Genomic DNA, 69,931 nt, shown 5'->3' on the forward strand with positions numbered 1-69,931 from the left:
TTCTCCTGGCTCAGAAATTCATTTTCCTACCTAGAAAATGGAAAAAGAAAAGAAAGAAAAAAAATCCTGACATTAGCAGACACAATTGATACTATGGAATTCTGGAAGGCAAGGGATTTGCCCTCTATGATGAGAAGTTGAGTGCAAAGAACTAAGAAGAGCCATGAGCAGGTTGTGAACTTGTGGGTAAAATTAGGAAGTGCAGCAGTGCAGGGCTTCTGGAGGTGAGGGTCTGCTACAGCCGCCTGGAAAGAGAGCCTGTTGGTGGGAGCTGCTTACTGCAGCCAGCAGAAGCATCGCACTCACTGACTCTCATCCTGATGGGGGATTCCAGTCAGTCTGGGAAATCAGCATGGCTGGCTGCAAGCAATCTGACAGACTCCTGGAGTGCAGTGAGAATCACTCTGTGGTGCAGGCATTGGGCACAGCAAGCAGAAGGGAAGCATTGCTGGACATGGTGCACACCAGGGGTTACGACAGGAGGCGGTCAGGGCTGCAGTGACCATGCCCTCCTTGAGTTGGTGATCTCAAGGAATGCGGGCCTGGCAGGAAGCAAAGGCAGGAGCCTGAACTTCAGGAGAGCCAGCTGCAGGCTGTTCCAGGAATTCTTGGACGAGATCCTCTGGACAACTGTTTGTAGGGGCAAAGGGATGGAAAAGAGCTGGTCACTTTCTCAGAAAAAAACTTGCTCAGGTTGCACGCTGAGCTGCAGGAGAGGAAGGGGAGGAGGTGCCAGCACGGCTCTGCACGATGCTCTGCCACACTGGGCAGCTTGATCATGGCTCAGCAGTGGGATTCGACGTGGAGAAGGGGAGAAGGAAATCAAGGATGGGAGGGAACCATCAGACACAGCCGGTGAGTGTCTGTGAAGTCTTGCAGACCCAGAGATTCCCATGTTGTTTCTGCTTTTGTAGCATTTGTGTGCTGCAGGGTGAGCAAAAGGTTCTGCTGCTTGATTCTTCTGCAGGAGCCGCCTAAAAGGGAAATGGCCACTGAGCTGCAGACCAAGCAGTACTGCCTGACGTTGGCCAGGGGGAGCTTCTCCTGCCGCAGTGTGCTGATGACAGGTCTGGAGATGATCTGCAGGGCCAGTTCGTAGATGGGAGCCAGGAAAGGACATGATGGGAGGAGGGAGGTGTTAAGCAACATCCAAGGCATCAAAATGCATCAGAAGGCCCTGAAAAGCATCACAAAGCCACAGCCAGGAAGCTTGGGAGTATCATGAGCAGCATCCAGGATGCGAGAGATTATTTGCTACCATGCCAAATGGTAGCAGAGCTCCCCCTGCAGACATCCCAAAGCCAGACAAAACAGGAACAAACCCGGAGCTGAGCTGCATGCACCCCACAGCCACAGCATTGCAAGCTGGGGTGCCTTGCTGTGTGCTGCATTCATCCCAGTCCGTGTGAATGAAGACTCTGGAGGCAGTCAAGGCGTTGGTTGAGCACAAGATTCCTTTTATTATTATATAAAGGACAGGAGGGTGTGAGAGGTCCACGGTGAAGATGGGACTCATCCTGTCTTGTCATGGAGAGAGTGGCTCAGAGCTCTCAGTGCTGCTGTCCGGTGCCTGGGACTGGAGGCCTGATTGAAAGTCCCCCTGCAAGAGGCTCTGCTCCTCTTCACTGATGCTGACCTGCTCCTGCATGGAGGTGCTGCTGTCGGGGCACTCACACTGTGCTTCAGATGGGCTGCACTGCAGAGACTCTGGGTTAAAATCCACACTTGTGACTGTGGTGTCTGGGAGGCTCAGGTCAGCAACTTCAGCAGAGCCAGGTGTAATGAGAGCATGGACTTCGATGAGCTCCTTCTCTCCATTAATGTTGTTAGATGGAAGGCTGCTATTAGAACTGCAGCAACTTGTGCTTCCTATGAGCTCTCCACTGATGGAAGCACACAGAGCATCCTCGCTACTTGCCCTGGATCTTATGGCTTGGCAAGGGCTCGATTCACCTAGAAAGGATACACAGGGGTTAGTGTCAAACTTTCACAAGCTGAATTACGACAGTGGTACTTGATCAGGGGTGAAGATTTAGGCACGGGATTGAACGCTAGAAAGAGATACATGTGCAGAGCAAGCTTGAATTCTATGCTCCTGAAAAGCAGGGATTTGGAAGCTGCATTTGCACCCTTACCTGCCAGGACTACCACTGCTGTTTCTGAGGGCTGCCTGGCATTGCGCTGCAGTTGGCGTTTGCTGCCAGAGGATGGCTTCCTGAGGCTGAAGCAGCAACACCAACTGCTAGCTGGTGATTCCTCAGTCTTGCTGGGTGGATTTTGTCTGGAGAGAGAGAACAGCCAATGCTGTGAGTCGTGCGTGGTGCAGGGTGAGGGAAGAGCAGCACTGAGCTCTTGGCAGCAGTTGCTTGTTCCTAGCACTGCCTGGTTTCTGCAGGAAAACACAAAAACCCACCCAAACAATGATGCTAGGTGGTGGAAAAGAAAGTCCTCTTTACCTGTCAGATGGAAAGTCGATGACTGTGTGGAATTTGCCCTGCCCAGCTGCAGGGCTTTCTTCCACTTCAATGTCCCTGCTGCTCTCTGTTACCACAGAAGAGGTGCTGTGGCCTCGCCTCTGTGCCTGTGCCTCCTCCAGGCTGAGCAGCTTTGTGGCAGCAGAAGAGACCCCCACAGACTTGGGCCCTGGGAGAGAATTGTGCCCTGTCAGGGAAAACCACAGGTAAGAGCGAGGATCAGAAAGCAGCAGCACAGCCACCAGAGTTCTGGGGGAGGTGCTGTATTTTTCTCAGGCTTGCTTATCCGAGCCACTGGAAGAAGAGGAGCTCAAAATAACCATGTGGGAAGAGGTGTGTTTATGGCAAAGGACACGGTCATCATTAAGAGCAGCTTACTGTATCAAAATAGGCAAGGAAAAACCCAAGGAAATGGGGGCAGGGAACTGAGAAAGCTTCGCTGCCACACTTGCATCAAGCTTTTCCTGCGTGCAAACCATAATAATGACGGTTTCCTCCTTGTGAAGTTTGGGCTTGGACATTCTCAGCATCCAGCAACAGGATGCCATACCCTAATGGAAGTCCAGAAGTCTGCTGTCCCCTTGATGGTAAAAGAGTATCTCAAACATCCTGGAGAAGGCCTGCATTTGGTCAAGGTGTCAGGTCAAGATCAAGCTAATGGAGGAAGACACTCACCTGCTGCATCTGCAATGTCTGCTCCGGATTTGGAGCCGAAGAGGACGTCGGTGTGGTTGATGATGAATTCCACCACATCCGACTGCGTCTGCAGCTCCATGCAGGCAGCTCTTCCGCTGGCGCAGGCAGACTCGTTCTGCTGTGATCTGTAGAAAAGGCAGATTTTAGAAGTCATTTCTCCAAGACCGTTTCCCTGAGTCTGAATTGTTGCAGCCAAAAGCTGTCAGCTGAGGCTCTGGAGACTTCCGCAGTGGGCAATCAGTGATGCCACTGCAGAAATTCCCCTGGATGATCAAGGACACGTCAGTCCCATCTCAACAAGACTGCAGAAATTGTCACCTAGACATTGTGCCCGTGGGGATGGAGAACAGCTCAGGCTCCTGCTCTTCTGTCAGCCAAAGATTTTACAGGAGAAGAGCACATTTGATGGAGAAAAAGGGAGCACTGTTTTTTTTTTTTAATGGAGAACAGATGTAAGCGTTGTGTTGAAACAGAACCAGCAGTTTACCTTAAGAGGTTTGGAGCCCACACAATGGCTAGGTTCTTGGCATGCATGTTTGTGATGGTGGAGCTCCCAGCCAGACACGCCAAGTGTCTCATCAGGAACTCCAGTGTCCTGGAAAACAAGAGAGGCAAACGTTCAGCACCAACGAGCATGCCGTGCTGCAATTCAGAAAGCAAACCTCCATTCATGCTACTTCTTGTGATTGCTACTGTCACCGAAGATGAAGTAGATCCAACTTGACTGAGTGCCACGCTGCAGCACCAAGCCCCAGCACAGCACAGCCGCAGCCATCAGCTGCACCAAGCGTGCCCCCGTGCCCAGGAACTGACCCCATAAAGTAAGCCCATGGAGCCTTCAACCCTTCAGCATACACAGGCATCGTGTTGCCGGCGTGAGACAGAGCCTGGAACCGCATCGTTGCCCTCTGCAATGCAGCAGGGCTGAGCTCAGCAGGCTGAGGGCAGCACTGACCTGTAGTGAGGAGCGGGCAGCTGCTGGATGACGTCCTGCATTCTGAGCAGCCGCTCCTCCTCTGTAGCGGCACCAACAGCATCCTGGAGTAGTGCAGAAAGGGAGCGAGACACCAATCAGGCTAGTACACCACTGCGAGTAAACCTCGTGGGGCTGACAGCAAAAGGGCCTCCGAGCTGGGGCACTGCTGCAGCCATCTGCCAAGAGGCCCAGGAAGAGGGAAATGAAAGACGTGGCCTTGTGCTTACCGAGAACTTGCCGTACAGCTGGTGGGTGAGCAGAGGGTTCGGGAGCTCCCTGAAGTACATCTTGCAGAGGGAGCTCACGCTGTGAATGTCACGGACGGTGAGCTCAGGAATCTGCTCCGACTCAAATTCCTGCCTGGAGAGAGGGACGCAAACCCGGTTGAGCGAGAGGAAGGCAAGCCCAAAGCCACACCAGATGCACTCAGGCTGTGTCAGTCGCAGCACTCTTACCGCAGTCTCTGGATGTTGGACGCGACGCCGGACAGGCGGTATATCCCCTGCACCACGCCGTGCTGCTCAATGAACTCAGCGCAGCTCTGGAGGACCTGGGGGACTGAAGAACACGTGCCAGCCGTCAGTGGAGCTCCTGATTCAATCGTGCTGCAGGCTGTGCTTCACATCCCATCCACTAAGCCCAGCCAGGCTTGGCTGAAGCAAATACAGATGTGCTTGTCTCTTAGGAGCATCCGCCTCACTTTATCCTTCAGCCATCAACTCCCATTACACGTGTCTCCACGGCTATCAGCCTGCCCCCTGCTAGATATGAGCTCCCTTTCATCTTCTTTAGATGCCCAGCAGAGGAAGATCTCAGGAATGGGCAGCTCCTTACCATCACGACCGGAGTGGAGAAGATGCTCTCCCAGGTCACCGCCAAACACCCTTTCCTTCTCCACCTCCCGCTCGGTTGGTTTCTTTGGGCGGGCCTTCACCAAGGAACGAAGGAAGGTGAGGATCTTGCTGCGTTTCTTGGGCACTGCACAACAAAAGGAAGAAACCAGGTCATTTCAGGTCTGGCTCCGTTGGACGAGGCCGAGCACAGCACATTCTACAGAGCACGTCAGAACGGGAAGAACATTACCAACCAGTACATACAAAAAGGGATTTTCCCCATCTCTGGAGGAGCCCAAGGCCAGGTTGGATGGGGTCCTGGGCAGCCTGATCTAGTCTCACATAAACTGTGGGGGCTGGGAGACCATCCTGAGGCGGGAGGGTTGGAGCATGATGATCCATGAGGTTCCTTCCATCCCAAGCCATTCCATGAGAGTTCTATAGTTTCCCCAAGTCCAGTCATAAACACAGGAGGATTGGGCCAAATCCCTGCCCCATGGTGTGCATAAAGAATCATCAACCCAGAGGACAATGTGGCATGGATAAAGGAGGTACTAAACATGGAACACACCCCAAAAAAGACTTCATTTTGCTTCCCCACACCATCAAATGTAACATCCCTACCTGGCTTTGGCACAGAGTTGATGAGTGCCTCAGGAATGTTCTTATTAATGAGTTCTACACACTCCCCTGGGAAAAATCCCACCTGTAACAAGAAGAAAAGAGAAACCAACTATTGCATGCAGCACTTCTCAGATCTGAACTGTTAAACCAAAAGCCACGTAACATTTCCCTCGGAACGTGCTTGCCTGACGTTCCATAAGACTATCCAGCAGAAAATGGCCATAGTTCACAGCATAAAGGTAATAATTTTTCAACATTTGCAGCCAAAGGCAAGGTCCTCTGACACCGACACAGGGAAACTGTTTACGTCCATTAGGCATGCTGTGCAGGCAGAGCAGCTCTAAGCTGAGATTCCTGCCTCTACTGAAGTTGCACTCTCCAGTCTGAAGCTTGTGCCTACCTGGAAGCCGAGCTTGCCTCTCCACCAGGGGGTCAGCTCCTTTGGTGGCATGTCGATGACACACACGATGTCTCCCACCTGCAAGAGATTGCAACGTCAATCCCAGCTTCAGCACAGCTGGGAGGAAAGCACAGCTCAAATGACTGCATTCTTCTGCACTGCCAAACATCGCCGAGCCTGAGAGCACTTGCACCAGTGCAGCTCTGAAGGCATTTGCCATTGTAAAATTGAGCAACAAGGAACGCCTTGAACTGCTTACCTCAAAGGAGAGTTCATCCGCTGCCTGGGCAACGTATCTCTTAATAGCATGGGCAGCAGCAATAGCTGGAACATTCACAGGTACCACCTCATGGTCTAGCAGGGGCTTCCCCTTGTTCTCAGCCTGAAACAGAGAGCACAGGCCACGGTGAGGAGCTGGGAACCAACAAGGAGGACTTCAAGGTGAGGAGCACATCTGCAGAGAAAGCTGCAGGAAATGCACTCGGTCCTTATCATGGGCACTTCAGAAGGAACTGCAAGTCTAATAACGGCTGTTTCTCTCCCTGGTGTGCAGCAGGCACACGCCAGGCAATGCAAAGATGCATCTCTCCCCACCCAGACTAATCAGCAATGGCACTGACGCAGACAGGTGGCCTTGTCCATTTTGCCCCCTCCTTTCCTGCGCTCTTTGTGCAGGAAGGCTGGCTGTTTCAGATGCTAGGAGACCGTGAAGAGGGAAACCAAAGCTACGGCTGCAGTTACAAGGTGCAAACAGTGCCACTGCAAGCACCAAGCAGCTCTCTTGAGCAGTCCAACCAACAGCGAGGCCAAACAGAGCAGAGAATGATTGTTGTTTCTGCAGCCATTTCAAGGGAAAAGTCAGTAGAGGACAAACACAACACCCGAGATGGCTCTGGTACTTTTATAAACTTGCCACTCTTGCACTACTGTCTTGCCACAGAGGAGCTCTCTTGGAAAGCAGGAGAGCACATCTGCGGCTCACTCTGCTGGCTGCAGTCAGGGAACAAAGACCAATCAGAGCTTCATACTCTACCTCTGTCCATGCCAGGTCAGGCCCACAGCTGATCTCGCTGCACGCCACAGCCATCAGCGTAGGTGTGACAAGCTGGAACTGAAAAGAAACACACTTTTATGTTCTCTGTTCACATCTCTGCTGTGCTCCCTACAGCTGTCGGGCACACTCACACAGCCCAAGCACGCCTGCTGGTGTCCCTGGTGATGCTGTGCAGCTCTGCACAAGCTGGGGCTGGGACTCTTTGCCTAAGGGATTGCTTTCCATAAAACCAGCTGGTCACAGCACCACAGACAGCATCCTTCTGAGGGCTGAGCTGCAGAGCACGTGGAGAAAACCCACACGTGACCAGCGTCCCATCAAAGCTGGATGAGGCTGTGTTACTAAACACGGGGCGTCACGGGCTGCTAAAGCATGTGGGGGGACAAAGCATGGCAGGTACCTGGCAAGAGATCAGAACGAGGGAGAGAAATCTCACGAATCCGCAGCCGTTCCTTGTCACTTTGCTCTGATCTTCCACGAGCAAAAGCTGCAGCAGGGAAGCAGGCAGAGGGTGGAGAGAGGAGAGAGAAAGAGCAGGTCAGTTTGCTTCCACGGTTTAGCAAAGACTACGAGGGAAAAACCAAAATCTGCCCTCCCTCAACTTAAAAACTTAAGTTTTCAACTTAAAACCATTTCCCCTTGTCCTGCTGATATCTACCCTTTCAAAGAGTTGATTCCCCTCCTCTTTTTAGGCTCCCTTTAGGTACTGAAGGCTGCCATGAGGTCACCCCACTGCCTTCTTTTCTCCAGGCTGAACAAGCCCAGCTCCCTCAGCCTGTCTTTGCAGGGGAGGTGCTCCAGTCCCCTGATCATCTCTGTGGCTCGCCTCTGGACCCTCTCCAACAGCTCCCTGTCTTTCTGGACACTGTACTGCAGATGGGGCCTCACAAGAGCAGAGCAGGGGGGGACGATCACCTCCCTGTCCCTCATGGCCACCCCTCTGCTGATGGAGATAATGTGATCCTATGAGCTCCGCCAGCCAGCAGTTCTCAGCACTCACTGTCCCCCCGTCTCTCCCACACTGTCTCAGCTTACCTACAAGGTGCTGCACAGGACGGTGTGAAGACAAAGGGACGCAGTCGGTGCACAAGTGCAACAAGCGAGCTGCTCAGTCAGAGCTCCAGCGCTCCAATGAAGGGACGCAGCACGCACTGCTCCTCCCCTCATTCTAGCCCTTATGACATCACTGAGGGCCACCAGGCTGCTCCACCACGACGGACAGGGTGGGGAGGCAAGACCAGTCACAAGGGCAGAAGATTCCAACAGCCCAGCCCAACGTTCTGGAATCAGGGGCTGCTTGGAATTCTACCCCAGCCAAATCCTGGAGAAGCTGGCACGGGGTCGTCATGACCAAAGCGCAGGACCTGGCGCTTGCTCTTGTTGAGCCTCGCACAACTGGCCTCAGTGCATCCCTCTGGAGGGCCTTCCTGCCCTCAGCCAGATGGACGCTTCCTCCCAGCAGCGTACCTTGCAGTGCTGGGCCCATGTCAAATCCACACTAGAGTGGGTTTTGTTACATTCAAGGGCATGTTGCAGCACCCATCTATTTCACCTGGAAGGAAATAAAGCAGGAGATGGGAGAAACACAGAACTACTGCCAGACTGCTTTATCCCTTTCTTAGCCCAACTTCCCTTGCCTCATCCCCTACCCCAACTCCTGGATGATGCCCACGGGCTGATAGTTGGATCTCAAGTCCATAGGACTCCTTTCACAGGGCTCCATCAAAAAGGCTGTCACACTTGTTCCGTACACTCACACTGACCCAGCAGTGGTATCACAGTCACTTAACACACACACAACAACCAAACCCCGAGCATGCACATCCCTTCCTGCGTGACTGCAGCCCACAGCTCCCCTTCACACCTCCGTGGATCTCTGGTGTTTTACACGGATGCAGCCTCGCTGCAGCTCCGTGGCTGTCACACAAGGCCTGCAGGACCTCTTTCTCTGCAAACCCCGTCTGCAGGCATTGGTTCACGAGGTTCACCTCCTGCCCTCCTGAGCAAAAACAAGCACTAAGAACAAGAGCAAAGCACGCTGGACTCGACCTGGCTGGATCCCCAACCCTCAGTCCTGTCAGACGGACCCTGGTGTGGAGACTCATCCCCAAAGCCTGGCTGGACATCAGCACAGGCATCCTTCTTCAAACGCCCCATCCAAGCAGCAAGGGATCAAAGCGTTGGCACAGCTGAAACAGAAATGCTGTGTGAGTTTCCTGTTAGCACTGAGCAGGAACAAATCTACCGCTGAGCAGCAGGATGTGAGACAAGCAGCAGCAGACACCCAACCTGCAGAACCAGCTCGTTTGGGGTCGGTCCAGATGTTTGTCTGCTCCCTTCCCTGGCCCAGGCCAAGCTTGTGAGCTGCTCCTCCTTGGTGCAGGGGGAAATGGTGCAGATGTCATGTGGTGGCTATGCACAGCATGCCTTTTACTTGCTTTTCCTATCTCCATCTTCCATTAGCAAACAGCATCTCCAGCCTCCAGAGATCACTGAGTCCAACCCCTGCACAACAGTGAAAAAAAAGATATGATAAGGGGTACTTAAAGCACAGCATCTGTAATCAGATCAGACTCCTGCACTGTGAAGACTTCCATGAGTATTCCTGCAGAGTGCATCACTTAGTCTCTCTTTAGCCTTGTGTTCATGGTTTTCCTGTAAGAGCTTGTCTAAACACTGCCTATAATCGTGGTTATGCTAGAAGCATTTGGATTTATTGATCCTCAGTGTGATTTCAGTAACAAATCCAGATGCTTTTTTGTTAAGGGCAGCTTTCAATTTCTCAACTGAAATTTCAATATTGCATTAGGTGTTGACAACCACGGGGCTGCAGTACAGAGAATTACAGGGAGATTAATTTCTCCATCTCCATTCTCCTAGACATTTATGATTACAGTGATGTAGTTATATACAAAGTTGCAAGATACCAAAGCTAGAATAACCTCTTGGTGCAGCAGGATGTCTGGAGCCCAAGTGCAGAGTCTCAGTGTTGCAAAGCCTTGAAGAGGTGCACGGTATGTGCTGGGGCTGATGACACAGACCCTGGAGCAAGGCCAGTGTGATGTTAGAAACTTGACCAGCAGCTGATCTGTTGTCAGCCATTTCTGGACACAAACGGGATCTGGTCGACTTAGGACATGACCTTTGGGCTGGAGAGCAACTCCCCGAGGAATCACACAGCCACTGCAGACCGTTGGCAAGAACCCCATACCAAAACAGCTCATCTGCAATCAGTTTTTAATCTGTGCAGCAGTGATTGGAACAGGCGCACGCTCTCTGCAATTGCAGGAATGTTCACAAGTGGAATGGACATCACCTGTGTGCTCCAGCTCTTCTGTGTGCATGCTAGGAGCAGTGATCCCCCTGCACCCAGGGCTGCAATAAAGTCCTGTGGGCTTTCTAACCTGCCAACCAGCAGCCCAGGCTGCCCAGAGCCACATCCAGCCTGGCCTTGGATGCCTGCAGGGATGGGGCATCCACAGCCTCCCTGGGCAACCTGTTCCAGTGCCTCACCACCCTCTGGCTGAAAAACTTCCTCCTCACATCCAACTCTCCTCTTTTTCTGGCACACAAAGAGAAAATGAAAACCAGGTGTGTTTCCCTGCCCATGGCAAACACCAGCCTTTCCATCCTTACAGTCATCCTGTCATCACCACTAATTGAAACAACATCCCACTCACCTTTGCCATGTCTGGCAGAGGTTGCAGCTCTTCCTATTGCATCCCTCTCACTTTCAAGTCAAGAGCTCCTGTGTCACACAAGGAAAAGCAATCTTTTACCTGCTGTGCCATGCTCATGCCAGCAGCAATGCAGATGCCAGCAGCTGATGCCCACAAGGACAGCCAGCCTGGACTTATTTTCATTACATATTTTGTCCTGATGTCCTTCTAGAAGCTTGGAAATTTCTCCCTCTGAGCAGAAGAGGGCAGGAGAGTACCAAGGTGAGGGCACGCTCTCCCCTGTTTATCTGGCACTCAAAGAGAAAGAGAAGATGAAAACCAGATGTGTTTCCCTGCCCATGCCAAACACCAGCCTTTCCATCCTTACAGTCCATCCTGACATCAGCACGAATTGAAACAACATCCCACTCACCTTTGCCATGTCTGCCAGAGGTTGCAGCTCTTTCTATTGCATCCCTCCAGCTGTCAAGTGAAGAGCTCCTGTGTCACTCATGGAAAAGCAATCTTTTACCTGCTGTGCCATGCTCATGGCAGCAGCAATGCAGATGCCAGCAGCTGATGCCCACAAGGACAGCCAGCCTGGACTTATTTTCATTACATATCTTTGTCCTGATGTCCTTCTAGAAGCTTGGAAATTTCTCCCTCTGAGCAGAAGAGGGCAGGAGAGTACCAAGGTGAGGGCACACTCTCCCCTGTTTATCTGGCACTCAAAGAGAAAGAGAAAATGAAAACCAGATGTGTTTCCCTGCCCATGCCAAACACCAGCCTTTCCATCCTTACAGTCCTTCCCGACATCAGCACGAATTGAAACAACATCCCACTCACCTTTGCCATGTCTGCCAGAAGTTGCAGATCTTTCTATTGCATCCCTCTTGCTTTCAAGTCAAGAGCTCCTGTGTCACACAAGGAAAAGCAATCTTTTACCTGATGTGCCATGCTCATGGCAGCAGCAATGCAGATGCCAGCAGCTGATGCCCACAAGGACAGCCAGCCTGGACTTATTTTCATTACATATCTTTGTCCTGATGTCCTTCTAGAAGCTGGAACATTTCACCATCTCAGCCGAGGAGGGCAGGAGGGGTCCAAGTTGCAGGCACACTCTCCTCTTTTTCTGGCACCCAAAGAGAAGATGAAAACCAGCTGTGTTTCCCTGCCCATGGCAAACACCAGCCTTTCCATCCTTACAGTCCTTCCTGACATCAGCACTAATTGAAACAACATCCCACTCACCTTTGCCATGTCTGGCAGAGGTTGCAGCTCTTTCTATTGCATCCCTCTAGCTGTCAAGTCAAGAGCTCCTGTGTCACACAAGGAAAAGCAATCTTTTACCTGCTGTGCCATGCTCATGGCAGCAGCAATGCAGATGCCAGCAGGTGATGCCCACAAGGACAGCCAGCCTGGACTTATTTTCATTACATATCTTTGTCCTGATGTCCTTCTAGAAGCTGGAACATTTCACCATCTCAGCCGAGGAGGGCAGGAGGGGTCCAAGTTGCAGGCACACTCTCCTCTTTTTCTGGAACACAAAGAGAAGATTAAAACCAGATGTGTTTCCCTGCCCATGCCAAACACCAGCCTTTCCATCCTTACAGTCCATCCTGACATCAGCAGCAATGGAAACAACATCCCACTCACCTTTGCCATGTCTGGCAGAGGTTGCAGCTCTTTCTATTGCATCCCTCCAGCTGTCAAGTGAAGAGCTCCTGTGTCACTCATGGAAAAGCAATCTTTTACCTGCTGTGCCATGCTCATGCCAGCAGCAATGCAGATGCCAGCAGCTGATGCCCACAAGGACAGCCAGCCTGGACTTATTTTCATTACATATCTTTGTCCTGATGTCCTTCTAGAAGCTTGGAAATTTCTCCCTCTGAGCAGAAGAGGGCAGGAGAGTACCAAGGTGAGGGCACACTCTCCCCTGTTTATCTGGCACTCAAAGAGAAAGAGAAGATGAAAACCAGATGTGTTTCCCTGACCATGGCAAACACCAGCCTTTCCATCCTTACAGTCCTTCCTGACATCAGCACTAATTGAAACAACATCCCACTCACCTTTGCCATGTCTGGCAGAGGTTGCAGCTCTTTCTTTTGCATCCCTCTAGCTTTCAACTACAGAGCTCCTGTGTGACACAAGGAAAAGCAATCTTTTACCTGCTGTGCCATGCTCATGCCAGCAGCAATGCAGATGCCAGCAGCTGATGCCCACAAGGACAGCCAGCCTGGACTTATTTTCATTACATATCTTTGTCCTGATGTCCTTCTAGAAGCTGGAACATTTCACCATCTCAGCCGAGGAGGGCAGGAGGGGTCCAAGTAGCAGGCACACTCTCCTCTTTTTCTGGAACACAAAGAGAAGATGAAAAGCAGATGTGTTTCCCTGCCCATGGCAAACAACAGACTTTCCATCCTTACAGTCCATCCTGACATCAGCAGCAATGGAAACAACATCCCACTCACCTTTGCCATGTCTGGCAGAGGTTGCAGCTCTTTCTATTGCATCCCTCCAGCTCTCAAGTGAAGAGCTCCTGTGTCACTCATGGAAAAGCAATCTTTTACCTGCTGTGCCATGCTCATGGCAGCAGCAATGCAGATGCCAGCAGCTGATGCCCACAAGGACAGCCAGCCTGGACTTATTTTCATTACATATCTTTGTCCTGATGTCCTTCTAGAATCTGGAACATTTCTCCATCTCAGCAGAAGAGGGCAGGAGGGGTCCAAGGTGAGGGCACACACTCCTCCATTTATCTAGCACTGAAAAATTAAGACAAAATGAAAACAGATGTGTTTCCCTGCCCATGCCAAACACCAGCCTTTCCATCCTTACAGTCCTTCCCGACATCAGCAGCAATGGAAACAACATCCCACTCATCTTTGCCATGTCTGGCCGAGGTTGCAGCTCTTTCTATAGCATCCCTCTAGCTTTCAAGTCAAGAGCTCCTGTGTCACACAAGGAAAAGCAATCTTTTACCTGCTGTGCCATGCTCATGCCAGCAGCAATGCAGATGCCAGCAGCTGATGCCCACAAGGACAGCCAGCCTGGACCTATTTTCATTACATATCTTTGTCCTGATGTCCTTCTGTATGCTGGAACATTTCTCCATCTCAGCAGAAGAGGGCAGGAGGTTTCCAAGGTGAGGGCACACTCTCCCCTGTTTATCTGGCACTCAAAGAGAAAGGGAAAATGAAAACCAGATGTGTTTCCCTGCCCATGGCAAACACCAGCATTTCCATCCTTACAGTCCTTCCTGACATCAGCAGCAACTGAAACAACATCCCACTCCCCTTTGCCATGTTTGGCAGAGGTTGCAGCTCTTTCGATTGCATCCCTCCTGCTTTCAAGTCAAGAGCTCCTGTGTCACACAAGGAAAAGCAATCTTTTACCTGCTGTGCCATGCTCATGCCAGCAGCAATGCAGTTGCCAGCAGCTGATGCCCACAAGGACAGCCAGCCTGGACTTATTTTCCTTACATATCTTAATCCTGATGTCCCTCTTGAAGCTCGAACATTTCTCCATCTCAGCAGAAGAGGGCAGGAGGGGTGCAAGGTGAGGTCACACTCTGCTCTTTATCTGGCACTCAAAGAGAAAGAGAAAATGAAAACCAGATGTGTTTCCCTGCCCATAGCAAACACCAGCCTTTCCATCCTTAAAGTCTTCCTGACATCAGCACTAATTGAAACAACATCCCACTCACCTTTGCCATGTCTGGCCGAGGTTGCAGCTCTTTCTATAGCATCCCTCTAGCTTTCAAGTCAAGAGCTCCTGTGTCACACAAGGAAACGCAATTTTTTCCTGCTTTGCCATGCTCATTGCACAGAAGTCCAGATGCCAGCAGCTGATGCCCACAAGGACAGCCAGCCTGGACTTATTTTCATTAGATATCTTTGTCCTGATGTCCTTCTAGAAGCTGGAACATTTCTCCCTCTGAGCAGCAGAGGGCAGGAGGGTTCCATGGTGAGGGAACACACTCCCCTGTTTATCTGGCACTCAAAGAGAAAGACAAAATGAAAACCAGATGTGTTTCCCAGCCCATGGCAAACACCAGCCTTTCCATCCTTAAAGTACTTCCTGACATCAGCACTAATTGAAACAACATCCCACTCACCTTTGCCATGTCTGGGAGAGGTTTCAGCTCTTTCTATTGCATCCCTCTAGCTTTCAAGTCAAGAGCTCCTCTGTCACACAAGGAAAAGCAACCTTTTACCTGCTTTGCCATGCTCATGGCAGCAGCAATGCAGATGCCAGCAGCTGATGCCCACAAGGGCAGCCAGCCTGGACTTATTTTCATTACATATCTTTGTCCTGATGTGCTTCTAGAAGCTGGAACATTTCTCCATCTCAGCAGAATAGGGCAGGAGAGTTCCAAGGTGAGGGCACACTCTCCCCTGTTTATCTGGCACTCAACGTGAAAGAGAAAATGAAAACCAGATGTGTTTCCCTGCCCATGGCAAACACCAGCCTTTCCATCCTTACAGTCCTCCTGCCATCAGCACTAATTGAAACAAAATCCCACTCACCCTTGCCATGTTTGGCAGAGGTTGCAGCTCTTTCTATTGCATCCCTCTAGCTTTCAATCAAGAGCTCCTGTGTCACACAAGGAAAAGCAATCTTTTACCTGCTGTGCCATGCTCATGGCAACACCTATGCAGATGCCAGCAGCTGATGCTTACAAGGACAACCAGCCTGGACTTATTTTCATTACATATCTTTGTCCTGATGTTCTTCTAGAAGCTGGAACATTTCTCCATCTCAGCAGAAGAGGGCAGGAGAGTTCCAAGGTGAGGCCACACTCTCCCCTGTTTATCTGGAACTCAAAGAGAAAGAGAAAATGAAAACCAGATGTGTTTCCCTGCCCATGGCAAACACCAGCATTTCCATCCTTACAGTCCTTCCTGACATCAGCACTAATTGAAACAACATCCCACTCACCTTTGCCATGTCTGACAGAGGTTGCAGCTCTGTCTATTGCATCCCTCTAGCTTTCAAGTCAAGAGCTCCTGTGTCACACAAGTAAAAGCAATCTTTTACCTGCTTTGCCATGCTCATGGCAGCAGCAATGCAGATGCCAGCAGCTGATGCCCACAAGGGCAGCCAGCCTGGACTTAATTTCATTACATATCTTTGTCCTGATGTCCTTCTAGAAGCTGGAACATTTCTCCATGTCATCAGAAGAGGGCAGGAGGGGTCCAAGGTGAGGGCACACTCTGCTCTTTTTCTGGCAGTTAAGGAGAAAGGGAAGATGAAAACCAGATGTCTTTCCCAGCCCATGGCAAACACCAGCCTTTCCATCCTTACAGTCCTTCCCGACATCAGCAGCAATGGAAACAACATCCCACTCACCCTTGCCATGTCTGGCAGAGGTTGCAGCTCTTTCTATTGCATTCCTCTAGCTTTCAAGTCAAGAGCTCCTGTGTCACACAAGGAAAAGCAATCTTTTACCTGCTATGCCATGCTCATTGCAGCAGCACCAATGCAGATGCCAGCAGCTGATGCCCACAAGGACAGCCAGCCTGGACTTATTTTCATTACATACCTTTGTCCTGATGTCCTTCTAGAAGCTGGAACATTTCACCATTTCAGCAGAAGAGGGCAGGAGGCGTCCAAGGTTAGGGCACACTCTCCACTTATTCTGGCACACAAAGAGAAAGAGAAGATGAAATCCAGATGTGTTTCCCTGCCCATGGCAAACACCAGCCTTTCCATCCTTACAGTCCTTCCTCACATCAGCACTAATTGAAACAACATCCCACTCACCTTTGCCTAATCTGGCAGGGAGGTGATGCTGTTTCTATTATACCCCTCTGGCTTTGAATTCTCCAGTGCTTGTGTCACCCAAGGATATGCAAGATTCCACCTGTTCTGCCATTCCCATAGCAACAACTATGCAGATGTCAGTAGCTGATGCCCACAAGGACAGCCAGCCTGGACTTATTTTCATTACATATCTTTGTCCTGAAGTCCTTCTAGAAGGTTGAACACTTCTCCATCTCAGCTGCAATGTTCAAAAAAGGTCCAAGTTTAGGGCACACTCTCCTCATGGCCTCTTGCACTCAAAGACAAAGGGAAAATGAAAACCAGAAGTGTTCCTTTGCCCATTGCAGACACTAGCCTTTCCATCCTGACAGTCCTTCCTACAATCACCTGGAATTGAAACAACATCCCCCACATCTCTTTTTTGAACTTATTCATGCATGAATAATAATAATGAGAATTTTTCTGTAAATCTTATTTCTGCATGGAAACGATCAGATAACCGGAGCTTTTTTCTCTTAAACAATCCAGGAAATTTGCATTGCTTATCTATGTACGCAAAATGTTTTGTCCTTTCATCTCAAATATCAATTCATCTAGCAAAATAATATAGAAAAATATTTACACTCATTTTTGGACATAGATTACTTCTGGTCAAGTGGGAAAGAATCCCTAAGCTGCAATCATGAAATTCTTTTATCAGCTTTTTTGATTTAGCCAGTGTTACTAAAAGGGAAATAAGACACAGGCTTTTTATAGCAGCTGCCAATTTAAGAGTGATAATAAGTTTTATTATTCTTGGCTAAGATCAAACTCCTGCATTCCAGGTTTATCTCCAGGTCCTAAAGTATAATTAACAGTTTTGGATAGCCACATTATTATATAGCAATATTGTCTTCCTGCAAGGAATTTCATTGTTTTGACACGTGCCACAGGTTGTTAATAGATTGCCTGATTACCATTTATTTTTTTTATTGGCTTATGATGACTACAGAAAATTATACAGCAGCACCATAAAAACTTTAAATCCTATCCCATGTATCTGCACTCATACGAAAATAATATTGGAAAGCATTGGTGAAACTAAGATTACAAATTAAAGCAGAGGACAATTTCAGTGAAAGCCTGCAGGTTTTACAGCTCTGCCCATTTCAAACCCCTGAAGACATCCACGGGTTTCCTGCTGTGGGACACAGGCACTCACCTGCAGCTCAGCACTGCCTGCTCATGCCTGCGCACACCTTCAGGCTGGAACCAAGGAAATCCTCAGCAAAGACATCAGTACACTTTTGTTATGATGACTTTCCTCAAGAAGCATCAAATATTTCTTCACGAGAAATACTGCAAGTCCCTTTGACACTAGCCCTTATTTTAAATGTTTAGATTTGTGCTTCATTCAGGCGTGCTGTCATTCCCAAAAAGATTTTTATTATTTTGTTTTTCAATCTGAGGAACACAGTGATTTCTGCCTTGTTTACTGACTGTAGGCACAGGAATACTCCTGCACCTTCAGGGAAACAGCAAATCCATCTCTTTCACACCCTGATTCTATCAAGCTCATTCACCTTACAAGGTATTTATTGCAAGCAGCTCTTCCAAAAATGGAGATTAACAGAGCCTGCAACCCAGGACACCTCAGTAAGCCAGTACTTTTCCTCTCCCGAAGGTGTAGGTAGACACAGAGCTGGAACATCTTTTCCAGAGCTGTGTGATGCTATCTCATCTATGTTCCTTTACTGTTGACTCAGTGTCACTTCTTATCTAACCTGGTTGCATCCCAGGATTTCTGGTGCCAAAAATAAACTGTCAGCTTTCATCACTAGTTAAAAGGAAACTGCAATAGGAAAAGCAATTTTTCTGATTTCTCTGTTGATCAGAGATGCTTCATGCAAGCCTGATGCGGTAGAAACAATATCAGCTTTAGAATGACAGTCATTAGAGCAGAATCCTTTCACTGATGAAATCCCACAGTCCTGATTCATACAACACTGACACTGGAGGACACAGTAGTTTAGATGAGAGCGCATTAAAAATGACTAAGTTAAGGTCTCAGAAATAGCAAAGAGTGACAAGTATGAAAAAAAGAGGTTGCAGAAACTGCTTCAGTTTGGCACTCTGGCATAAAGTATGACAACACACAACCTGCCTGTGCAGTTCCAGAAGCAGAAGAAAGCCGTCAACCAAGACTTGTTCTCATCTGCTCTGAAAGTCCACTGGGACAAGGCCACTTTTCTCTGACGTGCTTCCAGAAGTATCACTTCTGAGCACTGTGCCAGGGAGTTACAAGATACTGTTTGTGTGTACAGAGGAGAAAAAGACGTCTGTCTGGAAACAGACTTGGTGAAGGAGAAGCAGCATTTTCCAGAGTACTTCAGAAAGAACTGAGCACTGCCCCAAGAGCTTCAGAGCGGCAGGCTGTCACAGTGTGCCAACCAGCTCAGCTGTGAGTTGGCACTGAAGCTGCACCACAGGGAGAACAAAGCCCCCTGTGCACCCTTGGAGAGCCAAGGGTTGGAGATTCATGAACCTTGAGCTCCTTTCCAACCCGGGCCATGCTGTGATTCTGGGATTCTCACCTTTGCCTCATCTGGCAGAGGGAGGCAGCTCTTTCTCTTGTCTCCCTATGGCTGTCAGGTCACCAGGGCCAGTGTCACACAGGGAACTGCAAACACTGTGTGTGCTGTGCCCTGCCCATGGCAGCACAGAGGCAGCTGCCAGCAGCTGATGCCCACAAGGACAGCCAGCCTGGACTTCCTTTGATTCCTTCCCTTTGGATCAGCGTCCTTCAGGAAGGCGGAACATCTCTCCAGCTGAGCAGCAGAGGACAGCAGGGCTTCGTTGTCTGGGCATGTTCTCTTCTGGCCCTCTGGCCCTCACAGACACAGGAGGAGGACACAGAGGCTGCTGTCACACAGCCAGCCCTGCCTCTCAGGTCAGCTCTCAGGCCATCCTCTCTCCCCTCAGCAGCAGCTCACTGTTCTGCACTCCTCTGGCCTGGGCTGGCAGAGGTGTGCAGCAGTTCTGCTGATCTCCCAGTGCTGGCCATGTCTGCAGTGCCTGTGTGAAAGACACAGGAAGCTGCCAGCATTGCACTGCTCTGCTGTGCCCCTGCCATCACCGAGTTTGCTGTCAGCAGCTGCTGCTACACGTCCATTCAGGCACAGGCCTTTCCTTCCTGGCCCTCTTTCCCCCCCTCTCTCCTCTGCTCTCTCTCGTGCTCCCCTTTGGCCTGGGCTGGCTGAGCAGTGCAGGCCTTGTTGTTGCTCCCTGGGCCAACTACGTCACGGTTCCCCGTGACTCTGCCAGCTGCTCTGACACAGCGACTGCGTCCTCAGTGTGGATTCCAGAATGCGACAGACGTCCAGAGAAGACTTCCAGGGCTGATTGGAACATGCTGCCATCAAGAACTGCCATGGCTCAGGCCCCCTGGGAATCTGCTCACAGCGAAAGCTGCTGTCACTCTGTGTGGGCACAGCCTTGTCTGTGTAGGCCTGCTCACACTGCAGCCCCTGTCTGCACCAGAACCGTGCCGATCCACCTTCTCTTGGCCTCCTTGCCTGCATGGAAAAGGGCAGCTTGGGCTGAAGTCCCTCAACTTGCAGATGGCCGAGTGAAGTCTCTGAGCCCTGGTGACCCACTCAGCTCTTCAGCCTGCTGACTTGCTCTGCTGGGGCTGTCTTAACAGGCAGAGGGCACGTTATCCTAATGTCCCCACATCCATCCCTCTTAGCATACTGTAGGCCAGTTCCTAAAAGGACACCTGCACAATCTCTCTGAATGTTAATCAACACGTAGTTGGTCTGTGCACTGCAGAAATTGCACCTTGGTTTTCAGTGGTGATTAGCTATGTGTTTAGTCAGAGGTGCAATGGTTCTAATGGTGAGAGAAAGACATTCCCAGTTGTCATCAGGTGGAACACACTTCAGACTGGAATCCTCAAGCAGACTGCAGTCAAGCTTTCTTAATTACTCGTTGTTGTTATCAATTCAGACGCATCTCTGAATTCCTGCCTGAATGAACATTTTGTAATAATCTGCTGAGACAGTGCAAGGCTTGACAATGAGACTATAGTTTATTAAAGTAGCACTTTTTACTTAGGTGCACTTTTCATCTGTTGAACTTCCTGTCGTCTATTGGAAATCTCTTGCACCAGTGCATAAGATTCACCTATTCTATAGAAGTCTGACTGAACCCCATACTGGGATTATTTTTGTTCAATCCAAGCACCTTGGACGTTACTATACATTTATTCAATCATGAGGTAAGTCTGCTTCAGAAGCAATATAGAAAGCATAAAGGGGGAAGAAGATAATGTATTAGTGAAGAGTTAACTAGTATTCATAAACTGAAAACTGTGAAACACTATGATGATTACAGAATTTCCCGGAGAAATGTCAAGTTCTTATCTGAATGCTAAATGCAACATCAGTTCACTTCTCACTGGGTTGAATGTTTTAAATATTTGGTAATAATAATGGTTCCTTAATTCTGACATTTAATATAAAAACATTAAAAATGCTTGTAAGTACTTTTTCGTTAGAATGACAGCAGCTAAACAGATGAAGTGGTAAAAGACAGCCAAATATCACTATTGAAGGCAGTAAGGACTGTAAGGATGGAAAGGCTGGTGTTTGCCATGGGCAGGGAAACACATCTGGTTTTCATGTTCTCTGTCTTTGAGTGCCAGAAAAATAGAGGAGAGTGTGCCCTCACCTTGGACCCCTCCTGCCCTCTGCTCCTGAGATGGAGAAATATCCAATCTTCTAGAAGGACATCAGGACAAAGATATGTAATGAAAATAAGTCCAGGCTGCCTGTACTTGAGGGCATCAGCTGTTGGCGTCTGTGGGCATCAGGAAGGATGGAAAGGCTGGTGTTTGCCATGGGCAGGGAAACACATCTGGTTTTCCTGTTCTCTTTGTCTTTGAGTGCCAGATGCCAGGAGGATTCCTGTTTCCATGGACTATCAGCAAATTGTCTTTCACTTTGGCAATCACACATTCTTCTGGACCCTGAGGATCCACCTGACAATTTGCCCATAGTTCAGACTAGACAAACACAGACTGAAGAATCTCTCAGTTTTCAGCAGGTCCTCATCAGGTGGAACTTTGGTCCTCTCCTCCAGGCTGCATGACGTCTCTGGAATACTACCAGAGAGGCAAAACCCAAGGAAGTTGTGGATGCCCCACTCCTGTATGCATTCAAGGCCAGGCTGGATTTGGCTCTGGGCAGCCTGGTCTAGTGGTTGGCTGCCCTGCACAGAGCAGGGGGTTGAAACTAGATGATCATTGTGGTCCTTTTCAACCCAGGCCATTCTGTGATTCTATGATTTAATCAGAATGTAAATGCTGTAGTATCTCCTCATAGGATGCCAAAAATTAGTCAAGTCCTGCAGTACTCCAGAATAAACACTGCAAATACACTGCAGTTCATTTAATCCAGCCAATTATTCAGTGCACTCTTTTTCTAGCCAGGCTACTTGGTCCTCTACAGCTTCTGGTCTTCTGAAAAACATCAGTGTTTTGTTATTCATTTGGAAGCTCAGTGTTACGTCCTGTGATCTCTCTAGATTTCTCCATGAGAATATGTAGAAATCTGTAAAGCTCTGATGTCCCTCAGTTCACTACACAAAATTTAAGGGCAGTGCCAAATTCCGTATATCTAGTTCATCCTGCAGAATGATGCCATTTTTTTATCTCAGTGAAAAGTATAGCAGTCAAAACAGGACTGGATTTTTGTTCCAGGGCAGACCAAATTTCCTGCCTACCTTCAAGAAAAGCTCATCGTGTGTAGCTACAGTTACGTACAGATGCAGCTCCTCTGTTAAAATGTACAGAGAGAATGTTCTCTAACCTTGATATGAGATATTTACTGATCTTGTATCATGAGTGACCTCCTGATTCTTCACGCCTGACAATTTTTAAATAATGAGAAATAAAAACACATATTTTTCAAAACAGGTATAGAGATTGACTTACAAAAAAATGTTTATCTTGAATCAATCATACACTCACCATTGCAATAAGAAAAAAAAAAAAAAAAAAAAAAAAAAAAAGAAAGAAGAAAAGCCACATTCTTACAGTGGCATTTTACAGTATTGTAATTCTGTTGTGTGAAATCAAGGTTCTCTCATCGTGAAATAATGACCAAGTTCTCTTTTCATATCTAAACATACAAATGCTAAAGGCAGCAGTGCTGTTCAAGAATACATTACCAGCTCAAACACTGCTTTGGCTATACAACTGAAGGTAGTAAGGAATTTTATCAAGGAATCACAGAATCACAGAACTGCCAGGGTTGGAAGGGACCTCAAGGATCATGAATCTCCAACCCCCCTGCCACACGCAGGGCCACCAACCATCCCACCTAATGCTAGACCAGACTGCCCAGGGCCCCATCCAATCTGGCCTTGAACACCTCCAGGGATGGGGCATCCACAACCTCCCTGGGCAGCTGTTCCAGTACCTCACCACTCTCTTTGTAAAGAATTTCCCCCTGACGTCCAACCTAAATCTCCCTTCCCTCAGCTTAAAACCATTTCCCCTTGTCCTGCTGTCACTCACCCTTTCAAAGAGTTGATTCCCCTCCTGTTTGTAGGCTCCCTTTAGGTACTGAAAGGCTGCAATGAGGTCACCCCACAGCCTTCTTTTCTCCAGGCTGAACAAGCCCAGCTCTTTCAGCCTGTCCTCATAGGGGAGGTGCTCCAGTCCCCTGATCATCTTCGTGGCCCTCCTCTGGACCCTCTCCAACAGCTCCCTGTCTTTCTTGTACTGGGGGCTCCAGACCTGGACGCAGTGCTGCAGGTGGGGCCTCACAAGAGCAGAGTAGAGGGGAACAATCACCTCTCTGTCCCTGCTGGCCACCCCTCTTCTGATGGAGCCCAGGATACCATTTGCCTTCCGAGCCGCAAGGGCACACTGCTGGCTCATGTTAAGCTTTTCGTCTACCAAGACCCCCAGGTCCTTCTCCACAGGGCTGCTCTCAAGGACCGCTCCTTCCAGTCTGTAGGGATGCTTGGGATTCCTCCGGCCCAAGTGCAAAACTCTGCACTTTGCCATGTTGAACCTCATCAGGTTCACCCGGGCCCACCTTTCCAGCCTCTCGAGGTCCCTCTGAATGGCATCCCGTCCTTCAACTGTGTCAACCACACCACTCAGCTTGGTGTCGTCAGCAAATTGCTGAGGGTGCACTCGATTCCGTCATCGATGTCATTGATAAAGATGTTAAAGAGCACCGGTCCCAAGACAGACCCCTGGGGGACGCCGCTCGTTACCGGCCTCCACCTGGACATGGAGCCATTGATGGCCACCCTCTGTCTGCGGCCTTTCAACCAGTTTCTTATCCATCGAGTGGTCCACCCATCAAATCCACATCCCTCCAGTTTGGAGAGAAGGATGTGGTGGGGGACCATGTCAAAGGCCTTGCTCAAGTCCAGGTAAAATAATTTGTATCAGTAATTAAAAGTACTTGCTTACTGCTTACAAAGAAGTACATAACTTACAAAGTACATTCGCCAGATGAAAAACAAGGCATCAATACATCTGCATTACTAGAAGCAAATATATTGCACTGACACTTGTAAACCATGTTACCTGTCTCACAGTGATTTTCCAATAAGAAAACAAAGGAAGAAGAAGTATAAAGGCTCCTTGTGCTGCTGGTATGTAAATCACCCAAGCAATCACAAGTGAAGATGAGAATGGTGAAAGCTCACTGCTGATGTACCGAAATCTTCATGTGCTATATCAAACCTGCAAGGAATGCAATGGACAAATGACAAGCTCACGTCTCTCTTCTGACAAGGTTTTGGCTGCAGTGACAGCCTTCTTTCTGAGTCAAATCTTACCATCCTCCCAGCAACAAGCTCTACCTGCTGAATGGCATATTGCTGGGAGCATCCTTCCACAATCCAGTAATGGTCGGAACAGAACTGTGAGCTTGATTTCTTGGAAAATCAGGCTGTGTCTGAATGTATTCCAGCACAGAGCAGGAGAAGAGACGGTACTGAGCAGCATGGCAGCAGGTAAACAAGGCATCGTGTGCACTTTAGAAAGTAGAGCTTTCCTGTGACGGGCAAGGGAGCAAGATGGGGGAAGATGGAGAGAATCAAAGACTGCGGCCCTTGGTGGGAAGGGAAAAGCTAACTTCAGTGTGGGACACAAGCAATAAGGACAGGATTTGGAGAGTTTTCTGCTTTCTATTGAGGTGTTCAGCACCTCACCACTCTTAGAATTTTTCTCCTAGTATCGGATCTGACTGTGTGGGTTCCAAATGCCCCAGGCAGAGGAAGAACTCAGTTTGGATTCCTCTCACATGTAGTAGAAGAGGGCAAAGGAAAGGCAATCTGCAGACACCATCTCCTCCAGCAATTTGTAAACCTAGCAGATCTGCCCCATGCTTTATTTATGAGTGAGTGCAATAGAACATTTGGCCTTGTGTCAGCTGGAGGAGCTGACTGCTGCACTGAATGGAAGATTTCAGTTTTTCCTTTCAGCCACAGAGATAAGCAATCATGTTTTAATTTCAGTCTGAGTCAGGACACACTGCATAGCAGAGTACTTGTATTTGTACTGTATTAATTGTGACTTTCAGAGTTACAGTTAAACAGTTTGGGCCCTGATGACTTCAGCTGTTGAAAATAATGCAGCCTAGTCACCTCCTGGGACGGTGACAGCAGTGGAAATGTGAAATTGCTGCCTTCCCTTTTCTTTTTCATGGTTTAGACTCTAAGGTTAGTGTTGCTAGCTAGGTTTGTCATGTTTCTAATGTTATTAGAAATGTAGCAGCAGAGCTCCAGACAGACACCAAAAGAAGTGAAGCTTCTATCTTCATGTGGGCTGGACTCTTAACTGTACGCTTTTTAATAAAGGAGATTATTTTGTATGCCAGCATTTTCTACAATAGAGATTAGTGTGTATAATACTTTCCACGTATCATCTTTCCTCCTTTCTCACATGAGTTGCTCCCCTAAACAGGAAAGTTTGATAAGGGCAAACTAAGAGTTACCTGAAAGCTGCAATAACTGATAAGAACGCATCAGCAGAACCAAAGCGTGATTTCTCTTCTAGAGGTTTTATTAGAAATGCAAGTATTCTGCTGTTCAGATAGAAATTCCTTAATAATCTCTATGTAGAAGCAATTAGCAATGGCTCCGTTTTACTGCTGCTGTCAAATCATATTAGTACAAAAACTGAGATGGTAATGTCTCAGATTTTTTTTCCTTTAAAAAGCCAAACGGCTGAGCTCAATACAAATACCTGTAAGTGACAGAGATTTAATATTTAAGCCAGCAGTTAGTGAAGAAATGCTTAAGCAACTCAAATTCCATTATTTTAAAGTTATTCTCTCTACTCCTAACTAGCCTATTGAAATTGGTACAATAAGATTTGCAATACTTTCAAGAGGTGTGTTTTCTTTATTTTCCTATGTATTTATCACTTTATTTTCATTTCAATGAAACCAGCTGAATGCACAGTTTGAAATTCTACTGATATATTTTGAAGCCTTCCTGGAGTGACGACATCAGTGGGCATTGGGCAACTGCTGTCATCTCCCTGTACTTGTGGAAGGCTTTTGACATGTTCCCACATTGCGTCCTTCTCTCTGAGGTGGAGAGGGATGGATTTGAAGGCTGAATCATTCTGTGGGTAAATAATTGGTCTGATGGTCACAGCCAGAGGTTGTTATCACCGGTTCTGAGTCCGGGTGGAGGCCAGTCGTGAGTGGTGTCCCCTAAGGGTCCATCCTGGGGCTGGTGCTCTTCAGCATTTTCATCAATGTCACAGGCAGTGGAAACAACACACAGAGGGTGGTGAGGCACTGGAACAGGTTGCCCAAGGAGGCTGTGGATGCCCCATCCCAGCAGGCACGCAAGGCCAGGCTGGATGTGGCTCTGGGCAGCCTGGGCTGCTGGTTGTGACTGCACACAGGAGGGGGGTTAAAACTACGTGATCATGGTGTCCTTTTCAACCCAGGCCATTCCAAGATTCTATGATTCCATGACACAAGTGTACCCTCAGCAAATTTGCTGATGATACCCAGTGAGGTGGTACAGCTGGCAGAGTAGAAGGGAGGGATGCGATCCAGAGGGACCTCCCGGCATGGAGTCCCCAGTCACTGAGACAGTGCCGGGCAGCGGTGCCCAGCAGCTGCTCCCTGGCAGGGGCTCTCCCTCAGCTGAGGTCATTCCCTGCTTGGAATTCCGCATGGAACCGGAACCCCAGAGCCGAGTGCATCACAGAACATGCTGCGTTTGGGGGCCTGCAGGGCTGCCCTGCGTGCTGCCTGGTCCCCAGCCATTCCCTGTGAGGTGACACTGCGCTGTGATGTCACAGTGGTACCTCGTGCGCCCTCGTGGCAGCGGTGGGAGCGGTGGCTCAGTCCGCTTGTGGGACCCGCAGGAAGCGGAACCAGAGAGAGCGTTGCGTCTACCTGGAGATTTCCTGCTGTCATGGAGCGGCTGAGAGCCCTTCGAGGTGAGTCCCTCCACCTCTCCGCACGCCGTGACGCCGCCCGAGCGCACGTGTGCCTCCAGAGTCAGTTCAGGCCGCGCCGGCAGCACCGTCCTCGCTCTGCTGAGCGCAGCTGCCCGCCGTGGTTTCCCCGGCACCCCAGCAAGGGGAAAGCTCCCTCCCCCGTCCCCGCCAACCGTGGGGCTGGAGGAGCGTTCCTCCCAGAGCCGGCCGGATGCTCGGCCCTGGCTCCGAGCGACACCGGCGGCAGCTGCTCCGCTCTTTGCTTCCAGGTCTCTTTGCCTGTGTGGGCTGCGTGCCCAGACGTACGCGTCGCAGGGAGAGAAGCAGGGTGCCGAGCCCTGTCCCTGTCTCCGCTGTGACTGTGCTGCAACAGCGCCTGCAAGACCGGGAGGTGAGCTGGGGACGTCCGGCCGTGAATCCTTGCCGTGGCGCAGTGCCGTGGTCCTGTGGGTGCCGGGCCGCGGCACCACACCGGCACGGTGATGGGTGGCAGTGGGCGGCTCCCCGAGAGCAAGGGCAAAGCAAAGCATGACTGGTCCCTGTCCCCAGGGTGATCGAGCACAGGTGTACCGCGAGCTGGAGGGCGCCCTGTGGGAAGACGACAGCCGCCCGCCGTGCGGAGTGGTGAACCGGCTGCTGGCAGAGGTGTCCCGGGACCTGACGGCAGCCCAGGTGAGGGGTTACAGCCAAAGGCAAAGGGAGCCGCTGCCCGTGCTGGTGTTGTGCTGGTGGACGGCGGTGGCTCAGCCCTTCCCAGGGTCTCAGGCAGTCTCCTGGACGGTGTGTCACCAGTGACTCCTTTTCAGGGTGTCAGGGACAACGTGAGGATGGCTGCCAGCAACGTCCTGGTGGCTCTGGCCCGGATGCATTTCAGCTTGGTGATGGCTGAGCTCCAGGGCCAGCTGAAGGCCATCGGGGAGAGACCCAAGGATTTTGTGCTCATCACCCTCAGCAAACTGTTCGGCATCTACGGTAGAGTGCTCTCAGCCACCCTACACCTATGACAACTGGGGAAAGGGGTCTTTCCTCTCTGGGGGATGCAGGGCTTCCCCCCCGCCTCTGTTGCTGCCAGGGCTCTGACTGTGGACCTCTCCTTCCTCTGCAGCTCCACAGTGCATCCCCTTCACGTGGCTGATGCTGGCTGGCCTGCGCAGTGTGGTGGGCCAGGTGAGGAGCGGCCGGACCCTGCGCCTCGCTTGTGCTGGTGAGTGCTGGCTCCAGAGCAGGGGGTCTCAGGACAGCCCTTGCATCCTGCCCTGCAGACTCTCACAGGCTCCCTTTTCTCTTGTTGGTTTGGTTTTGTTTGTTTTTTCTTTTAAAATTAATTCTTCGTTTATTTTGTTGTTTCATTTTGTTTTCTCAGTTGTGAAACAATGGTCAGAAGGAGTCCAGGTTCACTTCTGCTCTGGAAAGCAATGCCCCCGGCCTGCCGTGCAGAAAGAACAAATCTACGAGAATCTGCACTGGCTCTTCTTCTCCGTGCTGACAAACTGGCAGGACTGCAAGGAGGAAGAGGTGAGCACTGCTGCATTCCCAGCCCAGGATGGCAGCAGGGACCTCCGTGTCAGCAGCTCTGTCTGTGCCCAGTGGGCTGAGAGCAGAGGGGTGATGAGAGGGAGTGGGCTGGCTCTGCAAAGGGCCCCAAACTGCGCTCGGGGCTGCATCTCCGTGCCAGGAAGCAGCTGCATATCACAGCACTGTGGCAGGGAGTGCTGGGGACGAGGGTGTGGGGAAAATCTCCCTGCTGTCCAGAGCGAGCTCATCTCCTGCTGGGCAAGGGGGTATGGGGAAGGGGAAGGAAAAGAGAAAGCCCTCTCTGTCGGAAGGGCAGACCTTCGGTCTTTGATGCCGGGCCTCTGCCATCCCTCTCCAGGACAAGCAGGCCGTCTTCGGGGCTGTGACTGCCATGATGGCTGTCCTCCTGCAAGAGGAGCTGCACCGAGAGCACGTCTGGGAGCAGCTCCTCTGGCTCGTGCGCCCGTATCAGGAGGTCCAAGACATCTGCAGAGTGACCAAGGTGAGATGTTGTGCAGGGCTCAGCGTGGATGTGGGGCCCATGCAAATGCCACGAGGGGTCAGGGGGATGCGGGGAGGAGGTGGGGAACCCTTGGAGAAAGAAGGAACAGGTGATCAAGGGAGGTCTGAGGCTTCCTGAGCTCTTCCGTCAAGGGAAGAACAATGGGGACAGGAACCAGGAGGGAGCCAGGAGTCAGTGGGGCCCATCTTCTGGGGATGGGAGGCTTCACAACCACCACCGTGGGGCTCTGAGTGCCTGAGGAGCTCTGTGCTAACAACCAGGCAGACCACGTTTAGTTGCATCTGATGAGGGAGAAGAGGGATGCTGGGTGGGAAATGCTTGCAAACGATGCCAACAGGGCTCGGTTGAAAGCAGAGACTTTGGGTGCTGCTGAGAGTTGGGGGACAAACAAGAATGCCAAACAGTGTGCAGGAGCTTCCCCCAGTGGAGAAACCATTGGAAAACAGTTTCTCCGCTCCCAAGTGGCTAGATGTGGCTTCAGCGCTTTTTTCCTCTCCTGGTCTCTTACAGAGCCTCACTATCTTCCTGGAGGCCTTAGAGGGAGTTCAGACCGTCATCCCCAAGGACAAGTTTCTGGCCATTACCAGTGCCATGTTCTACCAGGTAAGGGGAGCCTATCCTTGCACCCACAGCAGTTTCCCTCTTGTCCAAGTCTCAGGAGGACTGCAGAGCTCTGAGCCTCTGACAGGTGCTCAGCTGTAGCTCCTGCATGCCTGAGGCTCCTCCAGAGCCATGCGTGTGCCCCCAGGGATGCTGTGGGGCAGGCCGGGTTTTGTCTGCATGTCCTCTCCCTGAGAGTGCCAAGGGAGACGAGAGCTGGCAGCACAGTTTCTTTTCTGTCCTCAGTGCTGATGCGATTTTCTAAAACGGACTTTGTTCCCACAGCTCTCTGATGACACCAGGCAGCACAGCGAGGCTGATAGCACAGAGCTGACCCGCTGCATCCTGCTGCAGGGTAAGGAGAGGAGCTTTGGCAATGCTTGGCAGTGCCCTGGCCAAAACCTTTCTCGCCAACCTCAGGAATGGGCATGTGTTTCTTGCTAACACAGCACGGGATTTTCTCTCTGCAGCCCGGATCTGCCCAGAGGAAGCAGTCCTGTTTCTGCGGTTGCAGCTGGGCGATGAGAGGGAGGCTGGACGCGTGGCAGCCCTGGGTCTGCTCAGTGCTCTAGCTTGCTCTGATGGTCAGTACCATGGGTCGCTATTTCCAGGGATCCCTTTTGCCATCAGGGTTGTGTCTCCATGCATGCTTCTGCACATCTCTTGCAGAGCCTGTGATGACGGAGAAGCTGCCCCAGGTCGCAGAGGCTTTGCAGTGCGTGTGCAGCGACCCCAGGATCCAGGTGAGCTGCTTTGGGAAAAGAAAGCTCTGTCGGAGTGGTGACGGGCAGGGCTGGGGTGACTAGACAGGTGCTGGGGCATTGACCACAGGGTCGCGATGGCTCCTGTGGGGAGAGCAGGCAGAGTGGAGCAGGCAGGTCCCTGTGCTGCACTTGGAAGGCGCACCACCCGGTGCTACGGCCTGGCCCTCACCTCAAGAGCCAAGGCTTGTCCTCTGCTCTCGCTGTCTCTGCTCGTGCCCAAAGGGCTGTCCCAATGAGCACGTAGCTTCCCTTTGCCTTCTGACCTGGAAAATCAAACCCATAACTGACCCCTGGCAGGTGAGGAAGGCCATTCTGCGTTTCATCGGGGACCTGCTCAGCACCGATGCCCAGAGCTGCTCATCCTGGGACGTAGTGGGGCATATCTTCAATGAGTTCAGCCGCAGCACGGGAAGAAGGGTAAGGACAGGGGGCTGCATCTTCTTTTGGAAGGCCTTTGCTGCTCAAAGGCTGGCACAGAAGCGCCAGTGGGACCACACCTGAGCCAGCTGAGAGTAACTGGTGTTTCAACAACAATGTTGTGCAGGCAGCTGGAGTCCTTTCTGCCCAGGAGGCCCAGGAAGAAGGAGCTCTGCAAGAGCAGTGCATGAGCATCCTGGGATCGCTGGATTTCTCAGTGAGAGGGATGACCAAAGTAAGTCACACTCTGCCCTGCTGCCGCTCCTCGCCTTCGCACCACGTGTTCCTTGTCCCATTGCAACACCCCAGGTCTCTCCTCCAGCGTGCTCTGAAGCACACAAAACTCAGGGAAATTCACAGAGTCCTCTTCATCTCTGAGCGGAGGCAGGAATGCTGACACGCTCAACTGCTTTGTTCCCTACAGCTCCTGTGGCCGCGGCTGCTGCTCTATGTGGTTCCAGCTCAGTACACGGGCATGCTGATCCCGATCTCCCGCTGCATCCAAAGCCTGGCTGAGAGAGAGGACCTGGCAGCGCGGGAGGTAGGAGAGCTGGATCCACACTTCCTCAGCTCCGTGTTTCAAGGTAGGAGCAGAAACTCCCCCAGGGAGCTCTGCTGACCCGTATTAGCACCCAGAAGGGACAGCGGAGGGACATGTGGCAGGGCACTCAGCACACCTTTCTCCCCGCAGGCCCCCTGCTGACTCCCCAGACGCTGCTGGTGCGCCTGTTGGTGAGTAGATGCTCCAGGGGCTGGTGTCACAAGCCCCGAGGAGGAAGCAGCATGGCCGAGAGCGCCAGTGTCCATTTGAGCCCCGGGGCTGCCATTCTCTTCCCAGGCTCGCAGCACCATGGGAAAAGTTGTTGGCTGCTCCTTGCCCGCCAGGGCAGAGCCGAGCTGCTTCCATCCTGGGGGGAAGCCGCTGCTCTTGCTGCAGAAGTGACCCTGCTTCTCCTTGCTCTTGCTCAGGTGCTGGCAGGGAGCCCTTTTGCAGGCAGCGAACTCCAAGCTGCTGCCTTGCTGCTCATGCGAAACCTCCACAGCAGGATCCACAGAGCTGTGGGGGCCATGTGGGCAGCTGAGATCCCCCTGCTGCTGCAGTGCCTTGAAGGTAAAGTGCTGGTGGAGAGGGGGAGGCGGAAGAAGGGGAGGGGAGGGGAGGGGAGGGGAGGGGAGGGGAGGGGAGGGGAGGGGAGGGGAGGGGAGGGGAGGGGAGGGGAGGGGAGGGGAGGGGAGGGGAGGGGAGGGGAGGGAGGGGTGGGTAAGGGAAGGGAGGGGAGAGGAAAGGAAAGAAGGGAAGGGAAGGGAAGGGAAGGGAAGGGAAGGGAAGGGAAGGGAAGGGAAGGGAAGGGAAGGGAAGGGAAGGGAAGGGAAGGGAAGGGAAGGGAAGGGAAGGGAAGGGAAGGGAAGGGAAGGGAAGGGAAGGGAAGGGAAGGGAAGGATGAAAATACAACCTGTGGCCCACTGCTTGCTCTACTGCAGTTCCCATTCCAGGGATACGGCACTGAGGCCCAGGGACCTTTCCCCTTGGGGTCTACCCATTCCAGGAGATGGATGGGCCCTTCACCTCCCCTCAGGCAGCAGTCCTGGAGCAGTTCTGTGTTCCTACTGGGAAAGTGTTTGTGGGGAGGGACAGGTCATTGTGGAGGGGGCGCAGGTCCCAGCTTTGCCCAGTGCCCAGGCCAAACCAGGTTTGCAGCAGCTCTTTTGTGGCTTGATCCCAAGCAAAGGTCTTTTGCTTCCTATTGCTGTGCAGGGAAATCGGAGAGCTTCCTGGACACTGCAGAGTGGGAGCACAATCTACTAAAGGTACAGCATTGCCAGGAGGCGTGGTGCAGAGCAGTGCTTGCCTGCCTAAAGGTGACCTGCTCTCATATGAGCCCCCGCAGGACAGGAACAACCTCTAAAATGCTGCTGCAGAGCGGCCGCATGCCTTTGCAGCACTGCCTCTTCCCATTCGTCCCAAGCCCAAGGCGGCTCTTAGGAGAAGAGCTGCAGGTGGCTTTAATGGAGGGGATGCTGGGGCAGCTGAGAGAGGGCCTGTTCTTCCAGACACCTCTCCCCAGAAGGCTGCAGCAACTTGGAAATGGGGGAAGAGGCAAAGGGCAAGGGAACATTGGCTTCTTCTGTTCTCCAACAGTTTCTGAGGGCTTCTCTGGAGACGATGGAGGATGACGCCTGGACAAAGGGCCTGAGCTGTGAGCTGAGCCGCTGGCTGGGCAGCTCTGCCAGCAGCTCTGCAGAAAAGGTGGGTTTTCCCCCGGGCTCTACCCAGCGGTGCAGCTGCAGGTGTCCAACTGGGGCTGGGGCTGCGGCTGGTGCTCTGCCCACTCGTCCCGCTCATGCTGCTTCCCCAGCCCATGTCCCCCAGAGGGCCTTTCCCTGCAAGCTGCCCGGGGACCGGCTAAAGCTCGGCCTGCGGCTGCTCTCAGCGACTCCCAGGGAGCGTGGGTGCTCCCTTCCCACCTGGTCCTCTGCCAACAGGTCAGGCTGCTGCTACATCTCAGATTCTGACTTCCTTTTCCGTCCCTTCCCTTCCCTTCCCATGCAGCCTTTCCTGTACAAGGCACTGGGGACAGTGCTGGGAGCCTGTAAGGCAGTCCTCCACATTCACGTCCAAGAGAAGCTGCTGCAACATCTGACGGAAGCAAACGCGGAGGAGCCCTCTGAGGCCCAGGTGAGCTCTCCCCTCCTGCAGCTTCTGTGAGCGTCCCCAGTCTGTCTTCTAGCCCTGCTCCAGACCTTTCTGATCTCCTCACTGCTGCCGTTTCCCTCAGGCGAGGACTGGCCCAGCCACTGTGCTTGGCTGCACCAGTAAGGTCACGCCTGCGCCAACTGCCCCTTGTTCTTTTGTGCAGGGAATGATCTCTCTTGTCAGCCATGCTGCTGAGGGCAACTTCCACCCAGTCCTGGACACACTCATCATGTTTTCGTCCAGGCTGTGCAAGGGCCGGAATGGAAGGATTGCCAGGAGCAAGAAGGTAAAGCGTTACGGGTTTCCACCTTGGCTTTCTTCTGCCTTATTTTCACAGCAGCTCCTGCCTTGGGAGCCCAGCTGCACTGTTGGGCACTGGGGGCCGCTGAGCAAGTTCTCAAAGCACTTCTTCCCACACAGATGGAGCTGGACAGCACGAGAGCTCATGCCACACGCAGCGCTCTCATGCTCGCCTATGGCAGCTTGGCACTGCGTGCCAGCAAGGAGCAGCTGCTCGCCCGCCTGGAGGTAGACATTGTGGGCAACATCCTGCTGCTGTACAGCTGCAGCTGCCGGGTGAGAGCTTGAAACGTGCCAGGGTGTCTGTGCCCAGCCGCAGCCCCTCCTCTGGGGAGATGCTGAGATGGGCCTTCTCTTTCTGAAGGTCCCCTGGGGAACGGTTTGTGCCCAGATGAAGACCCAAGCCTTCCCTTAGCATCGCCCCCACGTGTCCCCCTTGCAGCCCTCGGCCCTTCCCGCAGTTCACAGTATGTTCTTCTTTCTTGGGCCTCAGGACTTGCGGAACAACCTTGCACTGGTGCAGAGCATCACTGACTCCAGCTCTGCCTTCCAAACCGTGGGTGATTCCGCCAGCCTTAACCCCTCCTTGAAGGGCAAGCTGCTGGAGATCCTGATGGTGAGTGCCTAGAGCCAGAGCTGCCTGCAGTGGAGTTTTGGGCTGTGCCACGAGGCTCGCTTCCCTGGAGGCACACACGTCTCCAGCTGGTGGGAGCCTCAGGTGCTGGCAGGCAGCAGCTGTGCAGCGGGCTAGGTCCACCAGCTGTGGAGCTGCTGCATCCTGCAGTGGGAAATGTGGGAGTGATGGGGCTGGCGCGTGGCAGTTGTGTCTGTCTCTGGGCTGGGTGGAACAGCTCTCGCGTGCTTCTTGCCCGCTTTGACAGTGTCTCTCTGGGACTTGCAGGACTTGCTGAAGAAGTATTACTTGGGTGCCCCTGTCTCCCCAGTGCCCCTCAAGGTGGTTCTGGCCCTGGAGCAGTTGAGGTAAGGGCGCGAGCCTCTGGGATTGCAAAACAGGATGGTGCTCCACCTTCTGGGTAGCTCCGAAGGCCCGGAGGGGGCAGGGGGTGAGGAGAGAATGGCCCTGGTGCTCCCGTCCCGTGGCGGGGAAGAGAAGGGGTCTCCTTCCCTTCAGAGAGGGAGGTGGTTCACTGCTGCCAGGGAGGAGGCGGGCACTGCTGGAACTGAAGACGGTGCACAGCAAGCATGCGCTGGGGGTGTTTACTTTGTAGCTGTCGATTAGGAGAACCTTGGATGTTGTCTGAACCAGTCTGCAGAGCGCTGCTAAAGGCCCTTTCTGCTTTCTCTTCCTTTTTTCCTCCTGTCAGCAAGCTGAAGCCCACTTTTGCAAACAAGGACATGCGGGAGATGTTGACTCTGTGCTGCAAGAACATCGTGACGCACCCTTCAGCAGAGATGATGCTGAAGATCAGGAAGTCACAGCACGCAGCACAGTACCTGCAGGTAACCTGCCGTAACTTTCCCGGCCACCTCTCAGCAGGAGCCCTACCTCAGCACACACAGCCTATGCTCTGGCAGCAGCCGTGATGCCACACCTCAATCTCCTCTTCTGCTTTCAGCTTCAGCAAACATCGTTGAACGCTCTGGGCCGGCTCATGGTGGTCCTGCTCGAGACAGAGCCCAGCTGTGACTTCTTCCAGAACATAGTCCAAGTGAGTACATGTGGGGCAAGGGAGAAAGTGTGATGCCTGTGGATAGCAGGGACAGAGATCTGGCGAATGAGAGGATGGTCAGCGGGGGATGAATCTCCTGCTGATATGCCAGCTCGCTGTGAGCTCAGAAACGGGCAGAGAAATGGGCCCTGCAGTGGGAAAGGCAGGAGCCAGCCCTGGCAGGCCACAGCTCCCGGTTTAGGAGGCAGAAACATCTGCAGAGAGCAGGGACAGCTGTGCGGGGGGGGGGAGGGGAAAAGGAGGGACAGGGAGAGGGGTGGCAGGAAAGAAAAGATGTCCGCAGTGAGACAGATGCCTTGCCCCAGGTCCTGCAGAAATCAATCACCTCAGACGATGTGTGGGAGCGCAAGAGGGCCCTGCAGACCTGCTCCCAGCTGCTGGCTGCTTCTGAAGAGCTTCGAGTGAGTAAAGAGCCCCACCGCATGCCCCCTGCTCCCTCCCCACAGCCCCTGAGCTGGAAGGCGAGCTCCGCCCAGCTGTGCATGCTGTGCCACGGCGTGAGGAAGGCACAGGCGGAGAAGCCAGGGAGAGCCGGGGCTGCCTACAGCTTTCTTCCTGCCTCTCACCCCTGCAGAGAGCAGATGCCTGCGAGCACTTTGGCTCCCTGGTGGGATTGCTGGCGCCTCTGACGTGCGACCCCATGCCCGCATCCCGCCAGTTGGCTGCCTCCTGTCTGAGCTCCCTTCTCCGAATCCAAGGCAAGTAGAATGGGTGTGCACCAGCCCTCTTCTCTCCTCCCCTAGGCCCTGTTTACAGGAGGGAGAGGCACTGTGCGCAGCTCTCTTCTCGTCCCCACCCCGTCCTCTGTCTCTGCCCCAAGGAAAGCAGTTCTGTTTCCAGAAGCATGACTTTCCTTTTCTCTCCGTGCTCTTTCCAGCCAAGGAGACCGACACAGTCATCGAGATGGGAGACATCAGGAGCCTGTGCGAGGGGCTGCATGCCTGCAGCACCACCTTGCAGTTCCAGACCTCATCCAAAATCGCAAGGGTAAGTGGGCCCAAAAAGGGGCGGTGGGATCTCAGTGCGTAGGCTTCTGCATGACCCTAAGCTGCCCCCAGCTATGTCTGGCCTTCAGGTGCCCAGTGCAAGGAGCTGACTGTATGATGTGCATTTGTGTGTATGTTGACTGTGTGTGTTTGTTTGCATGTGTGACTGTGGCTGCTGGGAGGTAGGCTTTGCATGTAAGCAGACGCCATGGGTGGAGAAGCTGAGAGAAGGCTCAACTGCCTTCCGTAAAAATAGCAGGGTACGGACAGCAGGAGCGTTGTGATGGCTGCCTGAGTGCCCTCCAGACTGCTTTATGTTTTGAAGAGCTGCCGCAGAGCAGTGATGGGATCTCTCCTGCTTCTCGTTTCTCTGCAGATGGTCTGCAGAAACTTCCCCGTGGAACGCGCCGTCGACTTCATGATGGCCACGAAGGAGGCATTCAAGAAAGCCAAAGGAATGCGCGTGCGTGCTGCTGGGAAGTGGATGATCACCTTTCTGCAGATGTACAGAAAGGACATCTGTCGGGACGTAAGAGACTTTCTTCCATGTGTCTTGGACTTTTTCTGGCTGTTGCATGATGCCTTGTGCCATTTGCTTCTTGTGCGAAAGAAGCACAGCCTGAGTGCAGAGCCAGGGCTTAGACAGGGGGGCTGGCGTGACATTTAGGCTTAGGCCATGACAGCATGTCAAGGGAGCGGGCACTGCTCCTGCGCTGAATGTCCACGGTCACTCCCTGCAGAGTCAAGGATGCAGCAAGTTGTTCCTTCTCCCCTTCCTCTTTCAGGTTCCACTAATCCTGTACATCCTGCGCAGCTGCACATCATCCACGCAGCAGAGCGCAGTCGTGCCCTTCCTGTGCCAGGCGGTGATCATCCTCACCCGCTGTCACGCAGAAGTCGTGATCGACAACTTCCGTCGGCTGCTTGGGCCCACAGACAGGTATCTGCTCTCCTGCCTTTGCTGTTGCTGCGGTCAAACTTGTAGCTGGGGATCCCGGGACAAAGCGGCTTTTCTTTTTCCCTCTCAAAGTCTGTTTGAGGTGAAAAGAACTCACTCACAACTTGAGACTCTCTATTTTCTAGTGAGACGTGGAGAAGAATGAGAGAGTTCTGTCTTCGACGGTGGAGCCAGTAGACCAAAGAAGAGAAAGGCAAAAAGAAAAAGAGAAAAGAAAAGGAAAGAAAAGATGGGAAGAGGAAAGGGAAAGAAAGGGAAAGAAAGAGAAAGATAGGGAAAGAAATGAAAAAGGAAAGGAAAAGAAAGGAAAGGGAAAGAAACAAAAAAGGAAAGGAAAGGAAAAATGAAAGGAAACGGAGGGGAAGGGAAGGAAACGGAGGGGAAGGGAAGGGAAGGGAAGGCAAGGCAAGGAGGAAGGGAAATGAAATAGGGAATCAAAAGGGAAATTTGAGAGGAGAGGAGGGGAGGGGACAAGCAGGGGGAATGGGTGAGGGGAGTGGGTGGGGAGAGGAAGGTAAGAAGGGAAGGGAGAAGGGAGGAAAAAAGTGAGGAAGGGAAGGGGAAGAGGAAAGAGAGGAGAGGAGAGGAGGGAAGAGGAGAGGGAAAGGGAATGAAAAAGGGAAATTTAAAAGGAGAGGAGAAGAGGAGAAGGAAGGGGAGATTGGGGAGAGGGGAGGGGGCAGAAGGAGAGGGGAGGGAAGAAGGAAAGGGAGAAGGGAAGGAAAAGGAGGGGAAGGGAAGGGAAGAGAAGGGAAGAAGGGAATGGAAGAGAAGGGAAGGGAAGAGGAGAAGGGAAGAGGAAAGAGAGGAGAGGAGAAGAGGAAAAGAAAGAGGAGAGAAGGGGAAGAGGAGGGAAGAAGATGAGAGAAGAGGAGGAGGAGAGAAGAGAAGAGGAGAGGAAGAGGAGAGGAGAGAAGAGGAAGAGGAGTGGAGAAAAGGAAGAGGAAGAGGAGAGAAGGAAGAGAAAAGGAGGAGGAGAGGAGGAAGAGGAGAGAAGAGGAAAAGGAGAGAAGAGGAGGAGAAGAGGAAGAGGAGAGAAGAGGAAGAGGAAGAGGAGAGGAGAGAAGAGGAAGAGAAGAGGAAGAAGAGAGGAAGAGAAAAGGAGAGGAAGAGGAGAGAAGAGGAGAGAAGAGAAAAGGAAGGGGAAGTGGAGAGAAGAGGAAGAGGAGAGAAGTGGAGAGAAGAGGATAGAAGAGGAAGAGAAGAGAAAAGATGAGCTTAAAAATGTATTATTTATTTAAATAAATTAAATACCAGAATCCTGGCTAAGATGTGAAAAGGGTTTTTTTTACCAAGTCTTCATTTTAATAGCTGCTATCTCTTCTCCACACCAGTTACGGAATCACAGAATCACCGAATGTTGGGGATTGGAAGGAACCCTGTATGATCATCTAGTCCAATCCCCCTGCCCTAGCAGGAACACCTAGATCAGGTCATACAGGAACGCATCCACACAGGTTTTGAATGTCTCCAGAGAAGGAGTCCCCCCAGCCTCTCTGGGCAGCCTGTTCCAGTGTTCTGTCGCCCCCACCGTAAAGAAGTTCTGCACTGGACTCTCTCAAGCAGTTCCCTGTCCTTCTTGTGAACGGAGAGGCCCAGAACTGGACACAATACTCCAGTTCTGGTCACCTGGGCAGAGTAGAAGGGAAGGAGAACCTCTTTCGACCTGCTAATCACAGCCCTTCTAGTCTGCCCCAGGATGCCATTGGTCTTCTTGGCCACAAGGGCACAATGCTGGCTCACGGTCAGCCCACTGTTCACTGGGACCCCCAAGTCTCTTTCTCCTACACTGCTCTCCAACAGGTCAGTCCCCAACCTATTCTGGTACCTGGGGAGCTGTTCTTACCCAGACGCAAGTCTCTGCACTTGCCCTTGTTATATTTCATTACGTTTCTCCCTGCCAAACTCACCAGCCTGTCTAGGTCTCGCTGGGTGGCAGCACAGCCTTCAGGCATGTCAGCCACTCACAGTTTTGTGTCATCAGCAACTAGACTCACTCTGTTCCACTGACCAGAACTCTCTGGCTTCTTTCCTTTAGCTGGTTCACAGTCCAGCTCACTACTTGATCGTCCAGACCAGACTTCAGAGCTTTACAGATTTCTACATATTCTCATGGAGAAATCTAGAGAGATTACAGGATGTAACACTGAGCTTCCAAATGAATAACCAAACACTGATGTTTTTCAGAAGACCAGCAGCTGTAGAGGACCAAGTAGCCTGGTAGCAACAGAGTGCACGGAATAATTGGCTGAATTAAATGAACTGCAGTGTTTCTTCTGGAGTACTGCAGGACTTGCTGACTGATTATGGGCATCTTATGAGGAGATATCAGGAACACTTAAATTTTGAGTTAATCCACAACATTTTATTTCCCTCTCTGGTAATATTCCAGAGATGTCATGCAGCCTGGAAGAGAGGAACAAAGTGAAACCTGAGTAGCACCTTCTGAAACCTGAGTGTTTCTTCAGTCTGTGATTCTCTAGTTTGAAACATTGGCCAACTGTCAGGTGGTTTTTCAAGGTCCATAAGAACGTGTGAATTCCCAAGTGACAGACAATTTGCTGATGGTCCATGGAACCAGGCTTCCTCCTGGCCTGTGGAAGTCAAAAAAAAAGAGAACATGAAAACCAGATGTGTTTCCCTGCCCATGGCAAACACCAGCCTTTCCATCCTTACAGTCCTTCATGCCATTAGCACTGATTCAAAGAATATCCCACACACTTTTGCCATGTCTGGCAGAGCTTTCAGCTCTTTCTATTGCACCCGTCTTGCTTTCAAGTCAACAGAGCCTGTTTCAAACAAGGAAAAACAATCTTATACCTGCTGTGCCATGCTCATGGAAAGAGCAATGCAGATGCCAGCAGCTGCTGCCCACAGGGACAGCCAGGCTGGACTTATTTTCATTACATAGCTTTGTCCTGAAGTCCTTCTAGAAACTGGGACATATCTCCCTCTGAGCAGCAGAGGGCAGGAGAGCTCGAAGGTGAGGGCACACTCTCCCCTGCTTATCTGGCACTCAAAGAGAAAGAGAAAATGAAAACCAGATGTGTTTCCCTGCCCATGGCAAACACCAGCCTTTCCATCCTTACAGTCCTTCCTGACATCAGCAGCAACTGAAAAACATCCCACTCTAGTTTGCCATGTCTGGCAGGGGTTTCAGCTCTTTCTATTACATCCCTCTAGCTTTCAAGTCAACAGAGCCTGTGTCACTCAAGGAAAAGCAATCTTTTACCTGCTGTGCCATGCTCATGGCAGCAGCAATGCAGACGCCAGCAGCTGATGCCCACAAGGACAGCCAGCCTGGACATATTTTCATTACATATCTTTGTCCTGATGTCCTTCTAAAAGCTGGAACATTTCTCCATCTCAGCAGAAGAGGGCAGGAGGGTTCCAAGTTACAGTCACACACTCCCCTTTTTCTGGCACACAAAGAGAAGATGAAAACCAGATATGTTTCCCTGCCCAGGGAAAACACTAGACTTTCCCTCCTTACAGTCCTTCCTGCCATCAGCAGTAACAGAAACAACATCCAAATCACCTTTGCCATGTCTGGCAGAGGTTGCATCTCTTTCTATTGCATCCCTCTTGCTTTCAAGTCAACAGAACCTGTGTCACACAAGGAAAAGCAATTTTTTACCTGCTGTGCCATGCTCAAGGCAACACCAATGCAGATGCCAGCAGCTGATGCCCACAAGGACAGCCAGCCTGGACTTATTTTCATTACATATCGTTGTCCTGATGTCCTTCTACAAGCTGGAACATTACTCCATCTCAGCAGAAGAGAGCAGGAGGGGTCCAAGGTAAAGGCACACTCTCCTCATTTTCTGGCACACAAAGACAAAGAGAAGATGAAAACCAGATGTGTTTCCCTGCCCATGGCAAACACAAGCCTTTCCATCCTTACAGTCCTTCCTGACATCAGCACTAATTGAAACAACATCCCACTCACCTTTGCCATGTCTGGCAGAGGTTGCACCTCTTTCTATTGCATCCCTCTTACTTTCAAGTCAACAGAACCTGGGTCACACAAGGTAAAGCAATCTTTTACCTGCTGTGCCATGCTCAAGGCAACACCAATGCAGATGTCAGCAGCTGATGCCCACAAGGACAGCCAGCCTGGACTTATTTTCATTACATATCTTTGTCCTGATGTCCTTCTAGAAGCTTGGACATTTCTCCCTATGAGCAGAAGAGGGCAGGAGGGGTCCAAGGTGAGGGCACACTCTCCTCTTTTTCTGGAAAACAAAGAGAAGATGAAAACCAGATGTGTTTCCCTGCCCATGGCAAACACCAGCATTTCCATCCTTACAGTCCTTCCTGCCATCAGCAGCAACTGAAACAACATCCCACTCAAGTTAGCCATGTCTGGCAGAGGTTGCAGCTCTTTCTGTTGCATTTCTCTAGCTTTCAAGTCAAGAGCTCTTCTGTCACACAAGGAAAAGCAATCTTTTACCTGCTTTGCCATGCTCATGGCAGCACCAATGCAGATGCCAGCAGCAGATGCCCACAAGGACAGCCAGCCTGGACTTATTTTCATTACATATCTTTGTCCTGATGTCCTTCTACAAGCTGGAACATTTCTCCATCTCAGCAGAATAGGGCAGGAGGGGTCCAAGGTGAGGGCACACACTCCTCTTTTTCTGGCACACAAAGAGAAGATGAAAACCAGATGTGTTTCCCTGCCCATGGCAAACACCACCCTTTCCATCCTTACAGTCCTTCCTGACATCAGCACTAATTTAAAAAACATCCCACTCACCTTTGCCATGTCTGGCAGAGGTTGCAGCTCTTTCTATTGCATCCCTCTAGCTTTCAAGTCAAGAGCTCCTGTGTCACACAAGGAAAAGCAATCTTTTACCTGCTGTGCCATGCTCACGGCAGCAGCAATGCAGATGCCAGCAGCTGATGCCCACAAGGACAGCCAGCCTGGTCTTATTTTCATTACATATCTTTGTCCTGATGTCCTTCTAGAAGCTTGGACATTTCTCCCTATGAGCAGCAGAGGGCAGGAGGGGTCCAAGTTGCAGGCACACTCTGCTCTTTTTCTGGAAAACAAAGAGAAGATGAAAACCAGATGTGTTTCCCTGCCCATGGCAAACACCAGCCTTTCCATCCTTACAGTCCTTCCTGCCATCAGCAGCAACTGAAACAACATCCCACTCAAGTTTGCCATGTCTGGAAGAGGTTGCAGCACTTTCTGTTGCATTTCTCTAGCTTTCAAGACAAGAGCTCCTGTGTCACACAAGGAAAAGCAATCTTTTACCTGCTGTGCCATGCTCATGGCAGCAGCAATGCAGATGCCAGCAGCTGATGTCCACAAGGACAGCCAGCCTGGACTTATTTTCATTACATATCTTTGTCCTGGTGTCCTTCTACAAGCTGGAACATTTCTCCATCTCAACAGAAGAGGGCAGCAGGGGTCCAAGGTTAGGGCACACTCTCCTCTTTTTCTGGCACACAAAGAGAAGATGAAAACCAGATGTGTTTCCCTGCCCATGGCAAACACCACCCTTTCCATCCTTACAGTCCTCCTGACATCAGCACTAATTGAATCAACATCCCACTCACCTTTGCCATGTCTGGAAGAGGTTGCAGCACTTTCTGTTGCATCTCTCTAGCTTTCAAGTCAAGAGCTCCTGTGTCACACAAGGAAAAGCAATCTTTTACCTGCTTTGCCATGCTCGTGGCAGCAGCAATGCAGATGCCAGCAGCTGATGTCCACAAGGACAGCCAGCCTGGACTTATTTTCATTACATATCCTTGTCCTGATGTCCTTCTACAAGCTGGAACATTTCTCCATCTCAGCAGAAGAGGGCAGGAGGGGTCCAAGTTGCAGGCACACTCTCCTCTTTTTCTGGAAAAAAAAGAGAAGATGAAAACCAGATGTGTTTCCCTGCCCATGGCAAACACCAGCCTTTCCATCCTTACAGTCCTCCTAACATCAGCACTAATTGAAACAACATCCCACTCACCTTTGCCATGTCTGGCAGAGGTTGCAGCTCTTTCTATTGCATCCCTCTAGCTTTCAAGTCAAGAGCTCCTGTGTCACACAAGGAAAAGCAATCTTTTACCTGCTGTGCCATGCTCATGGCAGCAGCAATGCAGATGCCAGCAGCTGATGCCCACAAGGACAGCCAGCCTGGACTTATTTTCATTTCATATCTTTGTCCTCATGTCCTTCTACAAGCTGGAACATTTCTCCATCTCAGCAGAAGAGGGCAGGAGGGGTTCAAGTTGCAGGCAATCTCTCTTCTTTTTCTGGAAAACAAAGAGAAGATGAAAACCAGATGTCACAGAATCACAGAATCACAGAATCACTAAGGTTGGAAAAGACCTATAGGATCATCCAGTCCAACCATCCACCTGTCACCAATGGTTCTCATTAAACCATATCCCTCAACACAACATCCAAACGTTCTTTGAACACCTCCAGGGTCGGTGACTCCACCACCTCCCTGGGCAGCCCATTCCAGTGCCTGTCCACCCTTTCAGAGAAGTAGTATTTCCTAATATCCAACCTGAATCTTCCCTGGCGAAGCTTGAAACCATTCCCTCTAGTCCTATCACCAGTTACACGAGAGAAGAGGCCGACCCCCAGCTCGCTACAACCTCCCTTCAGGTAGTTATAGAGAGCAATAAGGTCTCCCCTGAGCCTCCTCTTCTCCAGACTGAAATGTGTTTCCCTGCCCATGGCAAACACCAGCCTTTCCATCCTTACAGTCTTCCTAACATCAGCACTAATTGAAACAACATCCCACTCACCTTTGCCATGTCTGGAAGAGGTTGCAGCTCTTTCTGTTGCATTTCTCTAGCTTTCAAGTCAAGAGCTCCTGTGTCACACAAGGAAAAGCAATCTTTTACCTGCTTTGCCATGCTCGTGGCAGCAGCAATGCAGATGCCAGCAGCTGATGCCCACAAGGACAGCCAGCCTGGACTTATTTTCATTACATATCTTTGTCTTGATGTCCTTCTAGAAGCTGGAACATTTCTCCATCTCAGCAGAAGAGGGCAGGAGGGGTCCAAGTTGCAGGCAAACTCTCTTCTTTTTCTGGCACACAAAGAGAAGATGAAAACCAGATGTGTTTCCCTGCCCATGGCAAACACCAGCCTTTCCATCCTTACAGTCCTTCCTGACATCAGCACTAATTTAAAAAACATCCCACTCACCTTTGCCATGTCTGGCAGAGGTTGCAGCTCTTTCTATTACATCCCTCTAGCTGTCAAGTCAAGAGCTCCCGTGTCACACAAGGAAAAGCAATCTTTTACCTGCTTTGCCATGCTCATGGCAGCAGCAATGCAGATGCCAGCAGCTGATGTCCACAAGGACAGCCAGCCTGGACTTATTTTCATTACATATCTTTGTCCTGATGTCCTTCTACAAGCTGGAACATTTCACCATTTCAGCAGAAGAGGGCAGGAGGGGTCCAATGTTAGGGCACACTCTCTTCTTTTTCTGGCACACAAAGAGAAGATGAAAACCAGATGTGTTTCCCTGCCCATGGCAAACACCAGACTTTCCATCCTTACAGTCCCTCCTGACATCAGCACTAAATTGAAACAACATCCCACTCACCTTTGCCATGTCTGGCAGAGTTTGCAGCTCTTTCTATTGCATCCCTCTAGCTTTCAAGTCAAGAGCTCCTGTGTCACACAAGGAAAAGCAATCTTTTACCTGCTGTGCCATGCTAATGGCAGCAGCAATGCAGATGCCAGCAGCTGATGCCCACAAGGACAGCCAGCCTGGACTTATTTTCATTATATCTCTTTGTCCTGATGTCCTTCTAGAAGGTGGGTCATTTCTCCATCTCAGCTGCAATGGTCAAAAAGGGTCCAAGTTTAGGGCACACTCTCCTCGTGGCCTCTTGCACTCAAAGAGAAAGGGAACATGAAAACCAGAAGTGTTTCTTTGCCCATGGCAGACACCAGCCTTTCCATCCTGACAGTCCTTCCTACAATTACCTGGAATTGAAACAACATCCCCCACATCTCTTTTTTGAACTTATTCATGCATGAATAATAATAATGAGAATTTTTCTGTAAATCTTATTTCTGCATGGAAACCATCTGATAACCAGAGCTTTTTTCTCTAAAACAATCCAGGAAATTTGCATTGCTTATCTATGTACGCAAAATGGTTTTGCCATTCATCTCAAATATCAATACTTCTGGCAAAATAATATAGAAAAAGTATTTACAGACATTTTTGGACATAGATTACTTCTGGTCAAGTGGGAAAGAATCCCTAAGCTGCAATCATGAAATTCTTTTATCAGTTTCTCTGATTTAGCCAGTGTTACTAAAAGGGAAATAAGACACAGGCTTTTGATAGCAGCTGCCAATTTAAGAATGATAATAAGGTTTATTATTCTTGGCTAAGATCAAAGTCCCGCATTTCAGGTTTATCTCCAGCTCATCAAGTATAACTAACAGTTTTGGATAGCCACATTATTGTATAGCAATATTGTCTTCCTGCAAAGAATTTCATTGTTTTGACACGTGCCACAGGTTGTTAATAGATTGCCTGATTACCATTTATTTTTTTTATTGGCTTATGATGACCACAGAAAATTATACAGCAGCACCATAAAAACTTTAAATCCTATCCCATGTATCTGCACTCATACGAAAATAATATTGGAAAGCATTGGTGAAACTAAGATTACAAAATAAAGCAGAGGACAATTTCAGTGAAAGCCTGCAGTTTTACAGCTCTGCCCATTTCAACCCCCTGAAGACATCCACGGGTTTCCTGCTGTGGGACACAGGCACTCACCTGCAGCTCAGCACTGCCTGCTCATGCCTGCGCACACCTTCAGGCTGGAACCAAGGAAATCCTCAGCAAAGACATCAGTACACTTTTGTTATGATGACTTTCATAAAGAAGCATCAAATATTTCTTCACGAGAAATACTGCAAGTCCCTTTGACACTAGCCCTTATTTTAAATGTTTAGATTTGTGCTTCATTCAGGCGTGCTGTCACTCCCAAAAAGATTTTTATTCTTTTTCATTCTGAGGAACAGAGTGATTTCTGCCTTGTTTACTGACTGTAGGCACAGCAATACTCCTGCACCTTCACGGAAACAGCAAATCCATCTCTTTCACACCCTACTTCTATCAAGCTCATTCACCTTACAAGGTATTTATTGCAAGCAGCTCTTCCAAAAATGGAGATTAACAGAACCTGCAACCCAGGACACCTCAGTAAGCCAGTACTTTTCATCTCCTGAAGGTGTAGGTAGACACAGAGCTGGAACATCTTTCCCAGAGCTGTGTGATGCTATCTCATCTATGTTCCTTTACTGTGCACTCAGCTTCACTTCTTATCTAACCTGGTTGCATCCCAGGATTTCTGGTGCCAAAAATAAACTGACAGCTTTCATCACTAGTTAAAAGGTAACTGCAATAGGAAAAGCAATTTTTCTGATTTCTCTGTTGATCACAGAATCACAGAATCACAGAATCACTAAGGTTGGAAAAGACCTATAAGATCATCCAGTCCAACCATCCACCTGTCACCAATGGTTCTCATTAAACCATATCCCTCAACACAACATCCAAACGTTCTTTGAACACCTCCAGGGTCGGTGACTCCACCACCTCCCTGGGCAGCCCATTCCAGTGCCTGACCACCCTTTCAGAGAAGTAGTATTTCCTAATATCCAGCCTGAATCTTCCCTGGCGAAGCTTGAAACCATTCCCTCTAGTCCTATCACCAGTTACACGAGAGAAGAGGCCGCCCCCCAGCTCGTTACAACCTCCCTTCAGGTAGTTATAGAGAGCAATAAGGTCTCCCCTGAGCCTCCTCTTCTCCAGACTGAACAATCCCAGCTCCCTCAGCCGCTCCTCATAAGGCCTGTGCTCCAGACCCCTCACCAGCTTTGTTGCCCTTCTTTGAACACGCTCCAGGGCCTCAATGTCTTTCTTGCAGTGAGGGGCCCATAACTGGACACAGTACTCAAGGTGCGGCCTCACCAGAGCTGAGTACAGGGGAACAATTACTTCCCTACTCCTGCTGGTCACACTGCTTCTGATACAAGCCAGAATGCCATTGGCCTTCTTGGCCACCCGGGCACACTGCTGGCTCATGTTTAGCCGAGCGTCAACCAACACCCCCAGGTCCATTTCCTCTACACAGTCTTCAAGCCATTCCACCCCAAGCCTGTAGCGTTGCTTGGGGTTGCTGTGGCCAAAGTGTAGAACCCGGCATTTGGTCTTATTAAACCTCATCCCATTGGCTTCAGCCCAGCTCTCCAGCCTGTCCAGATCTCTCTGTAGGGCCTCGCTACCCCCAGGCAGATCGACACTTCCAGCCAACTTGGTGTCATCTGCAAACTTACTGAGGGTGCACTCAATGCCCTCATCCAGGTCATCAATAAAAATATTGAAAAGGACAGGCCCCAGCACCGACCCCTGGGGAACACCACTCGTGACCGGTCGCCAGCTGGATTTAGCTCCATTGACCACCACTCTCTGGGCTCGACCCTCCAGCCAGTTCCTTACCCAGCCAAGAGTGTACCTGTCCAAGCCACGGGCTGCCAGCTTCTGCAGGAGAATACTGTGGGAGACAGTGTCAAAGGCCTTGCTGAAGTCTAGGTAGACTACATCAACAGCCTTTCCCTCATCCACCAGGCGGGTCACTAGATCATAGAAGGAGATCAGGTTGGTCAAGCAGGACCTACCCTTCGTGAACCCATGCTGGCTAGACCTGATGCTCCAGTTGTCCCGCACTTGCCGCGTGATCTCCCTCAAGACAATCTGCTCCATAACCTTCCCTGGCACCGAGGTCAGGCTAACAGGCCTGTAGTTCCCCAGGTCCTCCTTACAGCCCTTCTTGTAGATGGGAGTCACATTGGCAAGCCTCCAGTCTTCTGGTACCTCACCAGTCAACAAGGAGCGCTGATAGATGATGGAAAGCGGCTCGGCTATCACCTCCGCCAGTTCCCTCAGCACTCTCGGGTGAATCTCATCCGGCCCCATGGACTTGTGACAGTCCAGTTGGAGTAGAAGGTCTCTGACCGTTTCCTTCTGAATCATGGGTGGTTTAGTCTGGTCTCCAGCCGAGACCACCTGGTCGAAAAGTGGAATATCCTGAGGATAACTGGTCTGACCTTTAAAGACAGACGTAAAGAAGGCATTCAGGACCTCTGCCTTTTCTTTATCCTCAGTAGTCACATTCCCGGCTTCATCCAGTAAAGAATGGAGATTCTCCATTCCCCATCAAAGATGCTTCATGCAAGCCTGATGCGGTAGAAACAATATCAGCTCTAGAATGACAGTCATTAGAGCAGAATCCTTTCACTGATGAAATCCCACAGTCCTGATTCATACAAGACTGACACTGGAGGACACAGTAGTTTAGATGAGAGCGCATTAAAAATGACTAAGTTAAGGTCTCAGCAAAGAGTGACAAGTATGAAAAAAAGAGGTTGCAGAAACTGCTTCAGTTTGGCACTCTGGCATAAAGTATGACAACACACAACCTGCCTGTGCAGTTCCAGAAGCAGAAGAAAGCCGTCAACCAAGACTTGTTCTCATCTGCTCTGAAAGTCCATTGGGACAAGGCCAACCAGCTCAGCTGTGAGTTGGCACTGAAGCTGCACCACAGGGAGAACAAAGCCCCCTGTGCACCCTTGGAGAGCCAAGGGTTGGAGATTCATGAACCTTGAGCTCCTTTCCAACCCGGGCCATGCTGTGATTCTGGGATTCTCACCTTTGCCTCATCTGGCAGAGGGAGGCAGCTCTTTCTCTTGTCTCCCTATGGCTGTCAGGTCACCAGGGCCAGTGTCACACAGGGAACTGCAAACACTGTGTGTGCTGTGCCCTGCCCATGGCAGCACAGAGGCAGCTGCCAGCAGCTGATGCCCACAAGGACAGCCAGCCTGGACTTCCTTTGATTCCTTCCCTTTGGATCAGCGTCCTTCAGGAAGGCGGAACATCTCTCCAGCTGAGCAGCAGAGGACAGCAGGGCTTCGTTGTCTGGGCATGTTCTCTTCTGGCCCTCTGGCCCTCACAGACACAGGAGGAGGACACAGAGGCTGCTGTAACACAGCCAGCCCTGCCTCTCAGGTCAGCTCTCAGGCCATCCTCTCTCCCCTCAGCAGCAGCTCACTGTTCTGCACTCCTCTGGCCTGGGCTGGCAGAGGTGTGCAGCAGTTCTGCTGATCTCCCAGTGCTGGCCATGTCTGCAGTGCCTGTGTGAAAGACACAGGAAGCTGCCAGCATTGCACTGCTCTGCTGTGCCCCTGCCATCACCGAGTTTGCTGTCAGCAGCTGCTGCTACACGTCCATTCAGGCACAGGCCTTTCCTTCCTGGCCCTCTTTCCCCCCCTCTCTCCTCTGCTCTCTCTCGTGCTCCCCTTTGGCCTGGGCTGGCTGAGCAGTGCAGGCCTTGTTGTTGCTCCCTGGGCCAACTACGTCACGGTTCCCCGTGACTCTGCCAGCTGCTCTGACACAGCGACTGCGTCCTCAGTGTGGATTCCAGAATGCGACAGACGTCCAGAGAAGACTTCCAGGGCTGATTGGAACATGCTGCCATCAAGAACTGCCATGGCTCAGGCCCCCTGGGAATCTGCTCACAGCGAAAGCTGCTGTCACTCTGTGTGGGCACAGCCTTGTCTGTGTAGGCCTGCTCACACTGCAGCCCCTGTCTGCACCAGAACCGTGCCGATCCACCTTCTCTTGGCCTCCTTGCCTGCATGGAAAAGGGCAGCTTGGGCTGAAGTCCCTCAACTTTCAGATGGCCGAGTGAAGTCTCTGAGCCCTGGTGACCCACGCAGCTCTTCAGCCTGCTGACCTGCTCTGCTGGGGCTGTCTTAACAGGCAGAGGGCACGTTATCCTAATGTCCCCACATCCATCCCTCTTAGCATACTGTAGGCCAGTTCCTAAAAGGACACCTGCACAATCTCTCTGAATGTTAATCAGCACGTAGTTGGTCTGTGCACTGCAGAAATTGCACCTAGGTTTTCAGTGGTGATTAGCTATGTGTTTAGTCAGAGGTGCAATGGTTCTAATGGTGAGAGAAAGACATTCCCAGTTGTCATCAGGTGGAACACACTTCAGACTGGAATCCTCAAGCAGACTGCAGTCAAGCTTTCTTAATTACTCGTTGTTGTTATCAATTCAGACGCATCTCTGAATTCCTGCCTGAATGAACATTCTGTAATAATCTGCTGAGACAGTGCAAGGCTTGACAATGAGACTATAGTTTATGAAAGCAGCACTTTTTACTTCCTTTACAAGTTCTTATCTGAATGCTAAATACAACATCAACTCACTTCTCACTGGGTTGAACGTTTTAAATATTTGGTAAACATAATGGTTCTAATTCTGACATTTAATATGAAAATATTAAAATTCCTTGTAAGTACTTCTTTGTTAGAATGCCAGATGCTAAAGGGATGAAGTGGCACAAGAAAGCAAAATGTCTCTGCTGATGGCAGGAAGGACTGTAAGGATGGAAAGGCTGGTGTTTGCCATGGGCAGGGAAACACTGCTGGTTTTCTTGTTCCCTTTGTCTTTGAGTGCCAGAAAAATAGAGGAGAGCGTGCCCTCACCTTGGACCCCTCCTGCCCTCTGCTGCTGAGATGGAGAAATGTCCCACCTCCTGCAAGGACATCAGGACAAAGATAAGTACTGGAAATAAGTCCTGGCTGGCTGTACTTGTCGGCATCTGTTGCTGGAAAATTTAATGGCAGTAAACTGCCTAGATAATGACAGAATGAGGGTGACAATAGAATGGTACGTAATCACAGTACAATGAAAAATGTATGCAGGGTGCAGGAAGGGAGGTGTGGACATTCTGAGTTGCAACTCTGTATTTGCTCCAGAAAGCTCTATCAGAATGGAATACTGAAGGAAATACTTTGAGTTTTTTTCATGTGACTGGATGAAAGATCCATGTGGCAAATTGAATAACTGAGTGGTAAAGGGACATAGATACCTCACTGTTTCATGGAACCTTTCAATTAAGCATCTGAGCACTGCGTACAGGACTTGGGAATATAAGTATTAGAGGATCATGGAATATCTGTATTTGGAAGGGACCTCGAGGATCATGTATTCCACCTCCTGGTTCCACACCGGACCTCCTATGGGTCAAGCCCTGTGTCTGAGAGCATTGTGCAAATGCTCTTTGGCCTTTGTCAGCTCAGTGCCAAACCACTGCCCTGGGGAGCCAGTGCCAAATTCCATGTATCTAGTTCATCCTACAGAATGATGCCAAGAACAGTTATAGAGATCGACTTACAAACAAAATTCTTGTCTTGAATTAATGGTACACTCACCATTAAAAAAAAAAAAAAAAAAGAAAATCAAAGCCACATTCTTAGGCTGGCATTTTACAGTATTGTCAGATTTTTGTAATTCTGTTGTGTCATATAAGATTCTCTCATCATGAAATAATGACCAAATTCTCTTTTCAGATCTAAACATACAAATGCTAAAGGCAGCAGTGCTGTTCAAGAGTACATTACCAGCTCAAACACTGCTTTGGCTATAAAAGTGAAGGTAGTAAGGAATTTTATCAAGGAGTTAGAAGAAAACATGTAAGTGTAGATTTAAAAGCAACCTGTATTGTTACTTAGAGTTTGATATAGTGGAATCCAATGCACAGTACTTGTAACGTGTGTTTTACAAAATGCTTTGCAATGTAGGCATCTATTAAGATAAATGCTGCAAGTTCTAATATGGCCATGACCTTTTCAAGCTGTTCCTTACTCCTACACATCACTACGAGTAGTTCTTCTGTCAGGAAGGATCACATGAGTAATTAACCTGTGACCTTAAGTTTGGAATTAAATGCATACAGTGGAAGTAAGAGCTGTGGGTTATTTTGCTCTTTCAGTGTTGAACAGCCGAGGTGTTTTGTTTTGGAGGGTGGACAGTGATGGGACAAGTGGGGAGTGGCTTTAAACTGCGACGGGGGGTGTTGAGGTTGAGGTTGGATGTGAGGAGGAAGTTTTTCAGCCAGAGGGTGGTGAGGCACTGGAACAGGTTGCCCAGGGAGGCTGTGGATGCCCCATCCCTGCAGGCATCCAAGGCCAGGCTGGATGTGGCTCTGGGCAGCCTGGGCTGCTGGCTGGCAGGTTAGAAACCCAACATGACTTTATTGCAGCCCTGGGTGCAGGGGGATCACTGCTCCTCGCATGCACACAGAAGAGCTGGAGCACACAGGTGATGTACATTCCACTTGTGAACATTCCTGCAATTCCAGAGAGCGTGCGCCTGTTCCAATCACTGCTGCACAGATTAAAAACTCATTGCAGATGAGCTGTTTTGGTGTGGGGTTCTTGCCAACGGTCTGCAGTGGCTGTGTGATTCCTCGGGGAGTTGCTCTCCAGCCCAAAGGTCATGTCCTAAGTCGACCAGATCCCGTTTGTGTCCAGAAATGGCTGACAACAGATCAGCTGCTGGTCAAGTTTCTAACAGCACACTGGCCTTGCTCCAGTGTCTGTGTCATCAGCCCCAGCACATACGCTGCACCTCTTCAAGGCTTTGCAACACTGAGACTCTGCACTTGGGCTCCAGACATCCTGCTGCACCAAGAGGTTATTCTAGCTTTGGTATCTTGCAACTTTGTATATAACTACATCACTGTAATCATAAATGTCTAGGAGCATGGAGATGGAGAAATTAATCTTCCTGTAATTCTCTGTACTACAGCCCCATGGTTGTCAACACCTAATGCAATATTGAAATTTCAGTTGAGAAATTGAAAGCTGTCCCTAACAAAAAAACATCTGCATTTGTTATTGAAATCACACTGAGGATCAAGAAATCCAAATGCTTCTAGCATAACCACGATTATAGGCAGTGTTTAGACAAGCTCTTACAGGAAAACCATGAACACAAGGCTTAGGAGAGACTAAGTGATGCACTCTGCAGGAATACTCATGGAAGTCTTCACAGTGCAGGAGTCTGATCTGATTACAGATGCTGTGCTTTAAGTACCCCTTATCATATCTTTTTTTTCACTGTTGTGCAGGGGTTGGACTCAGTGATCTCTGGAGGCTGGAGATGCTGTTTGCTAATGGCAGATGGAGAGAGGAAAAGCAAGTGCAAGGCATGCTGTGCATAGCCACCACATGGCATCTGCACCATTCCCCCTGCACAAAGGAGGAGCAGCTCACAAGCTTGGCCTGGGCCAGGGAAGGGAGCAGACAAACATCTGGACCGACCCCAAACGAGCTGGTTCTGCAGGTTGGGTGTCTTCTGCTGCTTGTCTCACATCCTGCTGCTCAGCGGTAGATTTGTTCCTGCTCAGTGCTAACAGGAAACTCACACAGCATTTCTGTTTCAGCTGTGCCAACGCTTTGATCCCTTGCTGCTTGGATGGGGCGTTTGAAGAATGATGCCTGTGCTGATGTCCAGCCAGGCTTTGGGGATGAGTCTCCACACCAGGGTCCGTCTGACAGGACTGAGGGTTGGGGATCCAGCCAGGTCGAGTCCAGCGTGCTTTGCTCTTGTTCTTAGTGCTTGTTTTTGCTCAGGAGGGCAGGAGGTGAACCTCGTGCAGCAATGCCTGCAGACGGGGTTTGCAGAGAAAGAGGTCCTGCAGGCCTTGTGTGACAGCCACGGAGCTGCAGCGAGGCTGCATCCGTGTAAAACACCAGAGATCCACGGAGGTGTGAAGGGGAGCTGTGGGCTGCAGTCACGCAGGAAGGGATGTGCATGCTCGGGGTTTGGTTGTTGTGTGTGTGTTAAGTGACTGTGATACCACTGCTGGGTCAGTGTGAGTGTACGGAACAAGTGTGACAGCCTTTTTGCTGGAGTCCTGTGAAAGGAGTCCTATGGACTTGAGATCCAACTGTCAGCCCGTGGGCATCATCCAGGAGTTGGGGTAGGGGATGAGGCAAGGGAAGTTGGGCTGAGAAAAAGATAAAGCAGTCTGGCAGCAGTTCTGTGTTTCTCCCATCTCCTGCTTTATTTCCTTCCAGGTGAAATAGATGGGTGCTGCAACATGCCCTTGAATGTAACAAAACCCACTCTAGTGTGGATTTGACATGGGCCCAGCACTGCAAGGTACGCTGCTGGGAGGAAGCGTCCATCTGGCTGAGGGCAGGAAGGCCCTCCAGAGGGATGCACTGAGGCCAGTTGTGTGAGGCTCAACAAGAGCAAGCGCCAGGTCCTGCGCTTTGGTCATGACGACCCCGTGCCAGCTTCTCCAGGATTTGGCTGGGCTAGAATTCCAAGCAGCCCCTGATTCCAGAACGTTGGGCTGGGCTGTTGGAATCTTCTGCCCTTGTGACTGGTCTTGCCTCCCCACCCTGTCCGTCGTGGTGGAGCAGCCTGGTGGCCCTCAGTGATGTCATAAGGGCTAGAATGAGGGGAGGAGCAGTGCGTGCTGCGTCCCTTCATTGGAGCGCTGGAGCTCTGACTGAGCAGCTCGCTTGTTGCACTTGTGCACCGACTGCGTCCCTTTGTCTTCACACCGTCCTGTGCAGCACCTTGTAGGTAAGCTGAGACAGTGTGGGAGAGACGGGGGGACAGTGAGTGCTGAGAACTGCTGGCTGGCGGAGCTCATAGGATCACATTATCTCCATCAGCAGAGGGGTGGCCATGAGGGACAGGGAGGTGATCGTCCCCCCCTGCTCTGCTCTTGTGAGGCCCCAGCTGCAGTACAGTGTCCAGAAAGACAGGGAGCTGCTGGAGAGGGTCCAGAGGCGAGCCACAGAGATGATCAGGGGACAGGAGCACCTCCCCTGCCAAGACAGGCTGAGGGAGCTGGGCTTGTTCAGCCTGGAGAAAAGAAGGCTGTGGGGTGACCTCATGGCAGCCTTCAGTACCTAAAGGGAGCCTAAAAAAAGGAGGAAACCAACTCTTTGAAAGGGTAGATAACAGCAGGACAAGGGGAAATGGTTTTAAGTTGAAAACTTAAGTTTTTAGGTTGAGGGAGGGCAGATTTTGGATTTTCCCTCGTAGTCTTTGCTAAACCATGGAAACAAACTGACCTGCTCTTTCTCTCTCCTCTCTCCACCCTCTGCCTGCTTCCCTGCTGCAGCTTTTGCTCGTGGAAGATCAGAGCAAAGTGACAAGGAACGGCTGCGGATTCGTGAGATTTGTCTCCCTCGTTCTGATCTCTTGCCAGGTACCTGCCATGGTTTGTCCCCCCACGTGCTTTAGCAGCCCGTGACGCCCCGTGTTTAGTAACACAGCCTCATCCAGCTTTGATGGGACGCTGGTCACGTGTGGGTTTTCTCCACGTGCTCTGCAGCTCCGCCCTCAGAAGGATGCTGTCTGTGGTGCTGTGACCAGCTGGTCTACAGGAAACCAATCCCTTAGGCAAAGAGTCCCAGCCCCAGCTTGTGCAGAGCTGCACAGCATCACCAGGGACACCAGCAGGCGTGCTTGGGCTGTGTGAGTGTGCCCGACAGCTGTAGGGAGCACAGCAGAGATGTGAACAGAGAACATAAAAGTGTGTTTCTTTTCCGTTCCAGCTTGTCACACCTACGCTGATGGCTGTGGCGTGCAGCGAGATCAGCTGTGGGCCTGACCTGGCATGGACAGAGGTAGAGTATGAAGCTCTGATTGGTCTTTGTTCCCTGACTGCAGCCAGCAGAGTGAGCCGCAGATGTGCTCTCCTGCTTTCCAAGAGAGCTCCTCTGTGGCAAGACAGTAGTGCAAGCGTGGCAAGTTTATAAAAGTACCAGAGCCATCTCGGGTGTTGTGTTTGTCCTCTACTGACTTTTCCCTTGAAATGGCTGCAGAAACAACAATCATTCTCTGCTCTGTTTGGCCTCGCTGTTGGTTGGACTGCTCAAGAGAGCTGCTTGGTGCTTGCAATGGCACTGTTTGCACCTTGTAACTGCAGCCGTAGCTTTGGTTTCCCTCTTCACGGTCTCCTAGCATCTGAAACAGTCAGCCTTCCTGCACAAAGAGCGCAGGAAAGGAGGGGGCAAAATGGACAAGGCCACCTGTCTGCGTCAGTGCCATTGCTGATTAGTCTGGGTGGGGAGAGATGCATCTTTGCATTGCCTGGCGTGTGCCTGCTGCACACCAGGGAGAGAAACAGCCGTTATTAGACTTGCAGTTCCTTCTGAAGTGCCCATGATAAGGACCGAGTGCATTTCCTGCAGCTTTCTCTGCTGATGTGCTCCTCACCTTGAAATCCTCCTCGCTTGTTCTCTGCTCCTCACTGTGGCCTGTGCTCTCTGTTTCAGACTGAGAACAAGGGGAAGCCCCTGCTGGACCATGAGGTGGCACCTGTGAATGTTCCAGCTATTGCTGCTGCCCATGCTATTAAGAGATACGTTGCCCAGGCAGCGGATGAACTCTCCTTTGAGGTAAGCAGTTCAAGGCATTCCTTGTTGCTCAATTCTACAGTGGCAAATGCCTTCAGAGCTGCACTGGTGCAAGTGCTCTCATGCTCGGCCATGTTTGGCAGTGCAGAAGAATGCAGTCATTTGAGCTGTGCTTTCCTCCCAGCCGTGCTGAAGCTGGGATAGACACTGCAATCTCTTGCAGGTGGGAGACATCGTGTGTGTCATCGACATGCCACCAAAGGAGCTGACCCCCTGGTGGAGAGGCAAGCTCGGCTTCCAGGTAGGCACAAGCTTCAGACTGGAGAGTGCAACTTCAGTAAAGGCAGGAATCTCAGCTTAGAGCTGCTCTGCCTGCACAGGATGCCTAAAGGACATAAACAGTTTCCCTGTGTCGGTGTCAGGGGACCTTGCCGTTGGCTGCAAATGTTGAAAAATTATTACCTTTATGCTGTGAACTATGGCCATTTTCTGCTGGATAGTCTTATGGAACGTCAGGCAAGCACGTTCCGAGGGAAATGTTACGTGGCTTTTGGTTTAACAGTTCAGACCTGAGAAGTGCTGCATGCAATAGTTGGCCTCTCTTCTTGTTATAGGTTGGATTTTTCCCAGGGGAGTGTGTGGAACTCATTAATAAGATCATTCCTGAGGCACTCATCAATTCTGTGCCAAAGCCAGGTACGGATGTTACATTTGATGGTGTGGGAAAGCAAAATGAAGTCTTTTTTGGGGTGTGTTCCATGTTTAGTACCTCCTTTATCCATCCCACATTGTCCTCTGGGTTGATGATTCTTCATGCACACCATGGGGCAGAGATTTGGCCCAATCCTCCTGTGTTTATGACTGGACTTGGGGAAACTATAGAATCTTCATAGAATGGCTTGGGATGGAAGGGACCTCAGGGATCATCATGCTCCAACCCTCCTGCCTCAGGATGGTCTCCCAGCCCCCACATTTAATGTCAGATTAGACCAGGCTGCCCAGGGCCCCATCCCACCTGGCCTTGGGCTCCTCCAGAGATGGGGAAAATCCCTTTTTGTATGTACTGGTTGGTAATGTTCTTCCCGTTCTGACGTGCTCTGTAGAATGTGCTGTGCTCGGCCTCGTCCAACGGAGCCAGACCTGAAATGACCTGGTTTCTTCCTTTTGTTGTGCAGTTCCCAAGAAACGCAGCAAGATCCTCACCTTCCTTCGTTCCTTGGTGAAGGCCCGCCCAAAGAAACCGACCGAGCGGGAGGTGGAGAAGGAAAGGGTGTTTGGCGGTGACCTGGGAGAGCATCTTCTCCGCTCGGGTCGTGATGGTAAGGAGCTGCCCATTCCTGAGATCTTCCTCTGCTGGGCATCTAAAGAAGATGAAAGGGAGCTCGTATCTAGCAGGGGGCAGGCTGACAGCAGTGGAGACACGTGTAATGGGAGTTGATGGCTGAAGGATAAAGTGAGGCGGATGCTCCTAAGAGACAAGCACATCTGTATTTGCTTCAGCCAAGCCTGGCTGGGCTTAGTGGATGGGATGTGAAGCACAGCCTGCAGCACGACTGAATCAGGAGCTCCACTGACGGCTGGCACGTGTTCTTCAGTCCCCCAGGTCCTCCAGAGCTGCGCTGAGTTCATTGAGCAGCACGGCGTGGTGCAGGGGATATACCGCCTGTCCGGCGTCGCGTCCAACATCCAGAGGCTGCGGTAAGAGTGCTGCGACTGACACAGCCTGAGTGCATCTGGTGTGGCTTTGGGCTTGCCTTCCTCTCGCTCAACCGGGTTTGCGTCCCTCTCTCCAGGCAGGAATTTGAGTCGGAGCAGATTCCTGAGCTCACCGTCCGGGACATTCACAGCGTGAGCTCCCTCTGCAAGATGTACTTCAGGGAGCTCCCGAACCCTCTGCTCACCCACCAGCTGTACGGCAAGTTCTCGGTAAGCACAAGGCCACGTCTTTCATTTCCCTCTTCCTGGGCCTCTTGGCAGATGGCTGCAGCAGTGCCCCAGCTCGGAGGCCCTTTTGCTGTCAGCCCCACGAGGTTTACTCGCAGTGGTGTACTAGCCTGATTGGTGTCTCGCTCCCTTTCTGCACTACTGCAGGATGCTGTTGGTGCCGCTACAGAGGAGGAGCGGCTGCTCAGAATGCAGGACGTCATCCAGCAGCTGCCCGCTCCTCACTACAGGTCAGTGCTGCCCTCAGCCTGCTGAGCTCAGCCCTGCTGCATTGCAGAGGGCAACGATGCGGTTCCAGGCTCTGTCTCACGCCGGCAACACGATGCCTGTGTATGCTGAAGGGTTCAAGGCTCCATGGGGTTACTTTATGGGGTCAGTTCCTGGGCACGGGGGCACGCTTGGTGCAGCTGATGGCTGCGGCTGTGCTGTGCTGGGGCTTGGTGCTGCAGCGTGGCACTCAGTCAAGTTGGATCTACTTCACCTTCGGTGACAGTAGCAATCACAAGAAGTAGCATGAATGGAGGTTTGCTTTCTGAATTGCAGCACGGCATGCTCGTTGGTGCTGAACGTTTGCCTCTCTTGTTTTCCAGGACACTGGAGTTCCTGATGAGACACTTGGCGTGTCTGGCTGGGAGCTCCACCATCACAAACATGCATGCCAAGAACCTAGCCATTGTGTGGGCTCCAAACCTCTTAAGGTAAACTTCTGGTTCTGTTTCAACACTTCCTCTGTTCTCCAGTTAAGAAAAGCAGTCCTCTCTTTTTCTCCATCAAATGTGCTCTTCTCCTGTAAAATCTGTGGCTGACAGAAGAGCAGGAGCCTGGGCTGTTCTCCAACCCCACGGGCACAATGTCTAGGTGACAGTTTCTGCAGTCTTGTTGAGATGGGACTGACGTGTCCTTGATCATCCAGGGGAATTTCTGCAGTGGCATCACTGATTGCCCACTGCGGAAGTCTCCAGAGCCTCAGCTGACAGCTTTTGGCTGCAACAATTCAGACTCGGGGAAACGGTCTTGGAGAAATGACTTCTAAAATCTGCCTTTTCTACAGATCACAGCAGAACGAGTCTGCCTGCGCCAGCGGAAGAGCTGCCTGCATGGAGCTGCAGATGCAGTCGGATGTGGTGGAATTCATCATCAACCACACAGACGTCCTCTTCTGCTCCAAATCCGGAGCAGACATCGCAGATGCAGCAGGTGAGTGTCTTCCTCCATTAGCTTGATCTTGACCTGACACCTTGATCAAATGCAGGCCTTCTCCAGGACCTCTGAGATACTCTTTTACCATCAAGGGGACTACAGACCTCTGGGCTTCCATTAGGTTATGGCATCCTGTTGCTGGATGCTGAGAATGTCCAAGCCCAAACTTCACAAGGAGGAAACTGTCATTATTATGTTTGCACGCAGGAGAAGCTTGATGCAAGCGTTGCAGCGAAGCTTTCTCAGTTCCCTGCCCCTTTTATCTAGGGGTGAGCTCTCTTAATGATGACCATGTCCTTTGCCATAAACAGACCCCTGCCCACATGGTTAGTTTGAGCTCCTCTTCTTCCAGTGGCTCGGATAAGCAAGCCTGAGAAAAATACAGCACCTCCCCCAGAACTGTGGTGGCTGTGCTGCTGCTTTCTGATCCTCACTCTTACCTGTGCTTTTCCCTGACAGGGCACAATTCTCTCCCAGGGCCCAAGTCTGTGGGGGTCTCTTCTGCTGCCACAAAGCTGCTCAGCCTGGAGGAGGCACAGGCACAGAGGCGAGGCCACAGCACCTCTTCTGTGGTAACAGAGAGCAGCAGGGACATTGAAGTGGAAGAAAGCCCTGCAGCTGGGCAGGGCAAATTCCACACTGTCATCGACTTTCCATCTGACAGGTAAAGAGGACTTTCTTTTCCAGCACCTAGCATCATTGTTTGGGTGGGTTTTTGTGTTTTCCTGCAGAAACCAGGCAGTGCTAGGAACAAGCAACTGCTGCCAAGAGCTCAGTGCAGCTCTTCCCTCACCCTGCACCACGCACGACTCACAGCGTTGGCTGTTTTCTCTCTCCAGACAAAATCCACACAGCAAGAAGGAGGAATCACCAGCTAGCAGTTGGTGTTGCTGCTTCAGCCTCAGGAAGCCATCCTCTGGCAGCAAACGCCAACTGCAGCACAATGCCAGGCAGCCCTCAGAAACAGCAGTGGTAGTCCTGGCAGGTAAGGGTGCAAATGCAGCTTCCAAATCCCTGCTTTTCAGGAGCATAGAATTCAAGCTTGCTCTGCACTTGTATCTCTTTCTGGCGTTCCAGCCCCTGCCCAACATCTTCAGTTCACCCCTGATCAAGAACCACTGTCGTAATTCAGCTTGTGAAAGTTTGACACTAACCCCTGTGTATCCTTTCTAGGTGAATCGAGCCCTTGCCAACCCACAAGATCCAGGGCAAGTAGCGAGGATGCTCTCTGTGCTTCCATCAGTGGAGAGCTCTTAGGAAGCACAAATTGCTGCAGTTCCAACAGCAGCCTTCCGTCTGACAACATTAATGGAGAGAAGGAGCTCATCGAAGTTCATGCCCTCATTACACCTGGCTCTGCTGAAAATGCTGACCTGGGCCTGCCAGAAACCACAGTCACCAGACTGGATTGTAACCAGGAGTCTCTGCAGTGCAGGCCATCCCAAGAGCAGTGTGAGTGCCCCAACAGCAGCACCTCCATGCAGGAGCAGGTCAGTGTCAGTGAGGAGGAGCAGAGCCTCTTGCAGGAGGACTTTCAATCAGGCCTCCAGTCCCAGGCATCAGAGAGCAGCACTGAGAGCTCTGAGCCACTCTCTCCATGACAAGACAGGATGAGTCCCATCTTCACCGTGGACCTCTCACACCCTCCTGTCCTTTATATAATAATAAAAGCACACTCGTGCTCAATCAACGCCTTGACTGCCTCCAGAGTCTTCATTCACACGGACTGGGATGAATGCAGCACACAGCAAGGCACCCCAGCTTGCAATGCTGCAGCTGTGCGGTGCGTGCAGCACAGCTCCGGGTTTGTTCCTGTTTTGTCTGGCTTTGGGATGTCTGCAGGGGGAGCTCTGCTACCATTTGGCATGGTAGCAAATAATCTCTCGCATCCTGGATGCTGCTCATGATACTCCCAAGCTTCCTGGCTGTGGCTTTGTGATGCTTTTCAGGGCCTTCTGATGCATTTTCATGCCTTGGATGTTGCTTAACACCTCTCTCCTCCCATCATGTCCTTTCCTGGCTCCCACCTACGAGCTGGCCGTGCAGATCATCTCCAGACCTGTCATCAGCACACTGCGGCAGGAGAAGCTCCCCCTGGCCAACGTCAGGCAGTACTGCTTGGTCTGCAGCTCAGTGGCCATTTCCCTTTTAGGCGGCTCCTGCAGAAGAATCGAGCAGCAGAACCTTTTGCTCACCCTGCAGCACACAAGTGATACAAAAGCAGAAACAACCTGGGAATCTCTGGGTCTGCAAGACTTCACAGACACTCACCGACTGTGTCTGATGGTTCCCTCCCATCCTTGATTTCCGTCTCCCCTTCTCCACATCGGATCCCACTGCTGAGCCATGATCAAGCTGCCCAGTGTGGCAGAGCATCGTGCAGAACCGTGCTGGCACCTCCTCCCCTTCCTCTCCTGCAACCTCACCCGCTTCTCTGACAGACCTGCTGATCCCACGCGTCCCATCGGGATGCTCTGGCACAGGATGTGCCCCTAACCCAAAGCTCCTTCCCACCCTCCCAAGAAAAAGTAAACAGGTTTTCTGCCTCCTCTGCTTGATTTCATGTGGCAGGGATGGAGAGCTCTTCAGCCCTGAGCAAGTTTTTTTCTGAGAAAGTGACCAGCTCTTTTCCATCCCTTTGCCCCTACAAACAGTTGTCCAGAGGATCTCGTCCAAGAATTCCTGGAACAGCCTGCAGCTGGCTCTCCTGAAGTTCAGGCTCCTGCCTTTGCTTCCTGCCAGGCCCGCATTCCTTGAGATCACCAACTCAAGGAGGGCATGGTCACTGCAGCCCTGACCGCCTCCTGTTGTAACCCCTGGTGTGCACCATGTCCAGCAATGCTTCCCTTCTGCTTGCTGTGCCCAATGCCTGCACCACAGAGTGATTCTCACTGCACTCCAGGAGTCTGTCAGATTGCTTGCAGCCAGCCATGCTGATTTCCCAGACTGACTGGAATCCCCCATCAGCATGAGAGTCAGTGAGTGCGATGCTTCTGCTGGCTGCAGTAAGCAGCTCCCACCAACAGGCTCTCTTTCCAGGCGGCTGTAGCAGACCCTCACCTCCAGAAGCCCTGCACTGCTGCACTTCCTAATTTTACCCACAAGTTCACAACCTGCTCATGGCTCTTCTTAGTTCTTTGCACTCAACTTCTCATCATAGAAGGCAAATCCCTTGCCTTCCAGAATTCCATAGTATCAATTGTGTCTGCTTTATGTCAGGATTCTTTTTCTTTCTTTTCTTCTTCCATTTTCTAGGTAGGAAAATGAATTTCTGAGCCAGGAGAAGCAGAAGTGAAAGAGTCTTCCTGGCACTGCTCAGGTTGCATGAGTTGCCAAGTGCTCCTCAGGTAATGTGTGCTGAAGAGCTGACCTTGGTGGCAGGGGCTGTGGCTGCATTTTGTGCCTGTCATGCGGGAATCCAAGAAAGCCTATTCAGAGCAGGAGCTGCAGAGCGAGATAAACATCACGAGAAGGTAAGGCTGAGAAGCAAGGCCACCTCCAGAAAGAAGAGAAAAACTGAGTCAAGTGAGCTGCGTGACGGCCGTGTGATGCTGACCATGATTGGAGGAAGAGCGCATGGCTGGGAATGACTGATGGCTCTGGTTGGATGGGTGCCTGTGTGCACAGAGGTAAGGAGTGTTTGTGGGATGTTTTGCTGGCATCTAACGGCTGTAAGGGGAAGTCAAGAGAGAAAACTTGTGAATGCATAGAAGGGATGTTAAAATCTGGATTACACTGTTTGGATCATTCACATCTGAGTCCAGATTGCCACACTGTCAGAACCTGGGGCCTAGGATTTTCCTTTAAGAGTGCCAACTGCTTATTTTAAATGATAAAAAGTAACATTGAAAAAAGCTTCCCTCCTTGCATTAGAATAACACATTGATATTTGATGTTTCTGTCTTTCCATTCCTTTAGCAGCCTGGGTGTTGATGCAGCTGCATGCATCTGCTGCCCCCCCCCCTTCTGTTTTGTGTAAAAGAACAGTAAAATATGCAATCAGTGTGAGATCTTTCTGAAGTATTTTACTTTATTTGCCCCTAGGCTGCAATGGCTGGGCAATGGCAGTGTCACCCAGGAGCCCACACGGCGACCTGATGTCTCATTGTTGGGGTCTATTGGAAACCACCACGATGACAAAAGAATGCCTGGGATTCCTCCGGCCCAAATGCCAAACCTTGCACTTGGCTGTGCTGAACCTCATGAGGTTCACCCAGGCCCACCTCTCAAGTCTGCTGAGCTCAAACAGATGTCATTTTTCTCGTGTCCTTCCATTCCGAGTCCATCTGTTCCCCAAAGCAAAAGAATTTGGAGGGAACCACCGACAGTTCTGTGAGCGATTTCAGCGTCTATTTCTGATCATGGCAACAACTTCAGAGGTCACACTTAATTTACGGTGCCCGTTGTAATTCTGACCAAGGCTGCAGTTGCAGCTGACTTCCCAAGGCTGCAAGACGTGGTGGTGACACAGCCTTGTGCTTCTGCATTGGTGCTCATCCCACGTTTCCTTTCTCTGTCTCGCAGGTCAGCTCCTGCTGGAAGCAGATGGTATCCCAGTGTGAATGAAGGTCAGTGCAGGAGCAGCTGCTGATGGGAGGAAGGAAGTCCATGCTGAAGAGCTCTGAAGCATCTGCAGGTATGGTTCTGGAGGAGGCAGCAGTGATGTCGGAGGGCTCCCCAGCAGGAAGCTGTCTCATCCAAATGCTTGCTGAGTGGTTGGAAGGGAGCTTTCTGCATGACAGCAGCACCAGTCACTTGATTCACATGTTGCAAAGGACTAGCAGGAGTTCCAGCATCTACAGTATCATCACGAATCACGATAGGATTACAGTGTGTCCTCATACAAACGCAGCCATTTCTCTCTGAGTCCAGAGGCTGTCCGGAAAGCATCTTTGAGGTCTCTCACACCAAACCACTGCTGTCCGTGTGGGATCTGACTCATTAGGGTATAGGGGTTAGGAACCACAGGCTGTCTTTTGAGAACGGGTTCAGTCATTTCCTTACATCTTGCACCAGCCGATACGTGCCGTCTGCCTTCCGTGCCGACAGGATTGGGGTGTTATAAGGCCACAGACAAGGTTCCAGAAGACATCCTTAACCACTGTCTGTGTTACAGCTTTTAGACCCACACTCCCTTCTAAGGCTATGGGATATTGTTGATGTTTCACTGCTCCACTCCCTCCTTGGGCAGTTATTTGTAAGGGAAAATTGTGAGTCCACCCCGATTTCCTTCCCCTGCCCACAGCTTTGGATTCATTTCTTCTCATCACCAGCTGTTAACACATTCATTGACACCTGATATCTGTTTCACAGACTTGCAGCTGTAATCCTCATTTAGCTGTTAAATCTCTCCCCCATAAATCGGTCCCTGCTTCAGGCACAGAGAACAATTGCCCTGCAACTATTTTATCTTTCCATTTTAGTTCTGTGGTCTCCAAGAGTGGAGCTGTCATTTCTGATCCCTCAGCCCCAGTTATGCACAACAGCCACATCCAGATACACGTCTGGTACCTCTGAACTAGCTAATGCTGTAGGATGGAATGTTGTTTCTGCACTGGCTATCAAATGTGGGATTGCTCTGAAGCAGTACAGCACCATGTGTTTTGTAATTTGCCCTTAGAAACAGTTTGAAAAAGTAGAAAGACTTTATTAGTATTAGTAAAAAGAAGTTATTTCAGAAACGTATTTTAGAAATACAGTTGTTGAATTATGTGATCAATTCTCACTTACAGAACTGTAATAGTTACAAATAGTATGGGTATAGCATTAAGGACCAGAAAGCATGCTTTAAGGCCGTTCTGTTTGGATAGGAGAAGCTCAGCAAAAGAAAAACAGACTCCAAAGAAGCCAGGGCCTCCACACAAGGCCAAACTGACTCACTCTGTGGGCAGGTTGGGATGCAACAGGTAGGCATCAAGAGACTCCCCTCTGTCCTCCTTCCAAACTTCTCTCTCTTCAGGGATGAGCAGGTGTCCAGAAATAGTGGCCAAGTGTTGATAAGCAGCTGTCAGGCGTTCAATAATTAGCAGTATACCTGCTGAGCTAGCAACAATGGGTGTTTATTTAGTCACACACACACACACAGAATGGCCCGGGTTGGAAGGGACCTCAAGGATCACGAATCTCCAACCCCCTGCCACAGGCAGGGCCACCAACCTCTGTACCACTGCACATATGAAAATTGCTGGACAGAAACAGCAGTGTGGGAAAAATCTGTATGCTGTGGATGAAAAGGGTGAAACAGAATGGCTTAACAGCTGTCCCACAAGGAAAAGCAATCCCTTACCTGCTGTGCCATGCTCATGGCAGCAGAAATGCAGATGCCAGCAGCTGATGCCCACAAGGACAGCCAGCCTGGACTTATTTTCATTACATATCTTTGTCCTGATGTCCTTCTAGAAGCTGGGACATTTCACCATCTCAGCAGAAGAGGGCAGGGGAGTTGCAAGGTGAGGGCACGCTGTCCCCTGTTTATCTGGCACTCAAAGAGAAAGAGAAAATGAAAACCAGATGTGTTTCCCAGCCCATGGCAAACACCAGCCTTTCCATCCTTACAGTCCTTCCTGACATCAGCACTAATTGAAACAACATCCCACTCACCTTTGCCATGTCTGGCAGAGGTTGCAACTCTGTCTATTGCATCCCTCTAGCTGTCAAGTCAAGAGCTCCTGTGTCACACCAGGAAAAGCAATCTGTTACCTGCTGTGCCATGCTCATGTCAACACCAATGCAGATGCCAGCAGCTGATGCCCACAAGGACAGCCAGCCTGGACTTATTTTCAATACATATCTTTGTCCTGATGTGCTTCCAGAAGCTGGGACATTTCTCCCTCTCAGCAGCAGAGGGCAGGAGAGTTGCAAGGTGAGGGCACACTCTCCCCTGTTTATCTGGCACTCAAAGAGAAAGAGAAAATGAAAACCAGATGTGTTTCCCTGCCCATGGCAAACACCAGCCTTTCCATCCTTACAGTCCTTCCAAACATCAGCGCTAATTGAAACAACATCCCACTCACCTTTGCCATGTCTGGCAGAGGTTGCACCTCTTTCTATTGCATTCCTCTAGCTGTCAAGAGCTCCTGTGTCACACAAGGAAAAGCAATCTTTTACCTGCTGTGCCATGCTCATGGTAGCAGCAATGCAGATGCCAGCAGCTGATGCCCACAAGGACAGCCAGCCTGGACTTATTTTCATTACATATCATTGTCCTGATGTCCTTCTGGAAGCTGGAACATTTCACCATCTCAGCAGAAGAGGGCAGGAGGGGTCCAAGTTGCAGGCAAACTCTCCTCTTTTTCTGGCACACAAAGAGAAGATGAAAACCAGATGTGTTTCCCTGCCCATGGCAAACAGCAGCCTTTCCATCCTCACAGTCCTTCCTGACATCAGCACTAATTGAAACAACATCCCACTCAACTTTGCCATGTCTGGCAGATGTTGCAGCTCTTTCTATTACATCCCTCTAGCTGTCAAGTCAAGAGCTCCTCTGTCACACAAGGAAAAGCAATCTTTTACCTGCTGTGCCATGCTCATGGTAGCAGCAATGCAGATGCCAGCAGCTGATGCTTACAAGGACAGCCAGCCTGGACTTATTTTCATTACATATCTTTGTCCTGATGTCCTTCTAGAAGCTGGGACATTTCTCCATCTCAGCAGAAGAGGGCAGGAGGGGTACAAGTTGCAGGCAAACTCTCCTCTTTTTCTGGCACACAAAGAGAAGATGAAAACCAGATGTGTTTCTTTGCCCATGGCAAACACCAGCCTTTCCATCCTTACAGTCCTTCCTGACATCAGCACTAATTGAAACAACATCCCACTCACCTTTGCCATGTCTGGCAGAGGTTGCAGCTCTGTCTATTGCATCCCTCTAGCTTTCAAGTCAAGAGCTCCTGTGTCACACAAAGAAAAGCAATCTGTTACCTGCTGTGCCATGCTCATGGCAGCAGCAATGCAGATGCCAGCAGCTGATGCCCACAAGGACAGCCAGCCTGGACTTATTTTCATTACATACCTTTGTCCTGATGTCCTTCCAGAAGCTGGGACATTTCTCCCTCTCAGCAGCAGAGGGCAGGAGAGTTGCAAGGTGAGGGCACACTCTCCCCTGTTTATCTGGCACTCAAAGAGAAAGAGAACATGAAAACCAGATGTGTTTCCCTGCCCAGGGCAAACACCAGCCTTTCCATCCTTACAGTCCTCCTGACATCAGCACTAATTGAAACAACATCCCACTCACCTTTGCCATGTCTGGCAGAGGTTGCAGCTCTTTCTATTGCATTCCTCTAGCTGTCAAGAGCTCCTGTGTCACACAAGGAAAAGCAATCTTTTACCTGCTGTGCCATGCTCATGGCAGCAGCAATGCAGATGCCAGCAGCTGATGCCCACAAGGACAGCCAGCCTGGACTTATTTTCATTACATATCATTGTCCTGATGTCCTTCTGGAAGCTGGAACATTTCACCATCTCAGCAGAAGAGGGCAGGAGGGGTCCAAGTTGCAGGCAAACTCTCCTCTTTTTCTGGCACACAAAGAGAAGATGAAAACCAGATGTGTTTCCCTGCCCATGGCAAACAGCAGCCTTTCCATCCTCACAGTCCTTCCTGACATCAGCACTAATTGAAACAACATCCCACTCAACTTTGCCATGTCTGGCAGATGTTGCAGCTCTTTCTATTACATCCCTCTAGCTGTCAAGTCAAGAGCTCCTGTGTCACACAAAGAAAAGCAATCTTTTACCTGCTGTGCCATGCTCATGGCAGCAGCAATGCAGATGCCAGCAGCTGATGCCCACAAGGACAGCCAGCCTGGACTTATTTTCATTACATACCTTTGTCCTGATGTCCTTCTAGAAGCTGGGACATTTCACCATCTCAGGAGAAGAGGGCAGGGGAGTTACAAGGTGAGGGCACACTCTCCCCTGTTTATCTGGCACTCAAAGTGAAAGAGAAAATGAAAACCAGATCTGTTTCCCTGCCCATGGCAAACACCAGCCTTTCCATCCTTACAGTCCTTCCTGACATCACCACTAATTGAAACAACATCCCACTCACCTTTGCCATGTCTGGCAGAGGTTGCAGCTCTGTCTATTGCATCCCTCTAGCTTTCAACTCAAAAGCTCCTGTGTCACACAAGGAAAAGCAACCTTTTACCTGCTTTGCCATGCTCATGGCAGCAGCAATGCAGATGCCAGCAGCTGATGCCCACAACGACTGCCTACCTGGACTTATTTTCATTACATATCTTTGTCCTGATGTGCTTCTAGAAGCTGGGACATTTCACCATCTCAGCAGAAGAAGGCAGGGGAGTTACAAGGTGAGGGCACACTCTCCCCTGTTTATCTGGCACTCAAAGAGAAAGAGAAAATGAAAACCAGATGTGTTTCCCTGCCCATGGCAAACACCAGCCTTTCCATCCTTACAGTCCTTCCTGACATCAGCACTAATTGAAACAACATCCCACTCACCTTTGCCATGTCTGGCAGAGGTTGCAGCTCTGTCTATTGCATCCCTCTAGCTTTCAAGTCAAGAGCTCCTGTGACACACCAGGAAAAGCAATCTGATACCTGCTGTGCCATGCTCATGTCAGCAGCAATGCAGATGCCAGCAGCTGATGCCCACAAGGACAGCCAGCCTGGACTTATTTTCATTACATACCTTTGTCCTGATGTCCTTCTGGAAGCTGGAACATTTCACCATCTCAGCAGCAGAGGGCAGGAGGTGTCCAAGTTGCAGGCACACACTCCTCTTTTTCTGCACACAAAGACAAAGAGAACATGAAAACCAGATGTGTTTCCCTGCCCATGGCAAACACCAGCCTTTCCATCCTTACAGTCCTCCTCACATCAGCAGCAACTGAAAAAGCATCCCACTCACCTTTGCCATGTCTGGCAGAGGTTGCAGCTTTTTCTATTGCATCCCTCTTGCTTTCAAGTCAAGAGCTCCTGTGTCACACAAGGAAAAGCAATCTTTTACCTGCTGTGCCATGCTCATGTCAGCAGCAATGCAGATGCCAGCAGCTGATGCTTACAAGGACAGCCAACCTCGACTTATTTTCATTACATATCTTTCTCCTGATGTCCTTCTGGAAGCTTGGACATTTCTCCCTATGAGCATCAGAAGCCAGGAGAGGTCCTAGTTGCAGGCAAACTCT

The 69,931-nt window shown here is 50.7% G+C and overlaps 2 protein-coding genes and 1 long non-coding RNA gene across 3 annotated transcripts; 1 reads left to right on the forward strand and 2 right to left on the reverse strand.

The window, feature by feature from the left end:
- Positions 1-3,123: 3,123 nt before the first annotated feature.
- LOC149912426 (rho GTPase-activating protein 33-like) lies at positions 3,124-11,571 on the reverse strand. The gene is made up of 5 exons (XM_090130821.1): positions 11,563-11,571; positions 4,374-4,502; positions 4,126-4,208; positions 3,658-3,765; positions 3,124-3,295 (listed from the first exon to the last, which is right to left on the reverse strand). Exons 1-5 carry the CDS (start codon positions 11,569-11,571, stop codon positions 3,124-3,126), a joined length of 501 nt encoding a protein of 166 aa, XP_089986947.1.
- A 15,969-nt stretch (positions 11,572-27,540) lies between these two features.
- LOC149912427 (maestro heat-like repeat-containing protein family member 2B) lies at positions 27,541-38,669 on the forward strand. The gene is made up of 29 exons (XM_090131765.1): positions 27,541-27,628; positions 27,763-27,928; positions 28,062-28,160; positions 28,320-28,471; positions 28,830-28,973; positions 29,505-29,597; positions 29,880-29,949; positions 30,065-30,178; positions 30,264-30,337; positions 30,656-30,775; positions 30,903-31,010; positions 31,200-31,359; positions 31,467-31,507; positions 31,745-31,886; positions 32,532-32,584; positions 32,916-33,023; positions 33,327-33,452; positions 33,634-33,756; positions 33,891-34,046; positions 34,264-34,386; positions 34,672-34,751; positions 35,096-35,231; positions 35,348-35,440; positions 35,767-35,862; positions 36,036-36,159; positions 36,339-36,448; positions 36,824-36,976; positions 37,233-37,387; positions 37,531-38,669. Exons 2-29 carry the CDS (start codon positions 27,784-27,786, stop codon positions 37,580-37,582), a joined length of 3,150 nt encoding a protein of 1,049 aa, XP_089987891.1. The 5' UTR covers positions 27,541-27,628; positions 27,763-27,783; the 3' UTR covers positions 37,583-38,669.
- Positions 38,670-39,485: 816 nt separating this feature from the next.
- On the reverse strand, positions 39,486-40,761 carry LOC149912428 (uncharacterized). The gene is made up of 3 exons (XR_016461909.1): positions 40,638-40,761; positions 40,226-40,420; positions 39,486-39,999 (listed from the first exon to the last, which is right to left on the reverse strand). It is a non-coding gene; the product is annotated as an uncharacterized LOC149912428 (long non-coding RNA).
- Between the last annotated feature and the right edge of the window lie 29,170 nt (positions 40,762-69,931).

The sequence above is a fragment of the Phasianus colchicus genome, chromosome Z (assembly GCF_987193195.1).
Source record: "Phasianus colchicus chromosome Z, bPhaCol1.hap1.1, whole genome shotgun sequence".
Taxonomy (NCBI): Eukaryota; Metazoa; Chordata; class Aves; order Galliformes; family Phasianidae; genus Phasianus; species Phasianus colchicus.

Coding starts and splice junctions, on each gene's coding strand:
- LOC149912426 (XM_090130821.1), bottom strand. Junction 4,209..4,373: donor AGCTGTACGGCAAGTTCTCG/GTAAGCACAAGG, acceptor GCACTACTCCAG/GATGCTGTTGGTGCCGCTAC. Junction 3,296..3,657: donor TGGGCTCCAAACCTCTTAAG/GTAAACTGCTGG, acceptor CCTTTTCTACAG/ATCACAGCAGAACGAGTCTG.
- LOC149912427 (XM_090131765.1), top strand. CDS start 27,784: ATGGCTGCCAGCAACGTCCTGGTGGCTCTGGCCCGGATGCATTTCAGC. Junction 28,472..28,829: donor AGGACTGCAAGGAGGAAGAG/GTGAGCACTGCT, acceptor ATCCCTCTCCAG/GACAAGCAGGCCGTCTTCGG. Junction 37,388..37,530: donor CTGCTTGGGCCCACAGACAG/GTATCTGCTCTC, acceptor TCTATTTTCTAG/TGAGACGTGGAGAAGAATGA.